The sequence below is a fragment of the Lissotriton helveticus genome, chromosome 7, assembly GCF_964261635.1.
Source record: "Lissotriton helveticus chromosome 7, aLisHel1.1, whole genome shotgun sequence".
In the NCBI taxonomy this organism is placed as follows: domain Eukaryota; kingdom Metazoa; phylum Chordata; class Amphibia; order Caudata; family Salamandridae; genus Lissotriton; species Lissotriton helveticus.
The window spans coordinates 883248906-883320994 of record NC_136068.1 but is presented as its reverse complement, the minus strand read 5'-3'; the positions used below and the strand labels follow the sequence as shown (position 1 = coordinate 883320994).

At 44.5% G+C, this 72089-nt stretch overlaps 1 pseudogene; it reads right to left on the bottom strand.

Annotated features, from left to right (window-relative positions):
• Nucleotides 1-34482: 34482 nt before the first annotated feature.
• LOC144769318 (uncharacterized) lies at nucleotides 34483-59318 on the bottom strand (annotated as a pseudogene).
• Between the last annotated feature and the right edge of the window lie 12771 nt (nucleotides 59319-72089).

Below are 72089 nucleotides of genomic sequence, written 5' to 3'. Positions count from 1 at the left end.
TGAGGTCCAGCTGTGGGCTGATATTGTTGGTTGAGTGGTAGACATTTTGAACAGTTTCAGGGTGAAATGTGTTGTACGGCATAGTCCAGTGACTCTGTAGGGCCTAAGTGCCCTCTCTGAAAGCCCGCAGCTGAGACAGATGGGCTCCTGTCTCTTCCCCATGCCCAGTGGGGCCCTAGCAGTGTTCTTACCAATCCTGTTCTGGGCCTGCCATTAGTGAGTGGTGTTGGCTTCTGGCCAGCTATGGACACAATATGACTGCAGATTCACCTGGGTGGGTGAGAAAAAGGTCGCAGAGGCAAAGCTGTTGCACTTCAGGCAAGGTATGAAGAGCCACTTTCACCCTCTCATCTCCTTGTAAGAGGCTGGCAGGGGGGCTGGTTATCCTGAGCAATTTCACTGGAGCCCAGTGAGATGGGCCATTTCACGCCCTTAACTCCCCGCAAGAGACTGGCTTTGTTCTATTCTGATCTATGCCATGCAATATTTTTTGCACTGGTACTGGGCTCTGCAGAGCTGTCCTTGCCAGCACGTGGACAGTGAGACTACCTGCAGAAAAGAGAATGAGAGTTAATCAGGATAGAGAAGTTAACAAGGTAGGGGACTGAAAAAGGGTAGTGACAACGACAAGGTTATGGAAAGAGTAAGAAAGCCTCTGAGAAGCACTAAGAGTGAGGATTAGAAACAGAATGTCCTGAATGGACAGTGATAGTGGACACTTGTAGTGAATGGCAGTGCTTTAAATGCGCAGGTACTGCCCGGTAGTGAGTAGCTGCAATTCTTCAATTGGAAAGAGAGAGAATGTGCAATTTTTAGGAGCAAACAGGTACTCTAGAGAGTGACATTCAATTTAAAGCACTGGATTAAATGGGGGGGGAGAAATTTGCAGAGGAGAGTGAAACAAGTGAATGGATAAGAACTCGAGATATTAGAGACTTCGCAAAGGGGAAAAAGAAGGATAAGAAGTAAAAAGTTAAATGGTGTGTGAGAAATAGAGAATTATGTGAGTGCACATGCTTGAAAGAGGGAGAAAGCGAGATAAGAGAAAGAGGAAAGAAGTCAGGTGCCTCACTGGCGGGCTTCCTCTGAGTATGTAAGTGATGTGCATTAACTTTCTGTGATGCAAGCACTGCATCTGGGTCTAGACGTGATATGTTTACCTGTTTATCTGTAGTGTGTATTTGTAGAGGCTGGCCAGGTGCTTTCATATAGTACTTCACTTTCATTTTGTTAGGCAACGTCCATCCAAATGTCACTTTTACCACATTTAAAAGTTGTCAATATTTCTTTCAGAAGGATGAAAACACATGACTTACAGGCCTCACCAGATCTCAGCAGACGTAGCAACTCATTGAGCCCTCGTGCTGAACCCCATTTCCATTAAGACTGCCAACGTACTCCAGAGCCTCGGTGGAGCTGTTCACAAGCCCTCTACACTCACAGCTGCTGATGTTCTAGTGCTCAGCAGCGAACCCAGCTCGACATACCCCTTCCCCAGCCTTTGGAGCACATTGGAGCACTTATAATACATTGCATATGTTCAATGAATACTGTCACTACTAAGCAGATGCCACTAGCAGCCACTTTAAATGGGCCTATGAGAGGACATCAATGGCACTTCTAAACACATTGTTAAGACTTAATAATGTTGAGTGATATTTGTGGTTCTCGTCCCCATTCCGAGCAGTAAGGGACATTTGATCTTCCTGCTTCGCTTTCATTAGGCTTAGACACATTCTTCACTCTGCAGCCTGCCAGATCAGGAAAACAGCAAGAGGCATTTTTTTAAAGAAAGGGCAAAGGAAACAATTAATAAAGACCTTTAGGAAGCTGGCTTTCTATATATAGTGTACCTAAATGAGGTACACTGCAGAAAGTCCAGGCAATCCTTATTGGTGTACAGGGGATTGCTTTAACAATCCCAACATGCTCTATGTTGTGGTAGTGTGGTTGAGCAGCTTTAGGCTTATCAGAAGGAAGTGTTGTGGATTTGTTGTACACAAACAGTCAATAATTGAGACACACAGCAAGCAGAAATTCTAGACTAATTTTGAAAAATAATAATTATATAGATTTTTATATTGATTTAGACACTAGGGGCCAGATGTAGGTAGCCAAATACCGGTCGGTAACGGCCGGTATTTGGCTTTTGAGATGTAGGTGCCTGAAAACAGCCCATTTCGGTAATTTTACCGAATCTGTAAATATACCGGTCGGTAAATTTACCGACCGGTATTTTTACAGAATCTGTAAAATCGAGATGTAGGTGGGACTCTTCTGAGTCCCACAAGCCCTAAAAAATCGGTATTTTACCATCAAATACAAGTTGATGGTAAAATACCGATTCAGGTGTGCATGCACATGTGTGCATGCACACCTGTGCCATATGACAGGCAGACCTGCCCTTAGGGCAGGTATGCCTGCCACATGGCACCTGAACCCGTTTTGGGGGTGCTAGAGGGTGTCAAAGTGACACCCCCTGCACCCTTGTGAAATTCGGTATTTACCGATTCGGTAAATACCGACCGGTAAATGCCCAATCATTCCTATGGGCTTCAAAGCCCATAGGAATGAATGGGCATTTACCGGTCGGTATTTACCGAATCGGTAAATACCGAATTTTACCGATTCGGTAAATGCACATCTGTATTTACCTACATCTCGGTACTTATATTTTACCACTTCTTAAATACCGAATCGGTATGATTCGGTATTTAAGAGGTGGTAAAATAATTTTACCTACATCTGGCCCTAAGATCATTGGAATCAAAAAAGTACTTTTGGAGTTATAGGGCCAGATGTAGGTAATTCTATTTTACCGACTCATAAATACCGAATTTTACTGATTCGGTATTTATGAATCGGTAAAATAGAAGTACCGAGATGTAGGTAAATCCAGATGTGGATTTACCGAATCTTTAAAAGTCGGTATTTACCGAATCGGTAAATACCGACCGGTAATGCTCCATTCATTCCTATGGGCTTTGAAGCCCATAGGAATGAATGGGGCATTACCGGTCGGTATTTACCGAATCGGTAAATACCGATTTTGACAAGGGTGCAGGGGGTGTCACTTTGACACCCTCTAGCACCCCCAAAAAAGGTACGGGGGCCATGTGGCAGGCATACCTGCCCTAAGGGCAGGTCTGCCTGTCATATGGCACAGGTGTGCATGCACACATGTGCATGCACACCTCAATCGGTATTTCACCATCAAATTGAATTTGATGGTAAAATACCGATTTCTTAGGCCTTGTGGGACTCATAAGAGTCTCACCTACATATCAATTTTACCGATTCTGTAAAAATACCGGTCGGTAAATTTACCGACCAGTATATTTACAGAATCGGTAAAATTACCGATTTGCCCCGTTTCTGTCCTCCTACATCTCGGTAGCCAAATACCGGTTGGTAACGGCCGAATTCGGCCGTTACCGACCGGTATTTGGCTACCTACATCTGGCCCATAGTTTTTACAGAAAAACAGTAGAATAGCAAAAGCTGGCAGAGTTGAGGCATGAACCTCGAATGAGGTGATTTTACCCGATGGCAAAAATATACACTGCATAGGTATGCTAGCAAACAGTTGTTAGGGTTGATCTCTTGGACTTAAGGTGCTGAGGGTCCAAGGCCCATAGAACCACCCACAGTTTGTTTTTACCTGCCCTGGTGTGTCCAGGTGCAGATGTCAGCCGCAGTCCGTACAGGTAACAGCGGTGGGGCCGGGTGAGGGGGATTTCGAGGGACGATGCCGAAGTCAAATCAATTATTTATTTAATCTACCCTTGCGCATCGTCCCTTGAAATACCCCCTTAGCCAGCCCCACCGCTATTACCTGCATGGACCGTGGCTGGCAGATGTGCTGGGTGGGATGGTAGCCTCAAGTGCTACACTGTAAAGTCAACGGAGAAAAAGGCTGCAAGTCGGGACTTGGGGACAAGTCTGGCAGAACTCAAAGGGGGCCTTGGCTCTTAAGGGTCTCTGGAATATGGGGGCACCATCAATTGACTGAGACTTGGGCTGTTGGGCTTGGGTGCAGAGGTGTTTTGTCCAGCCGGTTGCTTGCTTTAGAGGCTCTTACATCTTTTGGTCGATTTAGAGATGGGGCGAAATGGACAGCAGGGCCTCTCTCAATGCTGGCCTCTGTGACATTGGTTTCCCTCATTAGTAGGTTGGTCTTGGCAGGGTTGGTATCCATACTGGACACTTAACAAGCCTTGGCTGCTGCAAGGGCTCCGGTACCCAGAGTAATGGTGCTGGGGGGCTCCTGCAGGGCCAGTAGCTCAAATCGCACTGGGGAGATGGGCCTGACCTCTGGGATACATGAAGTCTCTCTCCTGGGGTTATGCTTCCTCAGTGGACCTGGTAGGCAACAGAACGGTGTACAGGGCACTTGTAGCTGGTGACTGCAGGTAAGTATTTCCTCCACCTCAAGGGATATGCTGACTGGTTGGTGAAGTGCTGGCAGCCTTCCAAAGGCATTGAGAGAAGGCACACCTGCTGGACGAGTTGAGCCCTTGCAAATGTATGGACATCAGAAGGCAGTCAGGATTTGGCACCAGTTCCAGAACTGGTCAACCATTCTTGCGCTTTCGACTCTTCTTTGTCCTTCTTTTTTCCACAGTAGACAAATCTGAGTTCTTGGTGTCACAGGGCCCCCGAAATACTGAATGTTGGGGAGTTAAGTGAAGTGTAGGGCAGTAGCCAATTGGCTACGCAGCCCTGAGGTGACTGCACCCCCTCTATGTCCACTTCCTGAGGAGAGTGGAGAAAAACCTGACCCAAAGTTCCTAGTTTCACCAAAAACAAGTTGATGAAACCCTTCCTTCATTGTTCACCTCAGGTAACCCACCATAGGGGTCCTAGCCTGAGAGTGAACACACCTCCTGACTAGCTAATTGTCCCAGCTACCCTGGTGCCAATTGGGCCTTAAGGCAGGTGGTGGTATTTCCAGGTCTGTGGGGGAAGCCGTGGTTGCATATCAAGGGTGACAGATGCTTTGAATCGTCTGGCCTTGATATGCTAAACCAGCTGACATTGTTTCTGACCTCAGAGAGCATGGGTTCTCACCTGCAGGGGCCAGGAACTTGTTTGTGGTGGCAGGCTGGACAATACCAGTCAGCCAAAACACTAAGAGACCAGTATAATTCTGGGGGCACCTGTAAGGCCCCCTCTGGGTGCATGTCAGGAGAAATCCGATATTGGCATCAGTATGGATTTGGCAAGATGAGGTGTTTGATATCTGTGATTTTCAGTGAAGCCATTATGTAGAATGGTAACTTGAAATGACCTGTGCCCAGTACATATTCTTAAAATGGCTCTACTTGTAAAATCCAGTAATGGAACTAGACAGCACAGGAGGGTATATGCTAATGCAGATGTAAGTTCACCTGTTATTTAATGCACCCTGCTGTAGGGTTTTAAGGTTTGAGGTTGGGGTGACTTACATATATTGCACGCAGTGTCTGTTGACATGGGGCCCTCAAAATAGGTATTCTCTGGGGCCCCAATAATCCTTAAAATAGCACTGAAAAGAAACAGCAGGCCTGGGGTGTTCGTGTCTCGAGCCTCTGACTACACTTCCTTCTCGTCCAACCACTGAGGTGCGGTTTCTGGTGGGAAAGATACATGCAACTAAATGCTATGGTCCCCACTATCAGCAGGCTCTAATTAAAAGGTTGGAGGAGGAGGAGAAAAGAAAGAGCTAACCATTCCACAGGTGGACAGGGGACTCTGCTTCAACAGACTGCTGCTTTAGAACGCTACTTAATCTCCTTATGCCCCAACCATCTCCTGTCCTGCTTGGAGGAAGGAATCGTGTCTTAGACCAAAATCTCAGCCCAGCTCACCTCCTAAGGCCTAGGCAGACGGCAAGTTATAACCCTCCCATCAAAAATCACCCAGAGTTACCCAGCCCCTTGTTTTCTGTAACTCAGCCAAACTAGGAGGATCACAGGAACAGAATACCAACTCCAGAGGTCCATCTGATTTACCTTTCAGCCCCACTTGCCTCCACCGAGGAATGACACGCGCAGCCTGACCTACTCTTCCATCTTGCCTTTGGACTAGATTTCTGAGCTAATCAAAGTACAGGACATAGTTGGTTGTGTACCTCACTTTGTGGTGCAAGGCATGGACACTGCAAATGGAGCATTTTTTTAAACCTGCAGTGTTTCTAGCCTTGCCCACTTTTACAGCCCCTTATCAGCTTAAAATGGTTACATTACCACACATAATAACAAAAATGAGCTCCTGGATATGAATCTAGCAGTGCTTCATGAAAGGCTGTGATGTGCGAATATGGGCCACCATTTCTGCGGTGCCTGGGCCTATTTTTTATCCCAAATCCGACCCTCCTATTGCTAAATAGTAATTGTTTGCTGGCCGTGAAGTGTTTTTGAGGGGTAATGTACAATTGGACAGAGGAGATCTTTGAATTCCCCAGCTGCCAGCATGATTGTTCACTGATAGTGCAAGCACTAACTCCGCAAAAATGCACACCAAGCGATGCGAAGCGGTTCCTCATGTCTTACTCTGCATGATTTTTGTAGATCATATACAAACCCTACAAGTATGCGAAGGCCCCAAATGCTTGGATTTTCTCCTTGCACGTGGACAGGCAGGATAAATTAATGTGATTATGCACATTATAAATAGGGCACCCCACTGTCCTGTGGCAGTGGTGTAGCAAAGCCAGTGTAGGGGGTGGGCGGGGCTGAGGTCCAGGGGGCACCCTCAGCACAGTACCCTGGCCTGAGAGCTCCTAAGTGAGTCCGAAGGGAGCCCCTCCATGCACTTCGCAGGGGAGCCACCTCAAGTTTCATTACGCCATTGTCCTATGGTGGATGATTCATTGGCTATATATTTTCGACAGCAGAACCGGCTTAGGCTCTGTTGTCAGAAACAGAGTCGGTCCTCCTGCAATATACACTGATTCATCCGCATTACCAAACCACAACTGACCATCTTTTCTTCAATATTTTTTTATATTTTAACAAGGTGTATAGGCTCCTTTTATTATCAGTTATCTTGCTCTTCCATCATCTTTTCACCTCACTGTCCACTGGACTCATTTTCTTTATACCCCCATCCACGTCACTTTAGTGTTTGTTTGCCATTTGGGGGATAGGGGATTTAGGGTTGCAGCAGTTTCAACACACGGATCACTCTGCTCTAAAGAGTCATTTTCTCTCGAGTGTCCTGTGACATTTTGTGGGGAAATATCTGGTCTTGTGGTGCAGTGATGCTTTCAGCACCTTTTATCCCATACCCAAATTGGGAGGGATCGAGCTGTTATCTAATCTTAAGAGCTTCTACCCCTTCGGCAATATTTACTGCCAGTCTCCAGAATTGTTCCACAGTGGGGCTAGCAGCACTGAATAAAAGTTCCCTTCAGGATCCTATGAACATCCTATTTTGTCTCATGCCCTAAATCTAAATTGACAAGGTGGGCTGTCGCAACTCATTCTTTTCTCTTGCTGTCAGTGCAGGTCAGCAAGGCTGTTTTGAAGATAGCAGGTAGGTAACAAGGCCTCCAGGTAACAATGCATTATGTTGCAAGGTGAAATCTGGTACAAGTTTGCAACTATTTTAAAGAATCAGTATTAAAAGAAAGAGAAGAAACCGAAGGGAATTAAGAAACATTTACATCACTGCAGACCCCTAGGATGGAATAAAGGCTTGCGCCATGAAAGCCAATATTTAAACTTTCTACCACTCAAGACCATGTTTAAATTTGCTTCAGACGTCCTCAAACCTTTGAGGATAATGTAGAAACGATTAACAAAGAATGAAAGATGAATCAGTTATGATTGAAATCCCTCCAGTACGGCACTGGTAGTTAGAACAATATAAGCTGCACATTAAATTCATTTTGTTTCCATATTTAACCTCAATTACCCTGCATTTGGGAATTCTTCTTATATGCAATTCCCCCTCTTACTCTTTTATTTCTTACGCTTCTGTGAGCCTTTCTCTTTTCCCTCTTATAAACTGCAGCAGGTGCACAAGAACGAGAGGCATCACAATTAAATGTAATCAAATATTTTAGGCACTAATGAAGGGCTACAGGAAAACAAGTTGAAAGAAAAAAAACCTTTAAGTGCTTTGGATTTCCAAGCACCCAAGGTGTCTTAGGGCCAATTAAGGGAGTCACATACCAGGACACAAACACTGGCATTAATTATCTTTAATTTCAGGGAAATATAAAAATAAAAGCACCAATTATCATAATAAATCTCCGCATTCAGCTTGTAAAGCATTCCAGCCGACAACACACCTGGGTTTCTGAGATTCAAAGCATGAAAGTGAATACTCAATCAGCTGGCAAAGGCCTCACATTGGGGCTCGCGGGATGTGTTTATTTTCTCTGATCTGCCAATCAGGAGCTACGCTGGGGGTGAAGTGATGTCCAACAGCAGTTGTTTTATTGTTTATTGCTCCTATGCACTGAAGACCAAACCAGACTGTAATTTATTCAAAGAACAGAGCCACTAACCATGCATCACATTAGGCCCATGTTTACGCTTCAAAGAGAACGAGAACCAGAGTTGGGATTTCAAGGCCTGGTCTCCCTAAGCAGCTCAAAGCCTGTCTGTACTTCAAAAACGCTCCTCCTAAAGTCACACTCGATCTGACAAAGAGCAAATATTGAATTCTGTATAAGTAGTCTTGCAAAAAGGGAAACAAATACTCCCAACAAAAGTGCAGAATTATTGGTATGCATTGTTAATAGTCTCCTTAGTCTGCATGTAAATGTTTTCCTTTCTTAGCATGGCATGAAATTGCTTAATGGAGCCTGCATGAAAATTCTTGGGTTTCACTCTCTGATTTCAACCCAAGGACTATGAATGTGTTTGAAAGGGCTATTATTGGCATTCGAGAAAAGATCTCCTACCTGCTGAACAGGCGCTCATGACTCCCGGGCCCCAAACGCTGTGGTCTCGCCGCGCCGCAATGCTCCATCTCGCGGCCTGCGGCTGGAGACTACAGCTCCCAGCGAGCCTTGCGCCTACTTCCGCTCACTTCCTGCTGCCTGACGCTGCGCGCCCGGAGGCGCTACAAAAACTGGACACTCCCTCGGTGGAGCGGGGGGCTATTACTGGCATTCGAGGAAAGATCTCCTACCTGCTGGACAGGCGCTCGTGACTCCTGGGCCCCAAACGCTGTGGTCTCGCCGCGCCGCAAAGCTCCATCTCGCGGTCTGCGGCTGGAGACTACAGCTCCCAGCGAGCCTTGCGCCTACTTCCGCTCACTTCCTGCTGCCTGACGCTGCGCGCCCGGAGGCGGTACAAAAACTGGACACTCCCTCCGCGTCGCGGGACGTGCGCGGGCGACGCCGGGCTGAGCTCGGGCAGAGGGTGGGCCGTCTGTGGCCGTCCGGGGACGACCAGGGACGGGACGGGCCACCAATCTCGGCTGCACGATAAAGTACTATTATTCCGGCCTCTAAAACATTGGGGTTATCAAATATTGGACGATACACAGGTGTGCCTACTAAAAGCCCACAAGGGTGGGGAATAGCACTACACGAAAGTTGATTAAGGCGACTGGGTACAAAGAGGAACGATTAGTTAAAAACCATATCAACACCATGGCTACAAAACCTAAAACTCGTTCCACAAAGAGCAAACCAGACACACCGCAGACATCAAAAAAGCCAGGGACAGGGAGTACTATCACGGCACCACACAAAAATACCCCAACTGCAATAGATTTAATGTTACAAAAGGTGGCGGGCGAGATAGAACGGACAGAAAGACGTTTATCTATGACATTATCTACTGTGCCGCTCTCGCCCACGCTAACTGAGGATGGTAACGGTAGTTTGCTGTGTATAAATGATACCCAGAATGATTCCATCAATGACGTCCCATGTGCCCAGATAGCGATAGAGGATGAACCACTGAGCAAGGCAAGGGTAACTGTAAGACCTAACAAAAGAAGCAGGAAAGGGGGGCGGAAACTTCCACAAACACAAAATCCGAGGAAACCCACAAGGAGTGAAAAACCAGAAGATAGGGGAGAAGATGTTTATACAACAGAAACGAGAGGCCGTTGTATACCTCCGGGATGGGTGAATGAGATAATCATAGATCTCCAAAAGCATCCAGAATCCTTTATTATAAGCCAAATTAAACCACTGACCAGTAGACTGGATAAAATAGCGCATGAAATATTGAAGCAGGGTAAGATCAAGGAGGCACAAACCATCTATCAACAAGGGAATGTTAACGCTGAAACCGCTGCTCCGCCCCAACTAACTCGCCAAGCTAACAATAATTGTGTGACTAATGAACAATGCAGCATCATTGAGGTGCATGCCGAGCCAACGCCAACAGCTAACAGGGGGCAGGAAGGCAGTATGAAACATCAGGGAACCAGGGAAAATGCTAAAGGACCGGGACAGGGAGACCCTGGACACCCGAATAGAGAATTATCTGCTAGCTCCAAACAGTTTGATCCGCAACCGGGTGTTGTGCAGTATGATAGACATCAAGCTCACTTGCCATATGTAAACCTCCCGCCAGAAGCTAGTCCTTTTGCAGTCATATTCACGGGGGTTCCGGAACTGAGAATAGGACAGAGAGAATCGCAGATGGAACTTAAAGGCAAGATTGTCAATTGGCTAAATATTCATAGACCATTGCAGGGGGGCGAACAGGGGGAAATCCTAAATGTAAGAAGGGTAAGTTGGGTAGGAAGGAGAAGGAAAGATAGAGAAGGTAACTGCATTATCGCAAACTTTAAAAACCCAAACCTAGTGCAATACATTCTTGACAATCAAAATAGAAACTCCACAAGCACAATCAGGACAATGCCAGTAGGCTATTTTTACCCTAGAACACTTGATACATACCCCCCAAATTCCAAACAGGGTACCAGAGGAAGAATAGTGGATGATCATTGGGTTAGGCACAATGATTTCACGACCCAGTACTACTCACACCAGCTACACCCTCAGTGGACCAACAGATTTAGCCCCTTACTGACCCTAGACAATAATGAATGACTAGCATCATCACCCAGGACTGAACTGGTTAAGAGGAGCAGGGCCCTGAGCAAGGAGCTGGCAGTGAGTGAGCATAGTAAGGAACAAGGAACGCAAGCTACAGATCCCCCCAAAATTAGGGAGAGAGATTGCACCCCACCTATTGAAGTAGATTGCTCCCTTCCGATTGAGATACATTGTTCCCCACCTATGGATAGAGGAAAAATAGGGAAAGGAGCAGTCAAGTGATTGAGGGTAGGCCACTGCCCCAGGACCCCATTGAAGAAGAAGAGATGGAGGGAAAGATAAACATTATATCCTGGAATGTAGCAGGGCTCGCCGCTAAATTTGAAATCCAGATTGGAGGAAGGAACTTGGAGGCTATCAGATACTTGCCTTTCAAGAGACATGGGCACTGAACCCGGCATTGTATCAGATAGAGGGCTATAAGTGCTTTGCTGTCCCAGCACAGGAAAGCAGAGCAGGGAGAGCGAAAGGAGGTTTATCTATTTACGTTGACCTAACCATAGAAGGGAAATGGTCAGTGCCTTTATGGATGTCATATACCCTTCAGCTAGTAACACTCCAAAGCAGAGGACTGAAATTAGAACTATTTAACATCTATAATCCAGGGACCTCACAAGGGGAGAACGCTGCTATATCAGAGCTAAACGATAGATTAAGTGAAAAGGTTGACCAGAGAGAGAGGGGGGGGAGCCCAATAACATTACTTATGGGTGATTTTAACTCCCACCTTTGCCCAAACCTTCCCACTATACTACCAGATTGGGATGCTTGCCCACTACAAAAGGGGCCGCACTTTGAGCACACCCAGGAAGGTGCAAGACTATCTACAATAATAGATACTTATTCATTAGTCTACACTATGGATATGGCAGGACAGGAGAAGGGGGGTACGCTTGTCCCTACATGTATGGGCAGAGGGTGTTCATCAATAATTGATTACATATTCATATCAGCTTTTGCGACACCCCGCATTACAAAGGTTATTACAAAGTGGAGCCCCTTTAGCGACCATAACCCACTAGTGCTAGGACTAAGGTACATGGGTTGCAGGAAAAAGTTTTAAAAAATGGAGGGCAGGCTGCACCCGGTAGACCAGGGGAGTCGATTAAAATGGACAAAAATAAACCCACAGGGATTTTACAAAGCCCTAGTCCAAAAAGGGGGGAAATATGTAGAACAATGCCCGAACCCCCAAATAGAAGCCACAGAGGTAGTAGCAGCGTTTGAAGCCCTAACAAAATTAGCAGATAAACTACTGGAAGTAAAAGATTCTGCCAAGCCAAAAATGAACCACCCACGTTGGTTTGACACCACCTGTTCTAAAGCATTGAGGAAATTAAAAAAAGCCCTCAAATCCAAACCAAGGAACACGGCATTAGTAGCAAACTGTAGGCAAATGTACAAGTCTTGTGTTAGGGCAAGGAAAGCAGCACTGCAGGCACAAGTCTGGGCAGATTTAAGAGAGGCAGGGGAACAGAGGGATTATTCGGAATTCTGGAGAATTGTGAATAGACCTTGTTTCCAGGACAATACAGCTCCAGCCACCATGTCTACAATCCTCCCAGACGATTGGGTTACGCACTTTGAGGGCCTGTATAACAACACTAACACGGGCAGGCAGGAGGGAGACTGAGAGGGAGACAGGAGCACAGAAGTAACTTTCACAGTGGAAGAGCTAAAAACGGCGATCCAAGGTCTTATCCCCAATAAAGCACCAGGACCTGATGGTACACTCCCAGACCTTTACAGAAGTAATATAGATCTTTGGGCACCAATTTTAACAATGGTCCTTAACGCAGCTATTAGGTCAGGCCTACCACGTTCATGGTCCACCGCACTGATCGTACCCATTTTTAAGAAAGGGAGCAGAGAAGATCCAAAATGTTACAGACCGATTTCTTTAATTGATGTCTCTGCGAAAATACTAGGGCGGGTGATTTTAAATCGACTAATGGTCTGGACGGAGGAACATCACACCATAGCGGAGACACAGTACGGCTTCAGAATGGGCAGATATACTAGTGATCAGTGTTTGAACCTGTATCTCTTAACGGCCAAATACACTAAAGCTAGTAGTGGCACAATATATGTGGGATTTATGGACTTGGCTGCTGCTTTTGACAATGTCAACAGAAATAAACTATGCTCTATGATGTATAACATGGGAATGGAGGTGGAGCTCATAAATATCTTAAAAAAACTCCATTGGAACACCTCGGCTAGGGTGCGTTACAGCTCCGAGGGGGGGGCGAACTGAACCATTCCCCTGTTCAAAAGGCGTAAGGCAAGGATGTATCCTTGCGCCTTTTCTATTTTCATTATATATCAATGACCTGGAAAGCAACCTCACTTCCCTTGCCCTGGACTGCCCGAGAGTAGGACCGCGCCAGATTTCAGTCCTGTTATATGCGGACGACGCGGTCCTCCTGGCACGTACCCCGAACAGCCTACAACATCTGGTGAATGGGTTTGTGAAGTTTATGGCCGACTTGGATTTGTCTGTAAATTTAAAAAAATCATTTGTTATGATGGCCGGCAAGAAGCCAACCAAGAAGCCGGTGTTTAAAATTGGGACACACAAGTTGGAAATAGTTAACACCTTTCCCTACCTGGGCCTCTTGTTGGATGGCAATATGCATTTTAAACCACTACTGGAGGAACATTGTTCTAAATTGGTGTCTTCAAATGGGGCTATCCTAAGTTTTGCGCATAGACTGGGCCGGTGGTGCCCTGAACAAATAATTACCCTGTATAGATCAGTTACAATGCCAAAGGCACTATATGGTGCAGCGGTGTGGGGATTCAGGGATGCGAAAAAACTGCAAATCGAAGAAGATAAGTTTCTTCGGAGAATTCTTAAAACCCCTCCTTCCGCTGCCGCTGATATCGCCCATTCAGAACTGGGGATCCAATACATCTCGGATCAAGTGAGGATTAGGCCAATTACGGCCTGGATCAGAATATGGACTAACCCAGAGACTGAATTAACAAGGGAAATCACCAAAGACTGTCTGCAAAGGGACAATGCGATGCAAATCCCCTGGCTAAGATACGTTAAAAATACTTTGATAAATATTGACCAGCCACACTTGTTTTTTGACTTATCGCAAATTACGATTAATTGTAAATCTGCCATAAAGAAATTGCTTCTAGATAAGTTTGAAACATCCAGAGCTAATGCGGCAAAAGCCAAGACGACAGTAATGGCATATGGTCTAGTAGCCAATGGGGTCGGCATGGAACCTTATTTGTTCTTGATGCACAGCCAACACGCAAGATTTTTAATGTGTCGTTTTAGGCTCAATCTTTTACCTAACATTTTAGCCTATCCTTCTGGTTTTTTTAGCAGAAGGGTGCCTGCGGCTGCGACAATAGGTCTCCGCAGGACACCCTTCATTTTGTACTTTTATGTTCATTTTATCAACTGCCTAGACTCCGATTCTGAGAAAACAGAAATTACGTCACGCGAAAGCTGCCCTGTTATTCCTACAGAAAGCAAATGATATGTACACCTTGTGTGCCATCTCAAGTTTTTTAAAAGTAGCGGTTAGACTGAGAAACACAAGAAACTGATCTAACTGTGAATTTGAACTAATGCCCACCTCTAATTCTGATCCATATGTCCCGCTTCTGGGGCCCAATTTTATCTAATTTTATCTAACTGTTTTTAAATACTATTGTAAAGTTCAGAAATGTAGTTTAATGATGTTTTAGGGGTATTGTCAAAATGTATGATATTATGTATTTTTATGATGATTTTTAATTGTCGAAATAAAAGCTAACTGAACTGAACTGAAAGGGCATTTTGTGGGATGGGAAACTGGCAGCGATCCTCTTTAGGTCTCACTCACCACTCTTTGCAAAACAACAATCACTTACTCTCATGTACAAACTCCTTGTTATGTTCTAACTTCTTAGTGATGTATTAGAATTTAAAATGTGCTTGACATGCATTCTGTATGAGGTGTTCGTTCCAGTCAGTGCTGTTGAGCTGCTGGATGTTACACACCTGTTTCCTGTGTGTGGAGAATAAAGAAGATATTCAGTGGGGAAGTGTGGCTCAATGGTAAGAGCGCCAGACCCTGATACACAGGTCTAGCCCGGGACCAGGGTTCAATTCTTGCCTCGGCGGGTCATGGGCTCAATTTCCTCGGACCTGATAATTCTCACCTCGGTGCCTATTCTAATCATGTGTCACACTCTGCAACTCTGGGCAATAGCTTGCTTAATCTCCACAACGGCCCCCACAACACTAGGATGCCTGGCTTCACCTTGGAAGTGCCCAGGAGTGGGCACTTCACAGGGAAAAGCCAGGAAGGGTTCCACAGCGGTATTCGTACAAGTGCCGAGATACCCCAGCTGGGGTCGATTCGTGCGTATACAAGTACACTATATTTACATTTAATCAGTTTCCTGTGTATTTATACTACAATTTTATTGGCAACGAGGTGGCAGATTTACCTTATTCGACTGTCACATGTGTGGCGAGCTTCAATTATTGGACTATTTTTTTTCCTTTCCCATTATTCGTATTTTTATGTCTAACTTTAAATGATTTTTTTTTATTGGATGTTGGAGAGTTATCAGCGGGGGATAGTTATTCGGCCCTTTTGTTTGATTCAGCGTGGGACAGTCGGTCCGCTGTTTTACTGAGTGCCTTTACTAACAAATGCCTACCTGCATCTTTTGGAGGAGAAGCGTATCCTTGGAGACGGATCGTGCGCCTTCTTTCTCTTCTCCAGGCTGTGCGCGCAACTTCTATCTACCAGCAAATGCATACTCAATGTGAGGTGATCGTCTAAAACGTCGAGGTCACGTTGCGTGGCCCTTGAAGGAAACTATTTTGCATCAAGTACATTGTTTGTGTTACCTTGGCAACACAGCATCGTGCGAGTACATGCAATCGTATCAGTTTACAAAGCTGATTTCTACTTAAAAGGAAACAGAGGATAATTACAAGACTGGTTAAAGTACTAAGGAGACACAGGAAACAGGTGGGATTGTTCTATTTATTTATTGGGAATTTATTGGTGAAACAATTTTTACATTCCACAATACAATATTTTTTCGGTAACAAGAGATGGCTCAACAACATTTTACTCTTAACTCACCACATAGTTTTTGGGTGAGTGGTCCTGAACCCACTATGCAGTGGTTTGAATGGAAGGAATATTTTGATAACTACATTGCTGCTATTGATGAAAAAAAAAATGTCTGCAGAGCAAATAAAAAAAGAATTGCTTTACTATCTTTGGGTCCAATGGGATTGAAAACCTATATTAGAATGCCCAAAAGTGTCGCCAGTGGAGTTGAAAATGAATTCACAGCAGCCTTAAAGGATATAGATAAATATTTTACTCCTAAGGTTTGTATTGGAATGTTATGTTATGTTATGTTATGTTATTTTTATTTATACTGCGCACAGCTGCCCCAGCAAAGGGGGGTCCTGGCGCTTTGAAAAGGTAAACACAACACAGCACTACAAAAAGGCAGAAAGGAAAGTAGACACCTCGGAGGGACTAAACAAACAAGAAGGTCTTAATGGCCCTTCTAAACTGAAAGAGCTCGTCAATGGCCCGGATTTGCAGAGGAAGAGAATTCCACCAACTCGCCGCCAGAACTCGAAAGGAGCGGCCACCAACTCTGCTCAGTTTAAAACGCGGAACCACTGCTAGATTCTGGCCCAAAGATCTAAGAGTGCGGGGGGGAACATAAGGAATCAGCAGATTCTCCAGAATTTGTGGGGAAGTACCCTTGAGGATTTTAAATGCAAGGCAAAGCACCTTGAATTTAATCCTCTGCTGCATAGGGAGCCAGTGGAGAGAGCGCAGGGATTTGGACACCGAGCATCGCCTAGGCAGGCCTGTCACCAGTCGGGCCGCAGCGTTTTGGACCCGCTGCAGTCGAAGAAGTTCTGACTGGTTGACCCCTGCCAATAGTGAGCTGGCATAGTCCAGCCTGGACAGCACTGAAGCTTGAACCACCAGTTGTCTTGTGGGTGCATCAAAGAATTTGAGAATGGGTCGAAGTCCTCTAATAATGCCATAACAAGCAGCCGCCACCTTATTGGTATGACAGATGAAACTGAGAGACGGATCAAGCCACACCCCCAAATTTTTTATCTCTGACGCTGGGAGGGGAGTCACACCAAGATCCGAAGGCCACCATTTGTCGCCCCACAGAGCCACCTGTTTACCAACCACCATAATCTCCGTCTTCTTGGTGTTTAACTGGAGACAGTTGGAATTCATCCAGTTAGCCACTTCCCGCAGACCATCACAGAACCTGGGAGCCTCCAGACCTGAGTCCCCACTCAGTGTGACCGCCAGCTGCGTGTCATCTGCGTAAGAGACCATTGTCAGGCCCCACCGCTTGACGACCGCAGCCAACGGTCTCACATTAAGATTGAAAAGGGTGGGACTCAGTGATAACCCCTGTGGGACTCCCTGGTCTAGCGGGTAAGATGACGACTTGCCGGGCGGGATCGCCACCTGGAATGACCTATCCGTAAGAAAGGATCGAAACCAGCTTAGGGGGAGGCCAGAGACGCCCACTTCCTCAAGTCGCCGAAGCAAAATCCCGTGCGAGACCGTATCGAAGGCGGCACTGAGATCTAATAACAGTAGTGCCGCCGTCCGACCAGCATCCAGCACGGAACGCAGGTGTTCGACCATCGAGAGAAGGGCCGTCTCCGTGCTGTGACCCGCCCGGAACCCGTTCTGAGTAGGGTCAAGAATGTTAAACCTACCAAGATGGTCTGAAAGAGTGGCATTCACATGGGCCTCCGCAACTTTCGTGGCCCAAGGAAGAAGGGAGATAGGGCGAAAGTTTTCAGGTTTATGGGGGTCGAGGGTCGCCTTCTTTAAAATTGGCGTGACTACCGCCTGCTTCCATCTGACGAGAACCACTCCAGAAGAAAGGGACAGGTTGATCAGAGACAGAACCGGGGTGCGGCAGACCGGTGCCAAGATCTTAAGTTGGGCCAGTTTCAGCGGGTCTGTCGGAGATCCCGACTTGATCTTAACAGTGAGAGAGTCAAACCTCTCCATAGATAAGGGGGGCAAGATGGAAAGACACTCCCCCTCACCCAAGGTGCAACCAACCTGCTCTAGCGTCGGAGAACCCGTTGGAAAAGTGCGATGGATGGCTTGCACTTTTTCGTGGAAGAAGGAGGCCAAACCCTCACAGTGCGTGTCCGAGCATATTTCCACCGCAGTTGCTCTCTTAAACATCAGGTTCTTTAATACTTTAAAGATGAGTTTCGATGGGTTCGCAGAATTCTGAAACTCATGAGCATAAAAGGAAGCACGTGTTTGACACACTGCCCTGTGGTAAATCTTGATCTTGGCAAGATAGCAGGTCTTCAACTCTGGATCATAAGACTTCCTCCATAATCTTTCGGCCTGTCTACAGGTCCTCTTAAGAGAAGCCAAGGTACTATCATACCAAAGACTCGGCTCCTCCCTACGACATTTGGACCAGCACATAGGGATCAGAGAGTCGAGGGCCCCAGAGATCCACTCACAAAAGGAATCGTATCCACGATCAACCTCAGTGAGTGGGCCTAAAGGAGCCTCCTCGAGCAGATGGTAAAAATCCTCCAATCTTAGTTTGTTCCAATGACGTTTCAGAACAAGTCTGTCCTGAGAAAGAAAAGGAGATTCCGACAAAGAACATGTCGTTTTCACCAACATGTGGTCTGTCCAGACCAGCTGGGAGGAGCCAAGGACTCTAAGTCCTTCTAGGTTAGTAAAAAAAGGGTCAAGGGTATGACCACCTCTATGTGTGGAAAAGGTAATCTTCTGCGAGAGCTGGAGAGCCTCAAGATCCGCCAGAAAACTCCTGATGGAGGGTAAGGAGGGGCAGTCAAGAAGGAGATTGAGATCTCCCATAACATTAAAATTAGCGCATCCTAGTACCTCTGTACTAATATACTCAGGGAGTGCAGCCCTAAAAACGGAGTCGCAGCCCGGAGGCCGGTAAATTAATAAACCCAAAAAAGTAAACTGGTGACTAAACGCAATTTTAAAAAGAGCGCCTTCACACCCCGAAAGTTCAGCGGCTTTCCACTCGCAAGGATAACACCGTTTAGTGGCCATTGCAATGCCTCCACCTCTAGTCGCCCGATTTAGAGTAAAGATGGCATAGTCTGGGGGAAAGGCTAGGTTAATTATCGAGGAGTCAGAGTCCTGGAGCCAAGTCTCAGTCAGGAAAAGCACATCAGGGGAGCCATCAATGAGGAGATCATAAACCTCCTGATAGTGCTTTACCAATGATCTGACGTTTAAGCTCCAGATACTCAAGTCCCGCTGTCCTACCTTCTTTATAACAGGAACCGGGCCCGCTAAACAGCGGTGCTCACCGATTACAGTGCGATTACAGTGCGAATAGCAAGATATAAATTCTTCCAACACAAACAACTCAATGGTGAGGCAATTGATGACTATGTGGCTGAGCTCAAGAAGTTCGCTATTGATTACAAGTTTGGTGTCAACCATGATGATTTTTTACATGACCAAATAGTTATGCATAGTAACAATAATACTATTCAAGAGCCTATGTGGATCAATGGCAATTCTCCTTTAGACGGTGGTCAGCATTGTACGCAAAGAGGAAATCTCAGGAAGATGCGCTAACTAATGAAAGTTACCAGACAAAGAAGGTTCTTGTGTTTGTAAAATTGCTCGACCGAAGAAAGAGCACAATAATTATGAACACAGGAAAAAGAATGAACAAAAAGGAAAAACAGGTAACTCTGAATGGAGATGCTACTCCTGTGGCAGTAAGGATCACCTAGTGTACAGTAAGTCATGTCCAGCTATTAAACAAAAGTGCATGAATTGCGGCATTATAGGTCATTATGCTAAAGTTTGCCATGGGAAGAATTCTACATTCATGATGCTAAAAGTTCAAGTAGTAGTAGTGAAAATGAAGTGTATAGCGGAAAAGATCAAATAAATAGTGTACTGAACCTCCATGAAAGGCATTTGGTTCTGAACATTGATGAGTAGCATGTGCATTGGTGGAGTTAGAATAATAATTTATGCAGACTCAGGCTCATCTTTCACAATTATAAATGAGGAAGAATGGAAGATCACTGAAAAGATTGGGGAGCATTTAGTTCTTACAGATATTAACCCAGAGAGTTTCACTGGTGGGAGCATAGACATTATAGGATACAGATGGTTGTCCTTCACATTTAAAGGCAGACGTGCAAGAGGGAAGTTATACTTAGCCAAGAATGGCCCGTCAGTACTTGGATAGCATGACCAAGGGAACTTGCATATCATTCCAGATCCTAATAGTACTGAGAAGGTGTTAGTTGTTGATGAAAATATGTCTATGGGCAAGGAAATGGAGAATATGTTTCCAAGTGTATTTAAAAAACGCTTAGGCACATTTGAGGGATCTGAACACAAGATCATTCTCAAGGAGAACGCAATTTCAAAAGTCCACAAGATGAGAATGGTGCCTTTGATGATTCGTAATGAAATGGCTAAAGAACTTGAGAGGTTAAAAGAAATGTATGTAATCGAATCGGTGGAATCATCTGATTGGATTTCTCCACTGGTGGTTGCCAGAAGCAGTAACAGAAAATTCCGTTTGTGTGTTGATCTTTGCCATTTTAACAATAATATACTGATTGACCATTTTCCTTTACCAAAAATCACAGAAATGGTATATTGTCTCAAAGGAGCTTCATGGTTTTCAACCATTGATTTATCGAGTGCGTACCATCAGATTTTGTCGTTGAAGAAGTCCAGGAAATTCACAGCCTTTATCACACCCCTTGCCTGTTTTCAGTTCAAGCGGATGCCGTTTGGCTTGGCCTCAGCGGCAGCCGTATTTCAAAGAGTTATGTGCAATTTATTTTGTAAGGAAAAAAGGTGTATCATTTTTCCAAGACAATATTTTAGTCTTTGGAGAGAACAAATGTCAACATGATGAGAGACTTCATAAACTGTTAAGTATTCTTGAAAGTAAGGGACTAACTATTGAACTAAGCAAATGTAAGTTCCATGAAAGAAATGTTACCTATTTAGGTCATGTAATCAGTGCAGATGATATCAGACCTAAACCTGCTTTGATCAATGCTATTTCGAATTTACCGTCCCCTATTTGTAAAAGACGAGGTAAGGTCTTTTCTTGGGATGGCGGAATATTGTGCTACATTTATTCCTAATTTCACTGGAAAAGTATTCAATATTAGATAACTCTTAAAGAAACATGTTAAGTTTTGCTGGGACCCGTTATGTGAAGAAGAATTTCAGTACATCAAAGATTTTTGGGAAAAGGTTCCACATTTAGCTAACTTCGACCCAAGTTCTAGTACATATATTACAGTAGATGCTAGTAACAAAGGTTTAGGGGTGGCCCTTTCCCAAATTGATGATAGAGGTAAGGAGAATATCATTATGTTTGCTTCTAGGTCGATTTCACCTACAGAGGAAAAATGTCCCATAATTGACAGAGAAGCACTATCCTGTGCATGGGCACTTGATCATTTCAGAGCTTCTGTTTGGGGTGAGTCTGTTTGTACCGATCACAAACCACTGGTTAAAATTCTTTCTACTGAAGGAGTTTCTTCTGCGTCTGCAAGCCTTGCTAGACTGTCTCTAAGGATGAAAGACTATATTTATAAAATCATTTATGTTCCAGGCAAAGAGAATTTAATTGCAGATTGCTTATCAAGGTTATCCAACCTTTTGGAAATGTGTGAGGATGTTCCTTGGGATGAATTTAAAGTTGCCTTAGTGCATGATTCAGGACCGTCTGTCATTGATCATAAAAGATGGATGAAAAAACATGACGAGGATAAGGTTTTACAGGAAGTTGTAAGGTTCATGTCTGAAGGTTGGCCAAGGAAAGAGACTATGTCCAAAGAATGCAAAGCTTTCTGGGATGTCAGATCAAAACTTTCTGTGGATAATAATATTATCCTTAGAGGAAGTAATTCCACCAATAGGCATGAAAGATGAGATTCTGGGTCTATGTCATGAAGGGCATTTTGGTGTAGTAGGGACGGAAAATATGGTTAAGGAATCCTTCACGTAGCCTTCCATTGACGAAATGGTTGAAAGCTTTGACAATAGTTGCACCGTTTCTTCATCTTTGGACAAAACACTACACACTTTAATACCTCCTATGTCAGATATTGATCTTCCCAGCCAGCCATGGGAAAAGGTTGCTATCGACCTTATGGGTCCTATCGGTGAGTTACAAGAATACATTATTGTTTTAATGAATATGTTTACCAAGTGGCCAAATATTGACATAATAGGTAAAGCAGACACTAATTCTGTTCTAGAATTTTTAGATAAAGTATTTTTGTCAGAAGGCATTCCTGTCACTCTTTTGAGTGATAACGGCATGCAATTGACCTCATTGGCTGCCACCACTTATTTCTCTAGGATTGAATTACAGCACAAAACTACTGCACTGTATAATAATCTGAGTGGAAATGGCACAATAGAAAGATTTAACCGTGTATTGAAAGGAGCCATACAAGGTGCTGTCTCAAATGTAGCAGATTGGAGATGAGCTGTGAAAAAAACAGTTTGGGCTTACACAATTACAAAAAATGGCGTAGCAGGGTTGTCACCCTTCATTATGATGAGAGGTAAATCTCCAAGTTGTAGATTTAATCCTGAATGGTTGAGGGCAAGTTCAGTTTTATATTGGTCTCCTGAAACTGTTAAAGAAAAATTAAGAAAAAACCAAAGTAAGAGTAAAATGTATTATGACCATCATAACAATGTTAAAAATGTCAGCATTAAAGTTGGCGATTGGGTAAGAATAAAAAAAACGTCAAAAGTAGCTAAGGTGTAAGTAGATTTTATAAACCAGAAAAAGTTACTGAAATATTAAAAAACGCTGTTCGCTTAGAGAATGGAAAAGTTTGGAATTTAAAGAGTTGCTTTATGTAAAGTGATTGGTTCAGGGGTGATGACTAATACACCAACTGTTACTGATCCCTTGTGGTCCATTGACATTAATGATTATTGTGGAAGTACTGATTCAGAACCCTGTTGCCAGGAGTTAGTTGTACCAAGTTGTTCTAGTGAGAATAATAAAGAATGTCGAAATGCTGTAGAGGAGAAGTGTGGAAGGAAGAGGAATATGGATTATGGAAGGATTATGTTGTGGGATAATGTTAATGTTTTTTTAAAGTTTTTTTTTAGGAAATATAGGGGTGGAGGTAGATTGTACTTTTTTGTTTTCTTTTGTTGTATTATAAAGAGGGGGATTTGTGTTATGTTCTATCTTCTTAGTTAGTGATGTATTAGATTAGTGATGTATTAGAATTTAGAATGTGCTTGCATTCTAATACATGCATTCTGTATGAGGTGTTTGTTCCAGTCAGTGCTGTTGAGCTGCTGGACGTTACACACCTGTTTCCTGTGTGTGGAGAATAAAGAAGATATTCTTTTTAATCAGTTTCCTGTGGACTTATACTACACTCCTGCTGCATAATAACCAGATACCGAGTGAAAGAAGAATGACAAAAGGGAGGACTTAAACTAGCTGCAACCAGATATGCATTTCTTATATTTTACAGATATAAAAGCTTAGAATATTGGAGGAGTAACTCAAATCATTATATGAAAAATATCCAGAATAATTCCGCAGATGTGGAGTTAGCAACCTGTCTAGTGAGTTAAAGGAGCAACCTGTATAGGATGAAGCAACCTGCATAGGGAGTAGGAGCCTGTATAGGGAGGAAATAGCAACCTTTATAGGGAGAAAAAGGAGGGGGAACAGGGCATCAATGAGACTATGCATATGAGCGCAGGAACGCTGTTCAAGACGAGGTAGCTCAATTACAAATCTCAAGACCAGTTGTTGAGCAGTACAAAAGGGGGTGGTGATGGACGGAGCATCTGAACCAATGAAAAAAAAACACTCACACCCAGTCAAAAGATCTGGGTTTGATCCATCACCGTTCTTGAAGCCCACTCTGCCACCCCAGTTCAGACATGGCTATATGCAAATCAGTCTGACCCTGTGCCTCATGGGAACAGTCCAGCCCGAACTGCCAAGCTATGCCTTCCCTGGACCGGAAACAAGCTTCCGAGGACCGGATCCTGGCATTACAGCCGTCTTCAGCCCGGCTTGCTTGAATCCAGTGGCAAAGTGAGCAAGGGACTCACGTCTGAGCATACCCTGCCACACTTATGGCGGCCAAAGCGGTACAAAAGGGGGTGGTGATGGACGGAGCATCTGAACCAATCGAACACTCACACCCAGTCAAAAGATCTGGGTTTGATCCATCACCGTTCTTTAGCCCACTCTGCCACCCCAGTTCAGACATGGCTATATGCAAATCAGTCTGACCCTGTGTTTCATGGAAACAGTCCAGCCCGAACTGCCAAGCGATGCCTTCCCTGGACCGGAAACAAGCTTCCGTGGACCGGTTTCTGGCATTACAGCCGTTTTCAGCCCGGCTTGCTTAAGTCCAGTGGCACAGTGAGCAAGGGACTCATGTCTGAGCATACCCTGCCACACGTATGGCGGCCAAAGCGGTACAAAAGGGGGTGGTGATGGACGGAGCATCTGAACCAATCAAACACTCACAGCCAGTCAAAAGATCTGGGTTTGATCCATCACCGTTCTTTAGCCCACTCTGCCACCCCAGTTCAGACATGGCTATAGGCAAATCAGTCTGACCCTGTGCCTCATGGGAACAGTCCAGCCCGAACTGCCAAGCCATGCCTTCCCTGGACCGGAAACAAGCTTCCGAGGACCGGTTTCTGGCATTACAGCCGTCTTCATCCCGGCTTGCTTGAATCCAGTGGCAAAGTGAGCAAGGGACTCACGTCTGAGCATACCCTGCCACACTTATGGCGGCCAAAGCAGTACAAAAGGGGGTGGTGATGGACGGAGCATCTGAACCAATCAAACACTCACACCCAGTGGGAACTGGGGTGGCAAAGTGGGCTAAAGAACGGTGATGGATCAAACCCAGATCTTTTGACTGCATTAAGTGTGGCAGGGTATGCTCAGACGTGAGTCCCTTGCTCACTTTTCAAAATATCAAACCGTAAATCAGTGAAACACCACACAAAAAGGATCCAAACCTAGAAAAACAGCTCTTAATTTATTAAATGCAACAAGATCAAAACAACAGAAATCCACCAAGTAGAAGTTAAGACATGAATTCTTAAAGAATACAAGTTTAAATAGTTCTTAGAATCAATAAGCAGTGTTACACCTGGCAACCTTTGGCATGGTTTGCCCTGTCTTTTTGCTTCTGACCTCCTTTTTTGAAAGTGTGCTGAACTTTTTTTTTGCTGGTTTTAGGACTCTGGGTACATTACCACTGCTGACCAGTGCTAAAGTGTGTTCTGTGTCTAAAATATAACAGCATTTGTTTATCCTTTATTGGCATATTTTTTACTGATAAGTCTCTAGTACAGTGCACCACATGTGCCCAGGGCATGTTAATCACATGCTACTAATGGGCCCGCAGCACTGATTGTGCCACCCACATGAGTAGCCCTTCAACCATGGCTGAGGCCTGTCACTGCAGAACCTGTGTGTGCAGGTTTAAACTGCCATGTCGATGTGGCAAGTTCACCAACTTGCCAGACAGTAAACCTCTCTTTTATTACTTTTATGGGACCCCTAAGGTACGCCATGGGCAGGGTGCAGTGTATGTAAAAGGTAGCACATGTGCTTTTACATTTTTTTGCAAGTCTTGGAGGTGGAAAACTGCTAAATTTGATTTTCACTAAAGCAAGGTCTATCGGTCCCATTGGTTAGTATTAGAGCTGCCTTGTAACACTTTACAAGTGTATTTTCCAATTGGGAGCCAACAAAATATTGCAACCATCCCCCACATGCATCATTGTGTCTTTTTGCATTTCTTAATTTGCGAAAAATAAGGAATCGCAAATTAAGAAATGCAAAAAGATATGCATCAATATTTTCGGTATTCTGTTGGGATTCGGTAAAAATCGCAATTTTTACCGAATCCCAAAGAAATACCGATTTCTTAACTTACTTTTCGCAATTCCCATTGATTCCTATGGGCCAAAAGGCCCATAGGAGTCAATGGAAATTGCGAGTGGCACTTAGAAAATTTCATGGGTGCAGGGGGGGGTCCAAAGGACCCCCCCATGCACCCCTGAAATGTATTTTTCGCATCATGTTGCACACACACATGTCCTAAGGACATGTGTGTCCGTAACATGAATGTTGAAAAAAAACCATTTTACACATTTAACACACTTTTTCCAAATTTACCGAGTGGTTCAACCACTCGGTAAATTTGGCACCCTATTAGCGAATTTTCAATTTTTAAAAAAATGATGCATTGCTTTTAAGAAATCGCACATCTGCGACTTCTTAAAAGCACCCGCAATTTTAGAATTCGCACACATGTTACGAATTCTAAAATTGCTTCATGCATCCCAAAAAGCACTTTTGCATTCGCAAACGGCCGATTTTAAGGAATCGCACCGTTTGCGACTACAAAAATGCTTGATGCATGTGGGGGTAGGTGTCTCTGTACTCACAATATAGAAAAACACATGTTTTAGTGAAATTGGACTTTTAAACTGCAGGTCTAAAAAGGCCATTTTTCGAAAGTTGGCATTCTCTTACTTTAGCCATTCTGTTCCTGTCTGTCCCTAGAATGCAAATCTGGGTTGGATGACAGTTGGGCTTTGTGAATTCACTCTAGACCATAATGCACAAAGGGGGCTGAGGTGTGCCCTGCATATCCTGATGGTCCATCACCAGGATGAGGGTTTTTCCTGATTTAGAGTGGTGGGAGGAGCTGACACGTGCACCTCAATAGTGCTGGGCCGGTCCCTTCACAAAGAGCTACATATCCACACCAATAGTGTGTCCGCAGCCAGGGCCAGGAAGGGCAGGGTCTTGTGCATTACAAGCACCTTTCTTTGAAGTCTCCCTACTTGAAATGTTAAAATGGGCATAAGTACTGGACCTCTGACACCATATACTCAGAGCAATTCTGGACTGAGGACATTCTGCTGGGAAGAAGAGCTGTTGTACTGCCAGGAGGGACTACCACTTTGCTGCCTGTTTTGCTGTGTCTACCTGCTGTCTGCAGCTTCTTTCCTGGGAGTAAGATAATTGGACCTTGCTCTCAGTGTCTACCAGGGCTCATCCTTCAAACCCATGCTCTTCAACGCATACATGACCGTGCTGGCCAACATCGCCAGATCCCCCAGTCTCAACATAATTTCCTACGCAGATGATACTCAACTCATCCTCTCACTTAGTGATAACCCCACCACCACCAGGCCCAACTTGACCAGATGCATGACAAACATTGCCAACTGGCTGAAGAACAACTGCCTGCAGATAAACATAGACAAGACAGAAGTACTGATCCTTGGCAACAGCAGCAACACTTGGAATGACTTCTGGTGTCCATCAGACCCTGGACCCGCACCCACACCCACTCCCGCCAACCATGCTAGAAACTTCAGAATCATCAAGCTCACAATGAAATTACAGATCAATACTGTCTTCTCCACCTGCTTGCTCACTTTGCACATGCTAAGTAAGATCTTCAAGTGGCTGTGCCTACACATGAGATGCACCGTGACACAAGCCCTCATCACCAGCAGACTGGATTACGGAATGCCCTTTATGTAGAAATCACCTCACAACTTCTACAGAGTCTTCAGACCTTATAGAACACCACAGTTAGACTCATCCTCGGCCTTCCCCTACAAACTCACATCACACCACACATCAGGAAAATCCACTGGCCACCTGTATGCAAGAGATGCCAATTCAAGCTGCTGACCCACACACACAAGACTCTACACAACCAAGGACCTGCCTTAATTAATCACCGCCACCTGAACTGCCACCAACCATCGAGACGACTATGCTCTGCCTCCCTTTCACTTGCCCATACTCACCACATCTACTAGTAGAAATGGAGAACGGTCCTTCTCCCACATCGCAGCAAAGACCTGGAACAGCCTACCCACACACCTTTGGACCATCACCTCACTTCCGGATTTCTAAATGGCTCTCTAGACCTTTCTGTTTGAATAAGCACCCTGCAACGTCACCTGGGTGCCAGCGGCTCAACAACTCTGCACCGCCTCCAGAAATTAATGCCCCTCTTTGCTTCAGTGACACCTCTTCAACTGTGCAATGCACCGTCCCAAGCGCAAACGTGTCAATGGCCTGCGTAGTAGTAAGGAACCAAAACCATACCGGCCTCAGTGACCCCTCACCTCCCCGGCTCCTTGCATGCCCTTTGTTTGTCAATGTTTCCAAGGTACTGTAACTGGGGTCTGTAGGACTCCATAACCAGCCCACTCTCCATAACAGTCGGTTCAAAGGTGTGGGTTTGACTCCTTCAAGCACATTGAGATACCCCCGACTGGAGCCATTGTGTGTCTAAGTGCTATAACAGTATTTAATATTGGAAAATTCATATCTTGAATTGTGTATGCTGGATGTTGGTCATTTTATTCTTATTTTACTCAGATAAATATTGCCTATTTTCTAACTGGTGTGGAGTATTTTTGTGGTGTTTTCACTGTGTTTTTTTGTTGTGTCCTCATTTGCCTTGCCCCTTACTTAGGAGATACCAGCCACCTTGCGTGTCCCTGACCAAGAGGCGTAGCAAAGATGATCTTGCCCATCTCTGGCGCCAGGACCCGAGAATATTTTCCTGGTGGCAGAGAGGTCCCAAGAAGAAGAGGGGTTTTTAGATCTTGGGCTAACTCCATCTAGGTATATTTCAACCTATAGGACCAAAAACCGTAACGAGGCCAGACCCGGTCCAAGGAGTGTTGCTGGCATAATCATAGGACCCGGGAAAAAAAAAAAAAACAACCTGGAACACTATCTCCATTGTGTCAACAGATCTCAAAAGGCCAGGTTACGTTTATTGCAAGCTCTAGCCATGTCCACTTTTGATATTTCATATAGGGACGTGAGCCAACCTAATTATGATGGAGCAATTTTCTCAACCCACTGTATGCAAATCTGCCTTCTAGCCAGCAAAATGGCATAGAACAAAAAAAGATCTAGCCTTGCCGGTGATGCTGTCCTCCAAGCCAAAGATGATAAGTGGCAATTAAATTACTAATTATGTATTCAGGATAGAGTTCAGGGTAGACATCACTTCCTCCCAGAACCGGACGATGTCAGGGCAGTACATGAACATATGAATGTCCGGTGCTTCCAATAAATTGCATTTATTACATTTCTTGTCTGGGAGAAATTTGGAAAGTCTCAACAGTGTTATATATGCCCGATGGGCTGTGAACAGGTGGTTGCGTCTTAACCATGATGGCTTCACAACTTTGTAGAGGAGCGCAAAAGATCTTAACCATACCTCCTCACACTGAAAGCCAGTCGCCTCTCCCCACAGTTCATCTGGGAGGGTAAAATCCCCATCAATTTCCTCCTGCAGCTGCCAATACCAAAAGGCCACCTCCTTTCCTCCCCTAGGTCTTTCCACTAGCAACTGCTCCAGGTAGCTAGTCTTCCCAAAGTGTACGTCTTTACACCCCTGAGCCCTCCCCCAGCTTTCCAGCTGGATGAATTTAAATCTGGAAAGCGCTGGACCTATACGGTCGTATAATTCATCCCTAGCTATTACCGATCCTTCCACTTTTCGCTCTCCCCATCTAGTGATCCCAGCCTCCTCTAATAAAGAGGATAAGCTGTCCCTTAGGCACTCCGGTAGACCCGGAGAGTCCCGTATGGGAGCGAAATTACAGTAGTAGGACAGCCCCAATCTTTTTCTAATGGCTAACCATACCTTAGCCCATAACTGTAAAATTTGTATCCTTATTTTCTTAAAGAATTTCTGGCTCCCAAACTTAAATAGAAATCCATCAGCTGGTAGATTTGCTCCGGTTAACATGTCCTTATACATCGTCCCCCCAGGAAGATTAGATGGTGTTTTTAAAAGCATCCTGGAATAGGATAACTGAAAGGCCCATGCGTGGTATACTAAGTCCGGTAGGGCAAGACCTCCCTTCTCCCTCCTCCCCCTCAACTTCTTCCATGCAATTCTAGTGGATTTGTAATTCCAGATAAAGGAATTAATCTCTCGCTGACACTTGTCAATCATCTTAACATCAAACCCCAAAGGAATGGCACCAAAAATGAATGTGAACTTAGGAAGAATAGACCTTTTTATTAGGTTCACCCTTCCCATTATAGAAAGTGGCAGGTGATTCCAAGATTTCAGTAGGCCCTTACATTCCTTGGAGATTTGGTCTAGGTTAGCTTGGGCAATGGTACCAATGTCTTGGGTAATTCGGATCCCGAGATAGCGCATAGAGGTGGTGATGTTTATGCCTAACCGTAAATCTGGAATATTCCACACCATAACCTCGGTCTTGCTTGAGTTAATACTGTAGCCCGAGACTTTACCAAACTCTTCTGCCCTTTGGATCACAGTAGGGAAGGACAGCACCGGATCCGAGGTAAAGATTAAAATATCGTCAGCATATAGTGCTGTCCACCTTTCCCACTCCTTAAATTTAAATGATGGAATATTTTTGTCTGCCCGCAAAACCTGGGCAAACGGCTCAATATATAAATTGAAAAGGAGGGGAGAGAGCGGACAGCCCTGCCTCGTACCTCTAGTAATCTTAAAGGGTTCTGTCAAGACCCCATTAATCAACAGCCTAGCCCAAGGGGCCCCATAAAGCAAGGCAATGGTTCTGCAAAAGCCCTTCCCAAAGTTGAACTTTTTTAGTACATCGTTTAGATAGGGCCAATTGACCCTATCAAAGGCCTTTGCCACGTCAAGGGTGAGGGTAGCCAGTGGAAGGGAAAAAGCCAAGGCGATATCTATTGCCCCTACCAAGTCGTGTGTAAGGTCCGAGAGATGGCGCCCTTTAATAAAACCTTTTTGGTCTTGATGGATGATGGTGCCTATTACTCTTCCCAATCTTGCTGACATTATGGCGGCAAAGATCTTGTAGTCACTGTTCAGCAACGATATTGGCCTGTAGGACCCACAATCCGAAACATCCTTCCCTGGTTTGGGGATGAGAACAATTGTGACCTCACCCCATGATTTTGGCGGTAGCATCCCTTCTCTAAGGATGCCATTAAAAAGGGTTGTCAATATTCGGACAATAGCATCCCCCAAAACTCTATAGATCTCTCCAAGAAGACCGTCTGGGCCAGATGCTTTCCCTTTTTTTGTTTGCCGTATTGCTTCCCTCACCTCTACCTCCGTTATTACAGTCTCTAAACTATTGCTCTGTGCTATTGAGAGGGTAGGAAGCATAATCCCTTCCAGCCACGTATCCCTTGCCGTCTGATCATTAGGTAACTCTTCCCTATAGATTGCCTCAAAGAATTCAAAAAAGGCTTTGCCAATCTCTAGATACCCTTGGCGCCGCCTCCCCATCCACCTTAATTTCTCTGATGTATTTCAGGGCTTGGTCAGATTTAGTTTTCCATGCCAATACCCTGCCCGCGGCCTCTCCAAACTCAAAATGGGAGATCTTACATGCTTTCCACCTTTTATTAACCCTCCTTTGTAAGATGTTTTCTAGATGGAGTTTTAGCTCAGCCAGTTTTGTCTGCTCCTCTAGGGAACCTAGAGACTGCCCTAGGTTTAACTCGATGCCCTTCATTTCCTGTTCCAAACTGGCTATCATCTCCTTGTATTTTTTACTCCCATAGGAGGCCCTGCTAGTAATACACCCTCTTAGAAAGGCCTTGAAGGCCTCCCAGACAACAGCCGGGGTTGAGGATTCAAGATGTATTTCCAAAAATGCAGTTGTTTCTGCGGCCAGAAAGTTGACTTCTTCTTCCTCAAGTAGGAGTGTCCGGTCAAATTACCAAGATGGATGTTCCATCCTACCATCGGATCTAAGGGTAAAAACAAGAGCCGGATGGTCTGCCAGATGAGATGGGAGATACTCTATCGCTGTTAAGGTGTCTTTCAAAATATAGCTGAACAGAGCATAGTCGATTCTAGATTTGTGCTTGAATCGACTATTCCGGAAGGAAACCCCCATTTTACTACCTGCTCTTTCCCTTCATAGATCCGCCAGGCCAAGCTGGGTCATAATTGCTATAAGAGTTTGCCTGGACCTTGGTGAACTAAAGGCCCTCGAATTTACTGATTTATCCAACTTAGGATTCAGCACGATGTTGAAATCGCCCATCCAGATCACCGGATCCTGAGAAAGTACCAGATGGTTCCTAATAGCATCCATATGTGATGGATCATCTGAGTTAGGGCCATAATAGCCCACCAAGGTGCAGCTCCGACCCGCCAACAGTACTCTCAATATCAACCATCTCCCTGTGTGGTCTTCTATGAGATCCAGAATTTGGGCTTTAGCAGCTTTCTTGAAGATAAATAGTACCCCCCTGATATTAGCATTGTGATCGGTAGAGCAGAATTTATCAACCCATCTCTGTTTTTTAAGTATCTCTACGGCCTCTGTTTTAAGCAGATGTGACTCCTGGATGGCAATGATCTGCGCGGGAGAGTCCCTCAAATACTGCATAATACGTTCCCGCCTACTTCTCACTCGCAGACCATTGACATTCCAGGACATATAGTGAAGAACTGTCATGGTGCCACATCTGTCCCCCACTCCTCAACCTTTCCCAACAGCCCCTGAGGGAATCCTAAGATTAACAATTTAGAGTTCTGATGTTGGACAAATGTCAGAAATAAACATACTGTAGAATACCAAGAGGCAGACTTATGAGGATTTTTTGCTATTTTCCCCCTCCCTCCCTTCTCCCACCCCCCCTGGAAAACCCACCCCTACTTACTCTGGCCTGATGGATAGCCAGATTTACACCTCCAACAGCTCTCCTACCTTAACTCCACCCTGCTACTATAACCAGTCTGCTAACTACAACTGCAGCCGATATGGAGACTAAGGGGACACTTGTTTTATGATGGGAAGGGCCAAGAGATCGCTTATGTGGTATGGAGTATATGCTATAATTAACTCTCCTCTTTTCCTCCACCCTTTGGTCTCCCTTTTATATATACACACACACACACATATATATATATATTTCCAGTCTCTGTTTAACCAGTATATCGCCACCACCACAGATACACGGACCACCACGCAATGGATAGTATTCAGAAGGTAGGTTTATTTTCCTCCAAAGGTCTTATTTCGGCATGACGCGTTTCGGGCACAGGATGCCCTTGATCACATGTCGACAGAGTTTTACACCTCACAATAAATACTAGTTTCATTGGTGATTGATAGCACGTGACATAATGAACAGTGAAAACATACTTCAAAGTGCAATGAGTGCAAGGATTTACAGGGATTAACGCATATTTCATATATCTAGTTATATCATGCATAATTAGCGTCCAAGGCAGAGATATACTATTTTCCTCAGTTCAATAGGTTATAGCTTTGAATTTAAGGCATAAATGCAAGAGATCATAAAGAAGTGCAAATTCTGGCAATGCATCAACAACATATACACATTACAATTCAGTAATCACAAAATGTTAAAAATTTCATTATAAATTTAAAACCAATTACTATCAAATATATAAATATGTTACAAAAATATATATTCTATTAAATAACATGTGCAAATATATGCATTTCGTGAGCAAAACTAGTTACAAGATATTCAGAGCACATCAGAATGAACTAATTCTAAGCATGAATGCCGAAAAAAAGCGTTTCTAGTATGACACTTAACTGAGGAAAATTATAAGAATTAGTTTATGCCTGTTTGATATTTCAATTGCAAAAGATATATACACAAATATTAGTACTGCATAGTTATGGCAACACTCGATCCCGAATGTTGACCCACTTAATATAATGATTCTATGAGCAATTAGGTCCCTGTGAAAAGTGCTAGTGAAATCAAGTGATACACAACTAGGAAAAGATGTGTGGTGATTAAAATAACTGGGTTACATGAATGATAATATCAGCATCAAGAATAGGAAAGTCCTATTCAATCTTTTTCAATTTCATTTTAGAAAAGTTTAATTCATATTAGGCAAGTTAACACTGGATCAGGTTATCTCATGAAGGAGTCATCATATATTTATATTTATACTTTTAATTTATGAATTAAATTTCCCCTACAAACCCTGCAGCCAAGCGATGCATCAATGTCAATCCCGCAGTTGAGGTAATGTGGCAATTTTTTTTTTAAATTGCAAGTGTATCTATCATATGTTAATATATATTTTTTTAGTTGTGTTACTTTTTTTTTTTCCCCTTCCATGGTTTCCCCATTTTTCGGTTTAGGCCTAAAACTTTGGTATCATAGGGAAATACTTCTCTTACACATAAGAGTGACTAGTTTAAACCAACTGTGGTTTGGATTAATAATTAATAATTAATAATTAATCTAGAATAGAAAATATATAGACCCCTAATTCCCGCTATCTTTTACTCTGAGCCTGGGCATGATCTCTAATAGATTCTAATAGTTCATCAGCTTCCAGGGGCGAACGGATATTATGCATTTTATTGTTATACATAATGCGCAAAAAAGGCTGGGAACCTCATCTGGACAGTGGCGCCTAGAGATCTAAATTTATCCATGCGCTGCCCCAACTCCCACCGTCTATCAAGAGTGGTCTTAGATAAATCTGACTGCACCTCAAAGGAGAAGTCCGGGCCCTGCAATGATCTGGCTTTCAGTGCGAGGTTCAAGATCTTATCCTTAAGTGAATATGTTAAGAAGTTGATCAAAACCTTTCTGGGTTTGTCTCTTCCTGGTTTTAGGCGAAATGGGTCCCGGTGAATTTGCTGGATGTCATTATCTAGTTCCTCAACAGACTCCTCCAAGTTAAGGGAGTCTTTTAGAATCTTACTTACAAAACTTTTGAGGTTTGCTCCCTCCTTCCCTTCCGGGATCTTTAGAAGTCGCAGATTGTTCCACCGGGAATAATTTTTCAAACCTTCAACTCGCTCTCGCATACTCTCCCCATCCCTTTGCAGTGCTTGAATTTTTGATCTAGCTATCTCTAGGTTGGATGTCAGCGACCCCACAGAGCTTTCCAGTACCTCCGTCCTTGCACATAGGCCGTCCACCTTTTGATCGAGTATCTCACAGGATGCTCTGATTTCGTCCTGATTCGTTTTAGAGACTGCAAAGTCAGCACGGATTTCCTCCCTCATTGCAGTTATTGACTTTACCAGAGCCTCAAGTGTATTGCCAACTCCTGGGTCCTCCAAATTGCCCCCATTACCATCAGGCATCGCTTCCTTATCTGATATGTGTCCCCCTTGGGGCCCTTCACCTGACTGCCGGTTATATGCAGAAGTTGCCTCAGCCTCAGTAGCAGGTCCAGAGGACTCTACTGATCCATGTACTGCCTTAGCTAGTATGTTGGGTACAGGGAGGGCTAATGGGGATGATGACACTAAAAGAGATGTATCTCCATCGGCCTGGGAACTAGACTAGGTGTAGGTGCGGCTACAGACGTCAGAGCTGTCTGTGAAGTCCCTGCCATAGCAGCCGCCATCCCTGATGAAATATCCAATACTTGGGGCAGCACTTTAAAGAATGAGCGTAAGGATGGAGTTATACCGCTAGAGCTCCTTGGGTGTCTATTTCTTGCTCCCTTTTGCTTTATATCTTTAACCACCTCCCTAGGAACAGTGCTTCTTGCTTCACCTGTCGCCGAAGTATGCTCCTCCCACACAGCTGCACTTCTGGTTGCACTCTGCCCCGATCTTGTGGAGCACCCTTGGAGCTGTAGTTTTTTTTTTTACCCCCTGAGCCCCTTGTCTAGTTTCCTGGTCCCACTTCTTGTGCACCTTAAGGGTATGGCCTTATTCTTCCCTTCTGGACTAGTTTCCAGCCTGGAATATCTGACCGCCTTACTTTCAGCTGAGGAGAGGTCTGCCGAGTCGTCTGGGCACGTCGAGTCTCTTCTGATCAATTCCGAGCCTGCTGCTACCTGCAGATCGATAGCTGACTCGCCCGGATCCAGCACAGCGACGTGCTCTTTTGCGAAGCCTCCCCTCCTCTGTTCAGCCACCACAGCTCGGCCACGCCTGAGCTCCACGGCTGCCCGTCTCCAACGAGGCAGGAACGCGGAGGGGAGGGGTGGACCGCGGCAGGCAGGCACATTGAACGAGTCCGGAGGTTAGCTTACGCGAAAGATCCACAAAGGTACGTTGTTCCAAAAGGCGCCTTCCGTTTTTGATACCGCAGAGCCACAGAATCGCAAACCAGTTTCCCCTAAGCAATATTCTGTCTGAAACGCCGTCCTACGGCACAGTCCCGTCAGGCAGAGTGGAGTCTAGAGAGCTGTCTCTGGGCGTGCGAGCCGCGCTAGCCTGCAGCCGCCATGTTTTCCCTCGCGCAGGTGTTTTCACTGTGTTACCATGTGTGTGTGCACAAATGCTTTACACATTGCCTCTTTAGTTTATCCTGACTGCTCTGAGCCAAGCTACCAAAAGTAAACTTGGAGTGTAATACAATTATCCTGACTAGAGTATGGGTCCCTTCTAGGACAGGGTGCATACCACTGCCAACTAAAGTCCCCATGTCTAATAAGGGTGAAAATTAGCACTTAAAATGGGAAACATCCTTTACAACGCAACTTTTACCACGCAGTGCCTCTACGACGCAACTTTTACAACGCAAACCATTACAACGCATTGAGCTGGGGGGCGCTCTAGGATAGGGAATAGGTTTCATTTACTATCCAACACCTTCCCTACTATCCACGGGGACTGGAGTTGGAATAGTAAATTAAACTATTCACTATTCAGGGTCACAAAGCACTATGCGTTGTAAAGGCATGCATTGTAAAAACAGCGTTGTAAAAGCATGCGTGGTAAAAGCATGCGTTGTAATATCGTACATCCCTTAGAAGCAATAAGTGCATATGGGGTTATCTGGTCGCACTCAACCGGGGCAAAGGCAAGAGTTCAGGCTGACTGTGATGGAGCGCGGACTGGATACAGAAGGCATGCAAGGCCCGCTGAGCAAATGTACCTTGATTCTGGTCGCAAACAGCAAGATGCAGTGTGCAGCCAAGCGATGCATCAATGTCGATCCCGCAGTTGAGGTAATGTGGCAATTTTCTCCAGGCAACAATGGTGATGACCTGGTTCTGAAAATGAAGCACTGGTCCTGAGATGCAATGGTTCCATAGACGATGTGACAGTTTTATCCATGCAGTCGAGGGTACGCATCTATCGTCTCTCTGCAGTGGTATCTATGCAGTAGTTCTAATGCGGCGAATCCGGTAACTATGCACTAGTTTCAAGTGTGATTGGACGGTTCTCTTCCCGCAACAATGACCATACATCAATTCTGCTCTCGCAGAAGAGGATGAGTGAGTTCCCCTGGAGCAAACATCTGGGTCCACTTCCAATGGACCAGGCATGGGACCAGAATGGAAGACTTTAATGTTCCTAAGTCTGAAAACAGGAGACTAGTCAGCTAGTCCATGGAGTCACTCTGCATTCAAGTGATGAAGGTCCAGTCAGAGAGAGCAGCAGGGATAAGGGCAGCACAGCCAGTCTTTCCGAGCAGCTGTAAAGAAGAGTGGCCGTCCTGAAGCACAGCTGTTCTTCTTCTTGGGAAAATAGTTTCAGGCCCAAAAGTGTACTGAGTTGGTAGGTTTAGAGTTCCACTACTTATACCAGGTTCGACCTTTGAAGTGGGGGTGACTTCAAGGAAGGGTCTTTGAAGTTCACAGATGTTCTTTCATCCTGTCCTGGCTCCAGAATCAATACAGGGGGATTTTCAGACCTTTGTTTGGGGACAAGAAACAGCCTTTTCAGGTGTGAGGCCGTGCCCAGATCCTCTCTCCCATCCTCCCAGGAAGATGCATGAACACTCAGGCTTCCTTTGAGTATGGCTGTTTAGGGGAAATACACAAAGTAAGCTTTCACCCAGCCCTGACAGTAATCAGAGACAGGCAGCAGACACCAAATGGCTAAGAGCAGGAAAATCATAACTTTTCAGAATACTACCCACAAATCCAGCTTCAACATTAAGGAGGATTTATCATTATCATTCCATAGGTATTGTTCTGTAGTTCCTATGGACCTATATAGGATCTGCTCCTTTAGACAACATGCACTATAGGATTGATGTCAGACTGATTCTAGACACCCCTACCGAGTATTTTAGCTTGTATACCAGCTAGCTCACAGTGTCACTAGAAACCCCTCTTACCAAGGAGCGAATAGTTCTTGGCAACTATCGAAATTGACAACCCTGATCCCTAAGAATCGTGGAAACAAAGTGCTACTTTGTGCTCAGTCTCTCGTGCTCACTTTGTCTCAGAGAGCTACACAGAGTAAACAGTGGGGACGTTTTTCAATAAGCATTTATTGAATCTGCGTCATTCTAGTGTAAAATAGGTGTGCTGAAACAACCACTAGACAGTAACAGATATAAATGATTATAGGCACCAACAAAGTAAAAGGATGGTAGATTTCTACCATCGTGCTAAAACAGTCACTACAGCCAAGTATATAAAATAAATGACAGTAAAAATGCGTACTCCTACGATGCGACCCTAACTAGATGTACCTAAGTGTACCTAGCATTTATTGGAGTTGTAAATCCAAGAATCCCTTTAGGATAAAGTCAACCCTATTACCGGAAGTGAGAGACTGTGGGACCCCATCTTGGTCTCGAGTTGGATACCCTGCAAGGGATGTCAGACCACTGTGAGCTGAAATGTCTGCGTCCAGGAACCTCAGCATCTCACATCAATATATCTTCATGGAAGTCATTTTCTCCTCGACTACCTCAGCAAGATATGGTGTATATATAACCAAATTGGTACCCTCAGGGGATATACCTTGCTGTGTCATGTCAGACTAGGATGACAGAAGAAATGACCCTTGTACGTAGTTATTATGCAGGAGATGGTGTCCTGCTCTGTTGTGCTGTGATTCCAAGAATCCTCATGCATAATGAATGATGCAAGTTTTCAGAGAAAACCCAATGTCATTTAGGCATTACCGTAACTGGGTAAAAGGTCAGTACTAAGAACTGTTATGTAGAGTAATGGTAGGGGAGAATATAGGTGAAAGGTTAGGTGACTACCTGAGGCTATATTGGGATACCTATAACGAACACAACTGTATTAAACATGACAACTCCTCTTTCTCTCAATTAATAATTACAGCTAATTAAATGTATTAAGAAATCTCCAATGTTAACCTAAGAGGAGGAGTAGGCCTCTCAGTAGTGAAAAATGGGTCTGAGATGGTTTCACTAGCAGAACATGTAAAACGTGAATGCACATGTCCTACCTTTTAGTTACATAGCACCCTGCCCTATGGACTACCTAGGGTTTACATACATGTAATAAAAGAGTTTAAAACTTTGCAAGGGTGTTTAAATGTAAATCGGCATGCCAGTGTAACTGTACACACAGGCTTGAGACATGTGTAAGGGCTACTATAGTGGGTGACACAAGCAGTGTTGCAGGCCCACTAGTAGCATTTAATTTACAGGCCCTGGGTACATATAGTGCACTGTACCAGAGACGTGTAGGTACAATTAAGGTGCCTGGTGTGCATACATCAATTAAACAATGTTTAGGGGAGAGATAAATTGCCCTTTTGTACCAGTTAGCAATGGTAAAGTGCTCAGAATCCTAAGCCAACAAAAAGAATTCAGCAAAATATGAGGCAAGCAGGCAAAATGTTTGGAGAAGACCACCCTGAGGCTGTCAAGTCTAATACGTGTCCCCCCAGCTGAAAGTGGGGAGAGCTACCCAACCTCTTGGAGATTCTCATCACCAAGGCGGAAGTACCTAGAAAGACCATCAACACTGGCGTGTCTACCCCAGGTCTGTGTTTCACCATAATGTCCATTCCCTGTAGGGAGAGGGACCTCCTCAACAATTTTGGATTCTCACCACTCATTGCATTAGCAAACTTAAGGGCCTGTGGTCAGTCAGAATCCGGAAGTGAATCCCAAACAGGTATGGTCTTAACTTCTTCAGTGCCCAGACCACAGCAAAAGCACTCCGCCTCTATTCCCTGGAAAGTCACCTCCTAAGAGATTAAAGCTACAGGTTTTTCTAGGCCCTATTCATTCAACTGTGGAAGAACTGTTCCTGTGCCATGCTCTGAGGCATCAGTCTGCAGAATGAATTCGCTGGAATAGTCAGGGAGCTTGAGCACAGAGGCTGTGCACATTGCCTGCTTTAGGGAGTCAAATGCTTTTTTGGCATGCCTCTGTCTAAATCACATTCCTGGGCTGCTTCTTTGAAGTCATCTCAGTCAAGGAGGCAATAAGGTGCCATATCGCTTGGCAAACCTGTAAGATCCCGTGAGGCCTATGAAAGTTCTCACCTCAGTTTAGGTCTTTGGGGACTCCCAGGCCATGATAGTCACTATCTTGGCCTGGATGGGATGCACCTTACCCTTGCCCACCAGGTGTCCTAAGTACACCACGCACCCCTGCCCTATCTTGGCACTTCCTGGCCTTATTAGTCAGACCAGCCTTTTGCAGGGCCTGATGCACTTCCTGCAGGTGAAAAATGTGGTCCTTACAACTGCTACTCACGGCTGCTATGTCTTCCAAGTGAGCAGCACTGATCGCCTCCATCCCAGTCAGAACTTGGTTCACCAGCCTCTGTAAGGTGGCAGGAGCATTCTTTAAACCAAAGGGCCTCACTTTGAACTGGTAGTGTCCCCCTGGGGTGGAGAAGACTTACCTATCCTTGTCTCCTCATTAGGGCAATCAGCCAGTACCCTGAAGTAAGATCAAAGTTAATTAGGAACTAGGCAGCCCCTAACCTGTTAAAGCAGCTTAACCGCCTGGGGGATGGACTAAACATAAGTCTGAGTGACTGAATTGAGCCTCCTACAATCCACACAGAGCCAGAGTTCTGGCGTGGTGCCCTGTGAGTTAGACCAGGGGTTAGTGGATGGTTCTATCACCCCCAACTCCAACATCTTTGATACTTATCTTTGATACTGGTCATCACTTTATCCGACAGCCTGTAGACTGGCTGTCTACTGTGTCCATATTGTGGGTAGACAGATGGGCTGTCACATGAGTGAGGGAAAAGAGAAGAGTATTGTCCCAGCAACTGGTGACAATCCCTCTGCTGATCTGAAGTCAGAGTAGGGGATAGGTTTACACCTTACACTGGCCCATCCTACTATTTAGATGCCAGGAGGTCAGGGCAAGGTTCACTCTCCTCTTCCTTCCCACCATCTGTCACCAACAACAAAGTGACCTCAGACCTCTCAAAGTGTGGTTTGATATGGTTGATATGGAGCACCCTCTGTGCGTGCTAGGGGGTCTTGAGGTCCACCAGGTTGGTGATCTCCCTCTTCCTCTCAACCATATTATAGGGTCCAGTCAAATGGTCTTGGAGGGCCCTGGGTTCCACGGATTCCATCATCCACACTTTCTGCCCAGGCTGGAGTTCCACAGTGGTAGCCCGTTTGGTTCTACCACAGCTTTATTACCTCCTGGCTGGCCTCTTAATTTGTCAGAAGCTTGCATCCACAACTTGGCCATCTGACTTTGAAGGGCTATAATACAGCTAACAAAATCTTGGGGGGAGTTTCTTGGGAGCTTGTTCCCACCTCTCCCTAACCAGACTATAAAGTCCCCTGAGAAGCTGACCATACAGAAGTTCTAAGGGGCTAAAGTCAATCCCTTTCTGTGTTACCTCTCTGTAAACAAAGAGCAGGCATGGTAAGAGGACGTCTGACTTACATCTCATGGCCTCAGGCAGGCCCTTGATCATGACTTTATGGGTCTTGTTGAACTTTTCAAAAAGTCCTTTTGTGTATGGAAGTTAGATGGGTAGAGAACTTGTAAGAAATTCCACACTCTCTCCACATTGACTACATCTAGGCAGACATGAAGTTTGTGCCCCTGTCTAACACCACTTCATTGTGAAAACCCACTCTTGTAAAAATCCTCATTATTGCTCTAGCCACTGCATGTGCAGTTGCGGTCCTCAGAAGAATGGCCTTTGGGTATCTTGTGGCATGATAAACAAGAACCAGGACAAACCTGTTGCCAGAGACTGTCTGGGGATCCATGGCACTGCAAAGTTGATGCTCACCCTTTCAAAGGGGGTGACAATGACAGTCAAGGGATTCAGGGAAGCATTCAGATTCTGCCCTGTCTTCCTGCCGGCCTGGCAGGTCAACAAGTCCTACAGGAGGTATCGAAGGAAATCTTTAACTGTGGCCAATTAAAGTGGGGGACAAGACTGACAAAGGTCTTTTCCTGGCCTAGATGTCCTGCCAAGGATATTTCATGAGCCAACAACTCCAGTAAGAACACCCTGTTGCACTGGAGAATGACCAGTGCCCCTGTTGCCCCAAGCACATGTTCTATAGGCTCACTATAAAGGAAGTTGTCCTCCCAGTAAATGCGGTCTTTTAGAGAGGCATCACCTGCTGCCTGGACTTTAGCCTGATGCCTTATGCCCTCAAAGGCTTGGTGTTCCTTCTGCGTCTTAAAGAAGTCCTCCCTGGTGGGTCCTACCTCTACTTGCCATCCGGCAAGTTCAGGCAGGTCACCAATGGAGTCAACGTCCTCATGACTGGTTCCCGGTGCAACCTCCTCTATCGCCCCATTCACCTCACCTGGGAGACACTTAGGGGCTGTTTTTCCCAAGCACCTTGCTTTTCACTCTTTTGGCAGCTGGGCCATTCTTCCAGTCCCCAGTGTTACTTGATTTCCTTCCTGGGCAGTAATGGACCTGGTGGTTTTACACATCCACTCAGGCAACCCCAACATTTCCAGATGCAACCTAAGCTCCACTTCCTTCCAGATAGTGTGCTCTAGGTCATTCCCTAGCAGACATTCCACAGACATGGTAGGGCTCACAGCTACTTTCAGAAGAATTGAGACCTGACCCCACTCAAATGGAACAAGGGCCACTGGGTAGTGGCCCTCATGGTTGTCTGCTACAACAGCCTGATAGCATGTATTGGGTCCAAACTGCTCAGGGGAGAGCAGCTGTCTCCTTACCATAGTCACGCTGGCACCTGTGTCCCTCAGAGATCCACACCTTGCCCATTGATGATAATCTACTGCCTATACTTAGCAGTAATGGATGGCATGTTTTTTTTTTAACCACCTCCATGTCACCCAAGAACACTAGAGTAACCTCACTGAGTTAGCCTCCATTACCTAGGACAAACTCCTAACCCATCACTAAAATCACCACTCCTGGTGTATTGCCCCCAGTGGGAATCTGTGCTCTTTTTGGGCACTTGGGATCCTCCTTGTAATGCTCATGCTCATGCTCGTAGCACTCATAGCTTTGGAGTACTGTTTTGAGGAACTTGAGAAAACTCAATATGTTTCTCCCTTCCTCCTTCTGGTGGGAACCCTGACGACACTTTTGGGAGCCTCCCCCAGATGACTTCTTTGTCACTCTGGTGCTGCCTCCTCAGCAAGCTTCCTGGAGTCAGTCAGTGTGCTATCAACTAGGTGTTGGCTTGGGTCTGAAAAAAACAATATCTAGCAATTGTCCCTTCAAAATCAATTGTATCGGTGAAAGGTTTTTGTATTGTGCAGGAAGCTTGGCGCTCAAGCTGAGTTATGCATATGTGTGATGAGTTGCGTGTATGTACGGTGCCAACCGGTAGAGGGAACGCAACTTGAAACCCCCGTATAAATGTGAGTCCAGAAACCCACAATTTTAAAGCAAAACACAGTCCAGGGCACACGTAATGAGTGTCAATATTAGTTCAGTATGATATACAGTTCGAAACAGGATATTAGATCCACACTAGATGAGTAGTTTCACGTGTGTTTAATCAATGAGAAAATGTGTGAGCAAACAGCCAACACGTGTTTCGTCACATGTGGGAGTGATCCTGTGGGGATAGTTCCAACCCGGCTGAGTCACGAGCTCCGGATAAGGAGTAGCGGGGAGGGGCGGGCGCGGGTGGAGCCAACCTGGTGGCCGGTGAAAAAATCCAAACCGGCTGGAAAACTTGATGACTTCCTTCGTGCCATAAACACATGGATGATGAATAATCATCCAAAGCTCAACAGATGTCTTTTGATTTTGTCTGTCCTGAAAGTGTCAAATAAAAAAAAAAACATCTTTCTGTGGAAAGCAGTTGAAGAAGGAAAACAATTAGAACAGACAGTAAAAATTTCCATTCTACTGTTATAGCTTTTATAGCAGATAATTCAATCATCAAAGGGAGAAACATTGTCTTGTGAACTAAGGAATTACACTTGGAACAAGCTCTGTAGCATCTTTCTCATAAGGAATGTTATGCTGTAATACCTAAAACATATTATTTGGAAGTTAACCCCTTCCGTGCGGCGCACGTTCAGCGGACGTCACGTGCACTACCTCGGTAGTGCTGCGCATGTCCGCTGAACGTTCTGTCCCCGACACGCAATAGAACGTTCCGCACTAGCGCGGAATGTTCGGCGCAGCGGAGGCGTTAAAGACAAATTCCATAATGAATTACACAATCGTTGAGAAGGAAGTCTTTTGGAAAGAGACAATTACTCTTTTCTCCAAGCAGCTGCCCACACTTTACCTGCTACTAAAGGTACATACAATTCTCAAAACCACATGTTCAACCCATAATTTCAGTGAATGGGAGCATTTATCATATTGTTATCTTAATTATATCATTTTATTGACTACTTTAAGCACACACACGGAGTCATTGTACTCTTATTATGGATTCAACTGATTGTATATGTTGAATTGTTGACATTAAATGGGAATCTGACTTTATTATGGTAACTATGGATGTCACTTCATTGTACACCAGTATTAGATATGAAGATGGCCTGAGGGCCCATCAAAGCTTCTTAAGATTCAGAACGATCAGTCTTTTTGATCATTTAATAATTCAACTCAAAATGGTGTCTGGGGGAGACCATATTTGTGTTCAGTGACATACTGTAGAGACAGCTGAGAGTGACTGCTATTGGTACCTGTTTCATCCCCCACTTTGCAAATCTACATATGGGCTGGTGGGAGGAGCAGGGTGCTCATAGTGTGGGCCTAGAGGACCATACAAGGAATAATATGTCAGATATATTGAAGATTTATTTTTTATCTGGAAAATATAGGTGGATGAGGTGCAAACATTTGCAAACTTGATATAGAAATTCTCTTACTATATGAGCAAGCAGCAATACTCTTTTTGGAAATCTATGAGGAAGAAGAACACAATAAAATGATAACTTCACCCACATCAGAGTTTTTACCCAGGCCCATTAAAGAGTATATATTATATAGCAAACTCTTGAGAGTGAAATGTAAGGCTGTGTACTAAACATGAATTTAATGCATAAACACATATAATGATGAACAGGTTTAGGAGACGGGGTTATTCTCAATAGGTTTTGGACAAAGCTATCAAAAGAGTTAGTATACAGAAATAAGTGGATCATCTCTTTGATTTGCCTATCAGGAGTAAAAGGAATGCAAAACATGTCATATGAAGTGATGCTCATAACAACATACAGTACTGAATATCTGACAGTACACACTATATTAAATAAATACCTGAAGACTGTCCAGTCAGATCATATCTTTAGGTATATGTTTTCCAAGGTGACCGATATTAACATTTAGAAAAGTTAAGTCCCTTCATTATAATTTGGTAAGAAGTGAATTACTTTCTAATAAACAACATATATTCAAACATAATAAAAGTGTATTGTTTCCTGCAATAATTGTAGGGCAGGTAGATTCGGACCAAATGTTAAATCTTTTTTCAAAGCCTTTTATTAATGTAAAGAGCTTGCTGACATGTACATCTAGGTTAAATTAAATGTCATTGCTCTAAATTCTATGTGGGAAGTACTAGGCCATAACCTTCTTTAGAAATTTGCTTTTCGGGTTTATTTTCATCAGGCATGAAACAGTTTGCCAAATTATGATCATGTCTCTCCAAGGAGATAATGTTGGTCCTTTGTGTAGATCTTTTGGAGACTTCTTCTAAAATATGAAGGGTTTCTAGTAGGATCCTTGTCACTGTGAGAAAATGAGTGGACAAATAGGGGCTTCATGCCTTTCTAGTCATTCCTTAGTGGGTTTTTAGAGTTAATGTATATCTCTCTCTATCAGTGTAACTGTATGTGTGTCCCTGTCATTTTTAGAATCACCACGTCTCTATTTACTTTCTGAAATCTGAGTCTTCGTTCTCATTATGTTACATGCTTAGAATATCAGGGGGCAAGCTAGTTTTTTTGTTTTGTTTTATATAGTGTGAACTCGACCCAAAGTTATCAGAGCGATTTACATGAGCACCAGTTGTGTTACAAATGGACACATTCATTTTGTTAGGCGCAGTAAGATTAAGTGATTTACCCCGAAATCACAGGATGTTGAGCCTCCCTGCCGAGACCTGAATCCGGTTCGCCCACTTGAAGGTCGACTGATCTAGTCATTAGGCCACATTCTCTCCCCTTGAAGGGGTTTTAGTCTCAGGTTTCCTGGTTTGGATAGCTTGGATCCCTTATTGTTGTGTGAACATCCAGACGTGGGCAGGGTTACTTTAACAAAAGGACTCAAAGAGTGGCTCACTATTCAGGCCCAGCAAGGTTGATATGCGTGTAAATGTTACCATATAGGGAAATTATTAAAAGTAATATATCAGCAGTGGTGAGGATTTTGTGTCTTTGTTAAGATCAGAGTTTTTTCCCAAGCGGAGAAAGATCTAACTTTAGCCTGAATTGCATATATTTTGTTGAACGGTGTATACCTGTACATAAGGGTTGCAAAGCTTGATATTGGTTTTCAGCCTTTGCCTTTCTAGAGATTATTGTGGGGATATGCAATTCTTATGGGAAACTATAGAGAAGCATGCGCAAATAGGCCACTGCTACTAGAGTTAAGTCTTTATGGACATTATCAGTGTCTAAGGGGCAATGTCTCATAGAATTTAGTCCACTGTGTTGGGTTCCTGTGGGAAACCTTGTTGGTGGCTTCCAGTTTTCTACAGTGTATCTGTTATACCAGCTTTACCCTCATGCTTGTACCTCTGGAGTGGTGCCTTGTGCATGCTAGGTGCATTCAAATTTCACCTGATCCTAGGCCAGGATACCTTCTAGCTTGCAGCGGGTATTTTGAAACAAAATAGTGGCAAGGATTTTATGAGAGCATGATGTTGCTTCTTCCATTTTTTAGATGTTCTGTTAGTATTAAAGCTAGATCTCTAACTGCAGAAATGTAGGTTGCAACTCTACTGGGCTGGCCTCGATCACCTCGTTTAGTGACTTGGATCATAGCTGTAGCCTGCCAAGACCGAAGGCCACTCGAAGGTGATGGGAGACTGCCACCTATCGAGTGGGAAGACTATATATGAACGCACGCTTTCTACAGTTTTTGTCACAAAATGTTGGCTGAGAAAATATAGAAGTGTATCTGTCTATCGAGAATGATTATAACGTGCTATCAAGAAACCTGTACTCAGCACATTTAATGTAACAAATCTTAACTGCTTAAGTTTTATAACTGTTCTTATGTGAAGCGATCTGCAACCCATCTGGACCTATTCTATGAGAGAAAACATTGCAAAACAATAAATAAAATAGTGGCAATATTGCTGAAGTGAGTATATATCTGTCACCATAGTTTTGTCTCCAACTCTAAGAAATACACATACTTTGATCCCAAGTCAAATTACACGTTTCTACATAAATATCACCACCCCAGAGTGTATCTGAGGACGTTGAATTTAACTGAAGCAATGATTGGCAGCTTGAAATCGAAGTGCTACAATTGCTTTATTAAGGAGAGTTTCTAGTTTACAATGTCTGCTGTTTCCTTAGTGCATTTCCTCCATGTTAGTGGGTTACATTTATTACTTCGTGCAATATTTCGATAATGTTGAAAGATACATGGAGCCCTTATATGACTAATGCAGATGAGACTATCTTTGTCATATATAGTTCCCATTCGGAATTCCTAGGAAGAAAGAAAATTGTGCAGCTTCACGTGGTGGTCTCTTTCGGTGAATACCTTGCATTCTGAATGTGCTGATGTGTCGAGACTAAAGTTTGAAGCATGCCTGGAAGTGATCCCGAGGCGAATTGTCAACGGAGTAAAATTTAAAGCAAATGAGGAGAAAGTGAAACACTGATCCTCCTGGGAAACAAAAGGGTGAGTCAATTTCAGGAAAAAAATTAGCACAAGTAAGATAGCGTGTTTCCTTCATGGTAGTTATTTGTCATTCCGGGATTCTCAATGGAAAAGGTTGCCATGACTACATAAACATAGTATTGATCAAGGACATGGCCTCTAAATTGCACTTTTGTATATATTCATACAGTATGAATAAAGAAAATGGTAGCATAAGGTGTCAGTAATGCAGTTTCGTAGGACTCTTTTTCACGCCGCTGAGAACATGTTTAATATTACGCATTCGAAGCTTGTGGGTGTGCGAGATGGCATATTATCCAACTCTTACACATGAAGTTGTCGAGATAGATATATACATAGACAGACAAAAAAAATATTAAAATGTAGGGGCATATTATCAAGAATGGCGTTAAAAAATATCGCCGGTTTAGCGGCAGAAAACTGCTGCTAAAGCGGCGATAATTGGCTTGATAATATGTCCTTGAGAATTCCAATAGAAGTCCATGTTCTGGTGTGAACATGAAATTCTATTGGAATTCTCCAAGGCATATTATCAAGCCCATTATCGCCGCTTTAGCGGCATTTTTCTGCGGGTAAACCGGAATTTTTTTTAGCGCTGTTCTTGATAATATGCCCCGTAGAGAGATAGACAACCAGGAGTGGTGCAAAAACACAGCTACATCTATAGATTTAAAGAGAGGGAATGTTTGACAGCGACTAATAGAGAGAAAAAGGAGAGAAGCTAACTGAATGAGAGAGATGAATATTCCAAGGGGGGCATACATAAAGACTCTGGGCCTTATTTATGAGGCCAAGCATCAGTTTTGCGCTGCTGTTGCGTCACTTTTTGTGACGCAATGGCATCATAAAACATGCCCTCTGTTATGTTCTAATTACAAAGTGACGCATCTAAGCAGATGCATCACTTTGTAAACCCCTGCGCTAATTATACTTGCGTCAGGTATAATGTATGCAGTGTGGGCGAGATTTCACTGCGCCTCTTCTAGGGTGCAAATGTGTCAAAAACGTACGCCTGCTCCACAGCAGTTGTAAAACTGACACAGGCCCTTTCACATGGGGCTTGCCCCATGTGAAAGGACACATTGCTGGAGTTGCATCACTTTTGTGACACACTCCAGCAATGCGCCACTTTTGCGTCTACAGATACGTCAGAAATACTGACGTATCTGTAACTCGTTGCGACATTGTGCGTCATACAGTAAATATGACGCATCAACTATGTCGCAAGGAGGGCGCACTGAGAAGCGTGAAAGCAGCGATGCATCACTTCTCATAAATGAAGACCTCAAAATAGACTCGGTTAAATTAAGACCATTTACTACGGTCAAGGAGAGCTCTCCTGGTGGACCTTGAGAGCGAATGACCGAGAACAGCTCAGCAAGGGTAGATGACAGTGTCGCAATAGGGTGAGGAGAGGACTGGCATTTGTGGCCCCCACGGCTAGGACTGGTAGACCCTGACACTGAAAGTATTCGGGTTGTGAATTCATTCATACTCCCAAAACGAGAGTGCTGTCTAACCCTCTGAATAATGACTCGTTAGTCGGGACAGCTCCTCTGGCTGTGTCTAGAGAAGTGCTCTTCACTACCCTCTGTAACTGACTGCATCTTGAGGTGTCATGGTGAAAGATAAGGGAACTGGCAGAGCAGAAGATCAAAATGGATCAACTCACTGCTACGCTAGAAAAAAGCTGTGTCACAGGAGATATTGTAGTTCCCCATTAGAGTGCAAGCCTGAGCTGTCATTGAAAAGTTGAGCCACACACTGGAGGCACAAGGTATCTTAAGTACCTGGAAGTAAATCTCCTTCTCACTGACCTGCCTAAAGTCAGTGAGCGAGCAAACAAAACCAAAGGGGCAATGCAAGAGTTTAAAACAGAGGTAGCAGAACTTGAAGTTGTGTTGTTTGCCTAGGGTGGGGGAAGGGGTTTTTGTGGTAAATGTTCTTATTATAGGACATTCTTACCACTGCAAAGCATTCAATTGAAGAGCAGACACTGGGAAAGGGTCACATATCCCTGCACTCTTTGTTGTTTGCTTGGGGAGACTGGGGGCCTTATCCAATAGCCGGGAACTAGCACAACCCATTACACACCTAGTCAAAAATTACAAAATTATAACCTGGAATGTAAAAGTCTTTGTTACCTACACACAAAGATATAGAGTACTCTTCTTCCTCAGATGGCATCAAATTACCTCCTCCAAGAAAGTCACCTCGCTGACCCTGAGGCACGAACATTAGTCAAAAAATGGCCGGTACAACTATCCCTCAACCTGCTCAACCTATGCTAAAGGGGTGACTATATGAATTGCACCAGGAGAGCCCTTTAAACTAACGTATTGGGAGGGAGATATATAGAGAAGATATCTGCTGCTATGTGGCACTTTGGGAAGAAGGAAACTTAGCATCCTGAATATCTATGTCCCCAACACTGATGACTACTTATTTTATCCTAAGATTCAGAGGCTCCTCGCTGGCACAGTGAATATTCCCCTCATGTGGGCAGGTGACTTTATTTGTGTTTAGGATGACACATTGGACATGTTCCACCTGAGGCCTGATACTAAACCATGGATGTGTTACAGCAAACAAATGATGGACGTAATGCTGACAATGCAAACATTCTCCCCCAGTCAAAAGATCTGGGTTAAATCCATTGTTCTTTTGCCCACTACGCCACCCCAGTTTGGAACCAGCCATATGCAAATCAGTTTTGACCCTGTGCTCCATGGGAACTGTCCAGACCGAACTGTCAGGCCAGGTCCTCCATGGACCGGAAACAGTCAATATGGGACTGTTTCAGGGTCCAAATTTGATTGCAAAGATGGTGGTCATTGGACGTATGTCATCTGGTCCCCCATCTCCAGTGTAAGCAAGGTATCTCTCCCCACTGCAGGCAGGTGTTTTCAGTATGATGCCCTCCAATACACTTCAGGGGACCCTGTGAATCTTCTGGGCCAGCTCCTAAGCAGTAAACCACCTACGTAAGTCATCCCCTACCATATAGCTGGGCACTATATCTTTAGGTATGTGAACTTTCTTGTACCCCTTAGACACTGTTGGTTTGCTGCCACCAATACTGCATAATTCTGCCTAATTGGCTCTGAGTTCCGATTCTCTGAGACTACGCTCATGGACCACTCCTCCATGGCCAGCTTCATTTCCTCCAGGGCTAGTTCATTCTCCTTTTTGAGAATGGCCATTTACAGCTGAAACTCTATCTCTGCTTCCTGTCTACCAATTCTTGTGGGGACAGGCTATGTGAGGATACACTGCTTCCTGGTCTGGCAGGGAGTACCAAATCAGGCGATGAGTCATGCCACTCCACTGAGTGTTACATCTCAGGGCTAGTTTCCTACCCCTGCTCCTGCTCATCCACGTAATCCTCCTCATTACCATTCTCTGTTGCTGTTGGTGACTGATGTATCTCCATCCAGACCCTTGGAGGTTTCTGAAGCTTCAACTTCATTCTGCACTTTTTGATTTGCTGTCCCATTTTCCTTACAGAACTGTTTGGTCCCAACCACAGTATAACTTTGCAGGTTGGCCATCTCAATTTCCATTAATGCAGGTATGGTCACCAACAGTCAGGTAGAATGAGGGAAGATTTGAAAAAAAAAGAAAAGCCAATCAAGGAGAATTTAGAATAAACAAATGGTTTGAAATTATTTATCTGGGAGTTTAGTGTAACACAAAATCAGTGTAGGGCTATGCACAAACATAGGTCCACATCCTCACCGATGATCACCAATGTAGATAATGTGTTTACTGGTTGAGGGGGGTTTAAACTTTACTCAAGCAGAAACCACAATCGTTGTCAGGGTGAAACGCAAGCATACCTTAAATTGACCTGTGCTTATCCTTCTGGTATCTTGGCACAAAATTAGGCAGACTTAACTTAGAGCCAATGTGTAAAGTATTTATACTGCACTTCAGACAATAATATAACGAAAACACAACACAAGAAAAATACCACACCAATTTAGAAAAATATAATTAAAATGTTATGTATTATTTGACACCCAAATGACAAAAAGCCAATCAGTAGAACCTGAGATATGCCTTTTTAAAGATTTCAGGTAGGTAAAACACCTAAAAGCACAAATGGCAGTTGGAGTTATCTTGTCGTGTGAGACCGGGTGTAAGTTACAAGTTCAGATCTATCACAATGGTGCAAGGGCTGGATAACACAAGAATTCCATTTGTGGTGAAAGAGTCCTGAAGGAGCAGAGAGAGCATCACAGATGGTCATCAACGTAGTATCAAGAGGAGGCAGGTTTGTCATGGATGGCCGTCGGTGTAGCGCAAAAATCCTGTCAGGCAGCACAGATGGTTGTTGCTGGAGCTTTGCATTGGCGGTCACCATGAGCTGTCAAACCTATAGTGGGAAATGCAAATCTCGCACTGCCTGGCTTTTTTGGCAGTCACTGTGGTGTGAAGGGTTGGGTTTTGCCACAGGTTCACTTTGGCAGGGTGCATGGATGGAAAAATATTGGTGCAAAAGGGCCCTGTCTTGTTTAAAAGGTATCCAAATCTTCAGGACTTCTCATTTTCTTTGTAGAGGAGCGCAACTGATGCCACACCAGGGTCCAGGAGCTGAAAGGCACCTTTTGAAGTTCAGGAATTCACTACAGCAGAGGCCAGCAGGGCTCAGCAGGTCCAGTTGCATATCCAGTTGCAGGTCCAGGAAGCAGGTCAGTGGGATCCCTCTTTGAGCCCCTGGAGCTTGTTATGTTCTTGTAGCTCTAAATAGTAGGTCAGTCTGCTGATCCTTGGAGCCACTTTGGTCTGGGATGAAGTGTGTAGGTCTAGGTCTTCCTTCTCAGCAAGCAGGGCAGCAGAGCAGCAGAGAAGCATGGCAGCAGATTGGCTGTCCTTCTGGAAGCACAGCAGCACAGCAGTCTTTCTTCTGTAATATCCAGAGGTCCAGGAGTGTACTGACGAACTGGGTCTAGGGTCCAATGGCAGCTTTAAAGTAGGAGATGGCTCTAGAGAATTCCGTTTGAAGTCCTGGTTACAAGCTGATTCGAACTCTGACTCTGAGAGGTACAGACGTTTTGCTATATTTGCACTGTGTTTTATGGTACACATTTCTTTGATTTGGGGAACTTTTACCGAAGTCTCCACTATGCTGACACTATTCTTGCTTCCTTGATTTAATTATGGTTTCCCCGTTCCCCAGTTAGGATATGATTAATTAGATGACTTTAGATATCCTCATCTATAGACAGGAGTATTGAAACCTGAAATCTAATCATCAGATTCTCTTCCTCAACTTTTGTATTGCTGATACTGATTTTCTTGTATGCTTCTTATTATTGAGGCTTAACTTCATTCAGTTATTTGGATATCCATTAGTTTAACTTCCTCCTTGATTTCCTTACATGTTTTTTTTTTAAACTTTATTAAGCATTTTGCAAAAATTAAAGCAGAGCACAGAGTTCAATTGCAGTATACATAGGGTACAATCTCAACATAGTAGTTATGACAAGTTCCTTAAAGCACAGTAGGTCAATCAATTTCTTGCAATAACATGTCTAATACAATCCAAGACCCTATCAAGCACCCCTCCAATGTGCTGATCCATTGATTCCCTCCCTGAATTCCTACCAAAACATATATACAAGAAAAAACAACGGGTCCACTCACTGCAGGTGGGTAGAGTATGTCAAGGACCATTTACGTGTATATTGAATCCCTCTAGCCCACCCCAGCCGGCACTATACCCTGTTCCCGTTGCTTGGGGGGGGTCTTGCTGCTGTTGTGAAAGGAAGGATCGGAAAGGACCCCAAATGTCCGTAGGCCTGAAGGAAGGCGGGATAGTACTAGCACGGTTGTATGACGTTACAACACATACTTTTACAACGCACACCTTTACAACGCATTTTTTACATCGCAACATCCATTACAACGCATTCCATTACAACGAATTTTTAAAAACTACCTTTACAACGCATTCCATTACAACGCATACTACCTTTACAACGCATACCATTACACCGCATAACAACACATTGCATGTATGGTAAGTATTGGATAGTGTAAGGGTAAAAATTACTATTCTAACTCCAGGGGGTGCAACAGTAGGGTAAGTGTTGGATAGTGTAGGGGTAACAATTACAATTCTAACTCCAGGGGGTGCAACAGTAGGGTAAGTATTGGATGGTAATGGTATGCGTTGTAATGGTATGCATTGTAATGACTGCGTTGTAATGACATGCGTTGTAATGGTATGCGTTGTAGTGTCATGCGTTGTAATGGTTGCGTTGTAATGGCATGCTATGTAATGGATGTTGCGTTGTACAAGTTTCGTTGTAATGGTAGTGCATTGTAAAAGTTGAGTTGTAGAGGTTGTTTCCCTACTAGCACACAGGTCGCTCCTCATAGAGCAGGTTGCCAGGCTTTGGATCCAGCTATGTGTCATTGGAGTCCTCTTACCACCCCTGTAGATTGCGACTTCTCTTTTAGCCAGGAGTAGTGATATGGCAGCAAATCTGCGAATGTTAGGGGGGAGCTGGACTACATATCCCAGGAGGGCGATCTCGGGTAAGGACTCCATCGGAACCTGTATCATTTTGCTTAAAAGTTTGTGTACCTCAACCCAAAAAGTGTGGGTGCGCGGGCAAGTCCAGGCAAGGTGTGCAAAGTCAGCTTGAGAGGCTTGATACCGCTGGCAGCAATGCGGCCTGGTGGGATCTATCTTGTGTGCTCGCGCTGCTGTAACATAATTTCTGCGTAAAAACTTAAGGTGTACCAATTTATGTCTGCTGTTGAGGGACACCATTTTAGTAACCTTGCAGCAGGCCACCCATTGCTCGTCAGTAATTGGGTTGCCTAAGTCTGATTCCCATGCGTTACGTATTCTTTCATCATCCACTGGGACCAGGTCAGCACATGCCTTATACAAGTGATATATAAGATGGTTCCCTTTGCTGCTACCTATCACCAATGTAAGGGGGGGAAACGAGGGAGGTTCTAGTGGGTAGTCGGGGAGCTGAGCCTGCAGAGTGGAGCGCAATCTATCCAACACAAATCTATCCATAAATGTGGCATCTGAGAAGGTACATACATCCTCTGAGTCAAAAATGTGTCCCGCAGGAAATAGATACCCCATCGTGTTAATGTTACATTTTAATGCAGGTCCTCTGAACCAGCTTTTCGCCAGTTATAGGTAGCAGGTTGGCGTTGGGGGAGTGAGAGGGAGGAAGAGTACAGTGTCTGGGTGTGGGTAATACGGCTCAGCTTAGCCCATGCCCAACTGGTGATGAAAACTGGTTGTATATCTTTGGGATCCTTAGGTATACCTGTAGGCAAAATGGTGGTAAGTGTGTTAGGTAAAACAAAGTCTGACTCCGGGCGCAGGTATGTAATCCTGGCATCCGGGTGGTACCATGTCCGTGCGAAACTACATTGTGCTGCCACAAAAGTACAATTGTAGATCAGGGACCCCATATCCTCCTCGATCACAGCGGAGCGTCATTACCTGCAATCTCACCCTGGGTGTCTTGTTGCCCCATACTAGCCTGATTAAGTTGGACTGCCGTGTGCTGAAGCCCGCCATGGAGAGAGGGAGCTTGAGCCAGGAGTCTATTTGTGCCTCCAGTTGGGAGATCGCCACTCCATAGTTACGTCGTATGATCTGGTCTGTATCGCGATGGATGTGAATTCCCAGATATTTTACTGAATCAGTGCACCAGTCCATTGGGAATTCCGGGACCCAATGGCCCATTCCAGCCGTGAGGGGAAAGATAACAGATTTACGCCAGTTTATCCCCAGCCCAGAGAATGTTCCAAAATGGAGGATCTCTCTAAGAAGAGGGTCCAGGTTGGTTTGGGGGTCTGGGACATATAGAATCATGTTGTTTGCATATAGGGAAACTAGTAGCGGGCTTGTGTTGAATTGCAATCCTCTGTGTAGGTGGTTTTCCTGAAAGTGCCTAATCAATGGGTCCATCGCTAAAATAAATAGTAAAGGGGAAAGGGGACATCCTTGCCTCGTGCCGCGTGATAAGGGGAAGGGGGCTGATAGAGCACCATTAAGCCGGAGCCTAGATGTAGGTTGTGTGTATAACAGTGCTGTTGTTTCAATGACTCCCTGTGGCATCCCCATGCGTTGCATTATGGAAAGAAAAAAAGGCCTTTTCGGTATCTAGCAGGATTGCTGCTGCAGAAACCTCTGGGTTTATTCTGTGCAAAGTATTAAAGAGGGTGCGGAGGTTGAAGGCGGTGTACCCGTGCGAGACAAAACCTGATTGAGCAGGGGATATTATAGATTCCATAAGCAGTGAGAGGCAGCATGCCAATGCCTTAGCGAGGATTTTGTAGTCTAAGTTTAGCAGCAATAGGGGTCGGTACGAGCCACACAGTAGGGGTTCCTTGCCCGGTTTGGGGAGCAGGATAATGACTGCTTCTCATAGGGTAGGAGGGAGCAGCTGTTTCTCAAGAGCTTCAGCATAGACGTCTAATAGTCTGGGGATCAGGAGGTCTATGTAGGCTTTGTAAAAATGTAAACCCATCCAGACCGGGGGCTGTGGATGAGTTTAGGGCCGTAATGGCTTCATTTATGCTATCTGCCGTGATGGGCTCTGCTACAAAATATTCCATTAATCTCTCTAAGTATACTAATGCTACCTCAGAGAGGTACGACTACTGACCGGTACGGTCGCGTCCCAATTTGGTAGTGAACAGTGTTTCGAAATAGGATAAAAACTCTTTCTGGATCATCAGTGGGTCCGTGATTGTGTTCCCTGATGCGGAACGCAACTCTGTGATGTATGCTTTAGTGTAAGGGGGTCAGATCCTTTGCGCTAGTACTCGTCCAGGGCGGTCTCCTTCTCCACAAACTTTAGCGTTGTGGTATTTCCCCATGTAAAGTATTTCCCTGCCAGCTACCTCTCTGTATTCCAAGAGCAGAGCTGCTCTCTTCGTGTTGTAGCCTGGGTCTGCAGTCGCCCTCTGCCCAGTGTCCATGTGTTCAGTTCGTTCTCCAGCCGGGAAAGTGTGCTACGCAGGTCGCAAAGTACCCCGGAGCTCTTTTAGATGCATACTCCCTCATGTAGGCTTAAATTCCCTCCCACAACACCGCTTCGGAGTCTACAGACCCTGTGTTTATTTCAAAGTAATCCTCACTGGCTGCATGAATTTCTTGTCTGAACCCCTCGTCATGTAATGCGCGGCTTGGGAATCTCCACTGTCTTTCGAACCCTTCAGGGCGGGGCATTGTCAGCCATAATAAAACTGGGGAGTGATCAGAATATGACCTGGGTAATGTCTGTATCTTGTGGAAGCATCTAGAAATTTCAGGGGAGGCTAACCAATAGTCAAGTCGCGTCCATGTGTCTTGTGTGCCAGTATAGTGTGTATATGTAGTGTGATATGGGTCGCGGACCCGGTCCAAGTCTAGCAGTGGAAAGTGGTTGCACAGAGAGTGCAAGGCTTTTCGTGCTCTCGGTTTAAGGTCCAGGGCCAAGGATGTGTTGTCGGAGGCAGAATTGAAGGTAATTTTAAAATCACCCCCCAAAAGAGGGGGCTCGGAGCCCAGTTGCAGCAGTTTTGAGTGGAGAGCATGGAAAAAAATTGGAGATTCAATGTTAGGACCATATATGCACCCCATTGCATTCTTATAGCTAAGCAGCGTGCCCTCCACAATTACAAACCTACCTATGTCATCATAGGTTATAGAGTGGCATTTGAAGGGGAGTTGTTTATGTATGAGAATGGCTGTACCCTCTGCAGAATCTTCTATCAAAACCTCTGTTGTGGCACACAGGATGCCAGTGCTCATTACAAGTCCTTCCATGTTGCTTCCACACACCATGAGCATTTTACTTTCGCTGGCCACACTCATTCCGTCCATTGGGCTGCAGTAAGGAAAGACCATGGGAATTAGTGGTAGGTGCAATAGACTCAGGGTTGGAAGCCAATATGTCTGTACTTGTTATGAGGGCTCCTGCATTAGCAGCCAAAGTCTCAGCAATAAGCACTTCTGGGTGACTCTTGGCCTTGTGAGCCACTACACTGTCCTTCTTTTCAAATTTCTTGCCACAGATGTTGCAGGAGAACTGGTAGAAAGAATCTGCATCATGCTTATTCATGGGCCAGTTAAGAGAAGCTTTCTGATGGCAAGTGAAACCACAGATTTCACACTGTCAGGGCTTTTCTCCTGTGTGAAGCATTCTGTGTACAGCTAAATTATGGGAACTCTTGAAGGCACGGGCACAGTATTCACAAATATAATCCTGTTGGTCTGTATGGTGCTTTGCATGCCGCAACAGCTACTTTTGCAATCTAAAATGTTGTCCGCAGGAAGTATGAGGACACACATACTTCTTCTGTAAAAGGTGTTGGTACTTGATGTGGTGCTGCAGATAACGTGGATGACCGAGTACAGTGCCACAGACTTCCATTTCACATCGTACAAATTGAATAGGCGGTTTCTTTCTTCTTTTGGGCAGCCAAAGAGTTTTGTCATCTTTGCACTGCCAGCCTCTTTTTCTGGGAAGATCCTCCACTTCTATCTCTACTTTGATTTCCTTTTCATCTTTTCCTTTACCGATTTTCCGCCGGCGTTTTGGAAGATCCCTTTAAAGATGTGGTTTGTAAGTTTCATCCCTGGGATCATCTTTGAAAGGGGTTTCTTCTTCACTGATTAGTAACTCATCTTCATCAGATTTGCAGATGAGCTGCAATGAGCCAGTCTTGGAATGTGAGCTACGTGTACTCAGAGCGTCACAATGATGGGGTACGGTGGAATTGCGGGAGCTGATGCGCCGGCCGCGTCCTGTCCGTGGCTCTTTCATGAGGGAGGATTCATGGATTATGAGTGCTGAGACATCTTCCTCCACCTCCCGCTTGGGATCTCTCTGGGGAGACTCGTCTTTTTCTAAATACATCAGCCTCTGGTGGTGCTGGTCCAGCGCATCCTGTGGCATCACTGGACTCTCCTCCTCCTCCTCTTCGTCGCCTTCTTCTTCCCGCACCACCAATGCCGCTTCCTCCTCCTCCTCTTCCATGTCAGGAAGTGGGCCACCCGCCCGACTCCCCGTCGCCTCCTCCAGGGACACTGGGCCTTCCTGCTGCGAGAGACAGAGCCCCCGGGGGGAGGCAGGGGAGTCCTGCCCCGCCGCAACACCCTGTAGCACCCCCGCCAGTCTCTTCCACCAGCAACACCCCTTCGCACTGTTCTTGGCTTGACTGTGCACCTCACTGTGACCGCACCACCTCCGTCGACCCCGAGCCCCCCGACATCAGCCCCATCATTAGCGATTCTGTATTTCAGCATCATGTTTCTGTAACTCATTTATATCAGCCTGGCTTTGAGTTTGTAATAAAACCTTTAATCTTACTCATAGGTTTGGGCCCTCATTGTGTAGTTGAAATGAGTACACTGTAAATCAAAATTTTACTTGATGTTAACAGAGTTAGACCTCTCAGGCAACTATAAAGGTCTATCAACCGGAGAGTGATGGTAAGAACTGCCCAGTGCCCTCTCAAGTAGGTTGCATAACATTGCCCAAAGGGTCTGTAAATTGAAAAGCAAGATGGGGATTTTGAATATAAGGACCCCCTTTAAAACATCCCTAAGGCACCAAGCACTGAAACTACATCAGTTAGGGCACAGATGAATAATGTGACAAATAACTACTTATAATGAATGCACCACTGCTAACACAATGCAAATACACATGTGGCCAGTTTATGCTGGTAAACCTATTAACTGTTTATTCACAGGTTTTCATAAATAATTCTCTATGATGGCATCTCCAGGCAATTCTTCACTGGTGATAATAGCTAAGAGTACAAAACAAGATGACTATGGCATTTGAAACAGAAAACTATAACGTTGTCACGACATGAACATAGCTGTGTATTCATTTCATCTTGGCGTCTAGTATGTTGGACAGCTTGACCTTAAACATAGCTGTTACTCCTCATGTGTCCTCCTCTCTCTCAACCACTGACAAAGCAACACTTAGTGCAGCATTACATGTTCTACTGCCCCACATAGGGCACTGACAGCTTCACACATTATTCACTTCACATTGATTTCAGGGTAGGCATGAACATGTAACATTGTTGTGAAAACCCACGAGGGGGCCAACTCTCAAGCTATTCCGCATTTTTCACCTAAACCCCAAACGTAAGGCTGCAGAACACTCTTCTTACAAATTTTACTTCGTAGTAAATCCCAAGTGTATATACGGGACCCTGAATGCACTACCACAGACCCACATAACTGACCAAATGGCACAAAATATGTGAAGGTACACCAACATGTAGTGAAGACATGGGTGGCGGAAATGGAGCGCCAGGGATTGAAAATCCTGTTTCAGAAAAAAGGTAAAAGTCATTTTCTTATATGTCCTCTGAAATTCAAAAGAACAGGAAATTAACTGTGTCAACCTGTGCAAATAGAAATTTGCCTGGCCTTTTACAGGCAGAGCAGCGATCTTCATTATTTTTCTATTTCCAAAACCAATAGTGCAGATCATAAAGCTTTGTGAACTTATTCAATGGTTCTTAACATTTGATTTTTAGCAAAACTGGGAGAGTTGCATTTAATTCATAATTCACCGCTTGACGTATCTAGTGTGGCCTACTGGTTTAGGACTATGGCTCTTTGTGCATGTATGTATCCGCTTTGTTCTGTAAGGCAATGCTAATAGAGCTAACTACCACAGAAGTTGTTCTAATGAGCATCCCTCTGAGAATGTAGACAAAAAATGATGTTCCTGTATGCCATTCTTGGACAATACTGGGACTAAGAAGGAGGCGTGTTCAATGCATCTTTTAGGTTTTAGACAAAAGGAAGGTAGCTGTGTCTTTTCGTATGTAAAGGTCACACGAGGAGCGAGTGATTTAGAAGTTGGCATTTTTAATTGGCTTCCTTTACCCTCGAGGCTGTGTAATATCTCATGTTTTGAATTGAACAGTTGAACTAGAGCTTGGATTTCAGAAGCATATTTAGAGATATGTATCATTAAAAAAGGGGGAACGTTCGTGCAACCTACGTTGTTATTAATTTAAGAGTTACCCTCTCTTAGTATTCTGAAGAAACCTTTCAATTCTACAGTGAATGAAGATAGAATGAAGACAGGTTGCCATTTTAAAACAGGACAAATCATTAAAGCTCTCACTTTAAGAGCACTTCAGCTTCCTTTGTAAAATACTGCAGCAGTAACAAGACAATAGGTACCATTGCTTCATTCGGGAATTTATCATCTATTCATGAATTGCTGATGTTTCTGGTTTTTGTGGCAAGCTTTTTATGTCTTGCCTGCTATGACAGGAATTCCTGTATTTTTAAACACATCTCTTATTAGCTATTGTGCCGCTCACTGCAATTGCAATTCTGAATTGACTACCTGCGGTACTAAAATTTATTAACACAATATAGTCGAACGTTCGCCCTGCAACCCCTAAGAGAAAAGAAGAGGGTGTAGTGGAGTTTTAAAGAGGCTTATTCTAACAGGGATTGTCCTAATATAACTAGCTTGAACGTCGTTCTTTACAATGACCATTGATCTCAAATGACTTTTTTTGACACCATAAACTCAAGCAAGATCTTTTATGTACAGCTTGATTGAATACAAAAGGACCTCGAAAAATATGGTTGGATTCCAAGGCTTTATTAAAACTGATCCCCATTTGTTATCTTTTCTCAAAACCAGAAGCAATATATTATCGAGCCTCCAATGCGCAAACTATTTTATCAAATATTTTAATTAGATGATTACCAATGTTTTCCCATCATTGCTTACTTTCTGCTGGAAGTGGCAGATTTTTCATCTTCAGACTTTGACCTAGAGCAAAAGACAGTTAGGAAGTGTAAGAGAAAGTCTCTTTTTGCATGATCGCCTCGTTTTGTTTTGGACTAATGCATGTGCCTTGACAACTAAACACTTGTTGAATTGGTCAAAATCCCCGATTGACCCATTTAACTTACCTAGAAGTTCCTCATATATGGTACTGTGTTTCCTCAGGGCCTGTAAGGTAAATGGCACTCGTGGCCTAAAGCACTTACGGTGCCTCCACTAAAGTGACCATATATAGATTGCCTCTAGTCCTGCCACAGCATCCTAAGTGAGCAGTTTTAATATTGCCATTTAACATGCTAAAAACACACACTTTTGACAGGCCTAAACGTTTAGTTAAATAATAGTTATTCACCCCTTAAGTAGACATTGTCAGGTCTGAGGCAAGGAGCATAGGCCCGATTCACAAAGGCAATCGGAGACAAAAGTCTAACTTTATGACTTTTGGTATTCACAGAGGTAATTTACAAGTTGTACCTTTACATCTTCAGTCGGGCTGTACTCTCGACTGTAGATGTACTCTTTGGCACAGGCCGAAATCTCCGGCTCGGATGAAGTGTAATCAGTGGGCAGGATTGCAATTTTTACAAAAAGGAACATCAGAAACATGTGATAAATGGTAGAGGATGTCATGAAAATCAGTTTGGGCAGTGAAAAGTATGTGACTAGACACTATCACATCTCAGAAAGGTTTGCCCCTTTGCATCATGGTATATCCAGTCCACAATTTGTGCTCCCCTCAGTGTTGACTGTAGTGTTAAATCAATGTTTGGTGTAACACTCCAGTCAACACTACACTCAGCAAGAAGATAGATGGAAATGTGCTAGAGTGCACAGAGGTGTCAATAGAAATTAGCTTCCAAATGTAACACTTGCCAAAATAAATAATTCACTACTTGCCAAAATAAAATCAACATGCCTAGAGTTGCAGGCCTTTTGATTTAGGTTATCAGTTAACAATTTTCCCCTTTCCACTCTAACATTTCTGCAAAAGAATGGAGACAGAACCTATATCTACTTGTTGCAGGCTAATGAGAAATAAGTTACAGATGATGTTCCCACATGTTAAAAACTTTACTAAAGGAGTGTTATATTCCAAGTACAAACCTACGACATAAAAAATTATATTAGGAATTTCCTTGGAACAACACACTGCTCAGGCTGGGGTTAGTCAACGTAAGAACCCTACAAGAGTAGGCTAATGAACATTGGACTATTCGAATGAGCCATTAGTCGAAGACTGACCTTATTTGGAATACATTTAAGCAACTAAATGCTCCTTCCCCACATGGAGAGGGTGGTTCAAAGTATAGTATGACCTATGTCATTTTTTTGCCCTATGTTTAATTTTTTCAAAAATATACTTACTTCACCCTTTATTGGATTAGTTTTGACTTTTTGATGATGACAAAAGTTGTCATGATCTAGAAAACTGACCTACAATCTTAAAATATGACCTTGCTGATTCAATACATGGAGAGGGGAGAGAGCAGGACAGCCTTTACCCTCTTCCCTGCTCCATTGAAGTCTCTGTCACGTAGATATTACAAAACATTTTTTTCTCCTAGATGTCCATTTCTACTGATAATGTCTGCTTTCGTAAACCACGAATGAAATTCTTGTTCAACAACTGACCTCAAAATATGCTGTTATTACGATTGCGCATTCTAGCTCACTGAATGAGCATGCCACGCAAATCATAGCTAAAGTTTCTTGCTGTGGTTTACATATTGTTAGACCCGGGATCCCTGGTTGGCTGAGGTAAGTACTTTAGGCCAAATAGGGACCCTCATTTCCACGTCAGGGAAAGGAAGGACATCTTCTGAGATAGCCTCCGCTGACCCCCTTGGTAGCTTGGCACGAGCAGCCAAGGTCATGTCCAAGGCAAATGTGCAAAGTATTTACAACCACGCTCAAGACAATCCAATGATGATAACACAAATGGACTCCACATAAGTTTTATAAAAACAAGTATACATTGTATATAAAAAGATATACAATAAGACCACACAATATAAATCCAACATATGAGTATGTGTAATATTCCTCCTGGCTGGGTGTTAGGTCAGCTAGCCCTTGTAAGTTCTAGTGATATTAATGAGCACTTCTAAACATTCCACTGTAATCCTAATACCATGTTATGCACTTCATAATGCTAGAACCAGGCACTTTGCAATGGAAAAGTAATGCAATGCGTAACGCAACAATCAAGTACTGTGCAATGTAAAAATAATGCAATGTGTAACGCAACAATCAGGCACTTTGAAATGTAGAAATAATGCAATGCATAATGCGACAACCAGGTACTTTGTTATGCAGAAATAATGCAATGCGTAATACACTAATCAGGTAGTTTGTTATGCAGGAATAATGCAATGGGTAATACGCTAATCAGGTAGTTTTGTTAAACAGAAACAATGCAATGCGTCATACGACATTCAGGTAGTTCCTTATGCAGAAATAATGCCATGCGTAATACACTATTCAGGTAGTTCGTTATGCAGGAATAAAGCAATGCGTAATACACTAATCAGGTAGTTCGTTATGCAGAAATGATGCAATGTGTAATACGACAATCAGGTACTTCGTTATGCAGAAATAAAGTAATGCGTAATACATTCCAGCACCGGTCACGGTGGGCACACACACACAGCATTGCTGAGACTCACTTGAGCTTTGGGTGCACAATCACTGGGCACTCCTTACGAATGTCTCAGGTTGCATGAAGAACACTCACACAGCGTCACTAAGACTCACTTTAACTCTGGGTGCACAATAACAAGGCAATCCTCATGAAGGTCTCAGACTGCACCAAGCACACGCACACAGTGTCACTGAGACTCACTTGGATTATGGGTGCACGATAACAAGGCAATCCTCACAAAGGTCTCAGATTTCACAAAGCACACGCACACAGTGTTGCTGAGACTCACTTGGATCCCAGTGCGCACGATAACAGGACGATCCTCACGAAGGGTTCAGGCTGCAAAAAGCACACTCACACTGTGTCACTGAGCCTTGCATGGACTCAAGGTGCCCACGGTCACAGGACACACCTTATGACGGCCTCAGGCTGCAAAAAGCACACACACGCAGCGTCGCTGAGACTCTTCTAGAAATGCTTGTGTTTCTGTGTTTCCGCAACTGGGAGCCAGTTCACCTCGGGCCTTTGGGGATAAGTTACTTCAGGACACAGCACAGCAAAGTCCTTTCAAGCTGGGGGACACAGCATAGTCCGTTTTTGCCTTTCCTTAGTTAAAACAGCAAACTGCAGGCCAGCCTCAAAAAACACAACTAGGGTCAGTCATTTCCTTCAGTCTCTTCAGTTGTTTCTTCCTTGGCAAAAGTTCCTCTTGACCACGAAGTAGCTCCAGTTTTGTTCAATCTTGGTCAATCCATTCTTCAAAGTTAAGGGGCTTCAGCTCTCATAGTTATACCCCTCAAAGGCTTTGAAGTCTTTGTGCTCAGGGGGCACTGACCACTTTTCAAACCAGTTCTTGGTGCCTCCCTGCCAGGGACACCTTCTTCCTTTGATTAGTGGGTGTCTGGATTCTAATTCACTTGGGGGGATATCATCTAATGCTGCCACTTACCTTCGGGGGCCGGTGCTGCTGGATTTTCATCTTTTGCTGGCAGACTGCGCGGGGTTGCTTTGCTCCGTGTTGGGCTCCGCGCAGCCAGTACCCTGCACTTGGACTGGTCTCTCCCCGCCGCCGCTAGCCTCCTGACATCTGGCACGGCCGCTGAGTGGGGGGGACTACAGGTCCCAGCAGCACTTGCGGCAGGAAGCCGCCGTCGCCCTGTCCGCGCCCGGAGGCGCTCATAACCAGCGGGGGCCTTCGCATCGCGGGACGCGCGCGGGCGTCGCCGGGAGAAGCCCGGGAAAAGGGCGGGGCCGTCTGTGGCCATCCGTGGCTGCCAAGGCTGGGCTGGGCCAGGGACTTCGGTCTTTTTCTTTTTTTTTTCCTGATACCACATAAACTGTGAGACTGTTTTTATTTTTTTATCTTATTTTTTATGTATTGTATACCCTTATAAGTGCAAGCTTCTTCGTGGCCAACCTTAGATTAGCTTGTGTATTGTCATAGTAACAGCTCCTCTAAAAAACCCTGTACTTAAACATAAACTGTAATTGTGATTTTGATTGTTTACTATGTCGAAACTTAGATCGGCCAAAACTCCTCTTGAGATGGGTACAATGGACAACTACTTGGTCAAGGTGGTGAGTAAAATTAATAAAGAAAGGCGTCTCTCTCTAAATCGGGTAAGCCCACCGGCTTCACCAACCAGCCTGATCGCTCCCCCAGCTACTCCTGCCCTAGATCGTACTTGTAATGATAGTCGGGATTTAATTTTTGACAACGATACACTCCCAGAACAGAGTCAGGTACTCCTGGAAGTGCCGGTTAAAAGTGTGGATACCATACATCTTCACCTGTATCCTCACCAGCTCGAAGAGTAGGACAGGCTTGCAGGAAGGCCCCAGTAAAGCGGGGGTGGCAAGGAAAACCAAAAAGGCTGGGACCCCTTCGACAAGCATAGGAGGTGAAAATGAGTCCTTAAATAAAACAGAGATGACTAACCTTAACCCTGACCTTATTGACCTCTTGGCCAGTATTAAGTAATCTAAACTAGAACTCATGATTAAACCTTTGGTGGCAAAATTAGATCAGGTGACACATGAAGTATCTAGATTGGGAGATCTCTTGAACTCTCATCTTTCCTTGATTAATACACAGAAGAGCCACAAGGTTGGCAACAATGTCAATAAGGATGCAGTTGCTTCTTGTAACAGGGGAAATAGGGTCACACATATTGCACAAACTACATCAGTGGCACAAGCTACTCATTCTCCCCCTGTACCATCTACCCTACTTCCCCCTTTAACAGTTACACAACCCCCACCAAGTACTCAATCTATTAGGGGTAGGGGGAACAATGAAGGGAGGAACAATGAAGGGAGGAGTGTGGCTAAGGGAAGAGCATCAGTTAATCTTCCCCCAGAGTGTGTCCCATATACAGTTGTCCTCACACATGTACCGGCAAAATTAGATCAGGTGAAACATGAAGTATCTAGATTGGGAGATCTCTTGAACTCTCATCTTTCCTTGATTAATACACAGAAGAGCCACAAGGTTGGCAACAATGTCAATAAGGATGCAGTTGCTTCTTGTAACAGGGGAAATAGGGTCACACATATTGCACAAACTACATCAGTGGCACAAGCTACTCATTCTCCCCCTGTACCATCTACCCTACTTCCCCCTTTAACAGTTACACAACCCCTACCTAGTACTCAATCTATTAGGGGTGGGGGGAACAATGAAGGGAGGAACAATGAAGGGAGGAGTGTGGCTAAGGGAAGAGCATCAGTTAATCTTCCCCCAGAGTGTGTCCCATATACAGTTGTCCTCACACATGTACCGGAGGTGGACTCTTATCTTACTGACTCTCGTTTTGAAACCCACGAGGCCCTAAATAATAAATCCCTATCATGGCTGAGTAGGAATTGTGGTTTTCCATCTGCCTTTTCCAATGACATAATCTCCACCCGAAGAGTGAGCTGGATAGGAAATTCCAGGAAGAACAACAAAGGGGATTGTGTCATTGTTAATTTTAGGCATCCACAGCACGTTGCAACGGTCTTACTTAGAGCAGCCTCTTTACCCATTGCCGATCATATGGTGTGTGCACGTCCGCTTGGTTTGTTCTATAACCATCTTAATAATACTCTGCACTCACCCTCGGATCAGTCTAAGACTTCTGAATCCATCCCTAGGCGTGGCTTTGTTTCCCCTCCGCAAAGCGGTCATCAATCCTCAAATAGAATGAAAATAATAATAATAAAGCCATTTCTAAAGCGCCTGGCTGCACTAGAGATAGTGTGTCCCCGCGCTAGATAGAAGCTAAATCTCGGGAGGCAGGACGTTGAGAGCGGACGGAGTCAATATCCGAGAAAAGGGGAAATTAGATGGCTGGAAACAGGTGGGTTTTGAGTTTGGCACGGAATCTGGTTTCTGAAGGTTCCATACGGAGGTCAAGCGGTAATTCATTCCAGTGCCTAGGAGCCAGGTTCCTGAAAGAACAACCTCCCATCCTGGCTCTGTGACGACCTCAAGTTCCGGGTGGGGCGGTGAATGGTGAGGAGCTTTTGCAGGTAGCGTGGGCCTTTGCCCTGGGCTATGCGATGCGTAAAGCATAAAGCTTTAAATTGGATGCGTTCCTTGACCGGTAGCCAGTGAAGCTTCGCTAGGGCATTCTTCCCAGATGCTCTGCGAGGCAGGTTGAGTACCAGACGAGCAGCCACGTTTTGTACGCACTGCAGTTGGTGCAGGCCTTTTTTACTTAGACCTAGGAGCAAGACATTGCCGTAGTCAAGGTGGGGAGCGACTAAGGCATGGACAAGTGTCTTTCTGGCATTGATGGGGAGCAGGTCGAGGACTTTGTGGAGTGTTTTTAGTGTACTAAAGCGCCTACCCGTAACTTTGCTAACCTGAGATCTGAAAGAGAGGTCCGAGTCGAGCATCACTCCGAGGTTTCTGACAGAGTCGACGGGCGTGGGAAAATTGCCCAGTTCCGCGTGCCACCACATGTGGGACCAGGCAGTGGGGGATTTGCCAACGACTAGAAGTTCCGTTTTTTCGCCGTTCAGGCGCAGGCAATTGTTATTCATCCATGTTGCCACTGATGACAGGCAGTTGGAGAAGTTGGTAGCCTCTTCCGTGTGGTCTAGTGTAAGCCTGATCATCAGTTGGGTATCGTCGGCGTAAGTGACAATATCCACCCCGAAAGGTTCGACTATATGGGCCAGGGGTTCCATATAGAGGTTGAACAGGGTAGGGCTCAAACTGGAGCCCTGAGGAACCCCATGGCTCAGCTTCCGGGGGGAGGATTTAAAAGGGGGGCAGTGCATCTGGAACCTCCTGTTGACTAGGAAAGATTTTATCCAGGCAAGGGCGGCTCCCTCCACTCCCATGTCAGAGAGGCGAGACAGCAGCGTTGAGTGCAGCACGGTGTCAAAAGCTGCACTCAGGTCTAATAAAACCAACGCTGCTGTCTGTCCTTCATCCACCATCTGTCTGAGGCACTCAGTGGAATAGAGGACGGCGGACTCTGTCGAGTAGCCGGCTCTGAACCCTGATTGAGTATGGTGGAGGAGGGATTCCTTCTCCAGATATTTCATAAGTTGCACGTTGACCACTTTTTCCACTATTTTCGAGCAGAAGGGAAGGAGGGAGATGGGACGGAGATTTTGGAGTTGGGAGATATGGGCATTGGGTTTTTTTTTCAGAGGGATGACCTGGGCTGTTTTCCATGCATCAAGCACATGGCATTCTTGGAAAGAGAGGGTGACGATATGGGAGATGTGGTCGATCATGCTCTCCAAAACTCCTTTACAACGATTGGGGGGGCATACGTCACAGGGTGATCCAGACTGTATGCTGTTGGCAATAGTCAGCAATTCCTGTCTCTCAGGTACTTTAAAACATGTCAGACAGGGTTTGGTGATGGAGTTGTCTTTGACTTTCACATATTTGCTAGAGAGATCAGTGTCTACTGTGAAAGTGGCATCAATTTTGTCGACCTTGCCAACAAAATGTTTGGCTATGGAGTCACAAAGTTCACTGGAGTAGGTGTCTTGCGCTTCCAGTCTGGTTGGGACCGTTAGCTCTTTGTAAATAGCAAAGAGTTCTCTAGTGGGGTTGACGGCGGATTCTATTCTACCTTTAAAGTGGGCGCCTTTCGCTGTTTTTACAAGTTTTTGATATTTATTTAGTTCTGTTCTATAAAGTGATTTGCATTCGTTGTTGTAGTTTTTCCTCCATTTTCTTTCCAAGTTTTTGCATTTAGCTTTAGCAATTTTGAGTTCCTCAGAGAACCACGGGGCAGTTTTGGTCTGTCTTGCGGGCGGTTTGTGTATCCATGGTGCTATCGTATCTAACGCATTGGATACCCATCTTTCATAACTATTCCACGCCTCCTGTAAGGTATTGCTAAGGGGCGGGGGTTCTTCAAGTAGGGCGAGTTTGAATGCTTCCTGCTTGAATTTTTTCCAGTCTCTTCGTTTCTGGGGAAGGGGGTTGTTAGATTTGAATTCTGCAGGAGTACCTTGTATTTCAAACGGGATGATAAAGTGATCAGACCAAGTATTTCTGATCGGAGAGGAGACCTTGACACCCTCCCAATTAGCAAAGATGGGGTCAAGAAGATGGCCTAATTGGTGCGTGCGGGATTTGGATTGTAGGTTAAACTCTAGGGTTTTCAGTGCTTCTGCCACAGCTTGTGCCTCCCCACATTCAGTATTTTCGAAGTGGAGGTTTAGGTCACCTAAAATAAGAAATTTTTTGTTTCGCAGTGCCGGCTGGGTGATCAGTTCTGTGAGTTGGTCGCCGAACTGTGCTGCCCCTCCGGGCGGGCGGTATATAAGTAGTCCGTTAATGATATTTTTGGGTCCTGCTTTTATTGTGAAAAAAACGCTCTCGCTGTTAGGGAGCGTGGCCTTCAGTAAGGTACATTCTAAGTTTGTTTTATAAATTAGAGCTAGTCCACCTCCTCTCTGTCTCGGTCTGTCTAGTCTAAGTAAGCAGTAACCTGGAGGGGTGGCTTCGAGGATTTCAGGCGACGAAGCTTCGTCTAGCCACGTTTCGGTAAGAAACAGAACGTCGGGGCAGCTCTCCGTCAGTAGGTCATGTATCTCTATTTTGTGTTTCTTCATAGATCTGCAGTTAAGTAACAACATTTTTAACTTGGCTGTCGTCAGCTTTTCTTTCTTCGAGATTTGGAAGGTGTAATTGCAGGTTTCACAGACAAGAGGTAAAGAGTCCGCTTGTAAGGTATGACAACAGCTGTCCTTAAGTTGCGGGCATAAAGATAGAAATTCTTGTTTAGTATAGTGTGGTCCCTGTCTGTGAGAACCCGCCATGTCCAAAGGAGCAGGTGAACCAGGGGGTTCGGCCCCGGGCCCCGGTCGGGCGCGGACGGGCGCAGACGGGCTTGCCCTAGGCGCGCCTTTGGCGCGCAAACGGCGCGCCCGCTGCGCTCGTCCGCTGCGCGTCCGGCAAAAGAGGCGTGGCCTGTGTACTCGGCGGGAATGGCGGCAATGGTGTTTGCTGTTTGTCCCGCAGCAGTGCTAAAATCCGCTGCGCGGGTTTGTCAGGAGCGTGGTGGAGCCCTGAACAGAATGCAGGAAGGAGGACAGGTGAGATTAAAATACAGAGTAACAGTGACACTCAAAGTTTTAAAAGAATGCTTGTGCGTTCGAACTCCCGGCTTCCGCCTCAGGAGAATTTAGCTTTCTAGAATGGACCCTGTTACAGGTTAGCTAGGCCATATAACCAAATTGATCATCCTCTTCCATTGGCCAATCGTTATACCCCCCTATCATCTTTGGAGGAAAATGATTGACAGTCAAACGAATTGAGGATAAATGCACAGCCTTTACAACCTATCTTTAGCATTGTGACCTGGAACATCGCTGGTATTAAGGCTAAAGCACAGAATGATATCTGGATTAATTCATTAAAAAACTATGATATCATAGCACTCCAAGAGATATGGGACCAGGGAAACAGCTTCTCTCTAGATGGCTTTAGACATTTTTTCATCCCTGCAAGTAGTAGTGTTGCAGGTAGAGCAAAGGGAGGCCTTTTAACTTTATTTAAACTTGATCTAAAGGGTACACTAAATTAGTGTGATTCTGGATGCCAGAATTTGTTTAATCGTGGAATTATCCACTTTGGATAACCCTAAGATTTTATTCATAAATTTCTATAATTCAAGCGCCTATGAGCGCACGAGCCATAACTTGGATTTTTTGGAGAAATTTTTGTCAGTCTACAGTATCAAGGTGAATACTTTTGAAATAATATTCTTGGGGACCTTAACATACATCCCTTAACCTATCGTGTATCAGCTTAGAAGAAGAAGGCCCCCCATATTCTTCTCCCATGCATTTTGAACATTCTAAACAGGGTAGGCGCTTGAAAACTTCCTTGCAAGATGGAATTTATATGAGTCGGGATGTGTGGAAGGTGGAGTTAGGTTGCCCTCATTTAAAGGAACAGACGATGGTACTATTATCGATTATATTTTTATGTCTTCTTTTTTGTTGAGTAAAGTTTTAAAGTATAAGACTGTGGTCTCGGTCTTCAGTGACCACAGCCCAGTGCTAATTGAGATAATTTCTGAGGACCTCTTAACCTTG